General features: G+C 33.8%; 1 protein-coding gene across 2 annotated transcripts; it reads right to left on the bottom strand.

Moving 5' to 3' along the window:
• Positions 1–34,396: 34,396 nt before the first annotated feature.
• LOC141664415 (uncharacterized) lies at positions 34,397–59,296 on the bottom strand. Of its 2 annotated transcripts, none has more exons than XM_074470357.1 (23): positions 58,988–59,296; positions 57,923–58,307; positions 51,371–51,487; positions 50,621–50,703; positions 50,339–50,485; positions 50,101–50,249; positions 49,883–50,013; positions 49,616–49,738; positions 49,411–49,484; positions 47,982–48,563; positions 46,913–47,024; positions 46,624–46,761; positions 46,000–46,329; positions 44,441–44,714; positions 43,039–44,354; positions 38,389–38,791; positions 37,398–38,302; positions 37,200–37,265; positions 36,997–37,122; positions 36,345–36,436; positions 35,452–36,260; positions 35,116–35,337; positions 34,397–34,752 (listed from the first exon to the last, which is right to left on the bottom strand). In XM_074470357.1, exons 1-22 carry the CDS (start codon positions 59,119–59,121, stop codon positions 35,117–35,119), a joined length of 6,717 nt encoding a protein of 2,238 aa, XP_074326458.1. In that variant the 5' UTR covers positions 59,122–59,296; the 3' UTR covers positions 34,397–34,752; position 35,116. The 2 variants fall into 2 exon arrangements, with proteins under 2 accessions (XP_074326458.1, XP_074326457.1); XM_074470356.1 differs by having other exon boundaries at positions 36,345–36,589.
• Between the last annotated feature and the right edge of the window lie 3,590 nt (positions 59,297–62,886).

A 62,886-nucleotide genomic window follows, 5' to 3' on the forward strand; every position in this document is an offset into this window, starting at 1 on the left:
TTCTTGAAAATGAACTGTTATGTTGAAAATGATTTAACATAACACAGCAAAAGCCTTATATAACAGCTGGTATGACAATCCGGGATTGTCATACCGATTGTCATACCAGGCAAAAGAAGGAAAAGAAACAAATAAAAATAAACAACTGGTATGACAATCTGATAGTCATACCGATTGTCATACCAGTACAAAATGAAACAATATAATTCTGATATTAATTTTATTACTGGCATGACAATCAATAGTCCTACCGATTGTCTTGCCAGTTATAAAATTAATCTGATATTTAAAATAAGCAATCAATATTACTAAAATGACTTTCAGCAAGACAATTTCAATTATCTTGCCGATTGTCTTTCTAGAATAAGATAAAATAAGCATTAACAGATTTATATTTACATGTTTACTGAAATGATTTTCAGCAAGACAATTTTAATTGTCTTGCCGATTGTCTTTGCAGTAGAAAAACAAAATGAATATGTACAGACAACTATTAATGTACTGAAACTTTATTACAAAATAGTAAAACTGAAATAAATACTTAAAATTTTTACAGAAAATAAAGACAATATTTCAGAATTAATTATTTTTATTCCAAAAATAGATTTCTGTTGAATTTTAGCAAATAAAATTCATAGAAAAATATTTTTAGAGGAAATAAAATATTCTGAGATATTTTAAATTAACAAGTAGAGTAAATAACATAGATAAGATAATATATATTACATAGAAATAAGCAAGAAATATGATAAAATGATAAAATAAATTTGCAAATGAATTTTTCATTTATGAAAAATTCATTTGTAAATTCATTCAAGAACAGATTCCAGATATTAATTAAATTAATCACAAAAACTATTTAACATGCCCAATTTACCAACTAATCTGGTAAATGTGGATTCGTCAAGTGGTTTAGTGAAAATATCTGCTATTTGTTCTTCTGTTGGAACAAAAAATAGTTCAACAGTACCATTCATGACGTGCTCTCTAATAAAATGATACCTGATGTCAATGTGCTTTGTCCTCGAGTGCTGTACAGGGTTGTTGGTGATGGCTATTGCACTTGTGTTGTCACATAAAATAGGAATCTTGTTCAATACAGAGCCATAGTCTCGTAGTTGGTTCCTAATCCACAAGATCTGAGCACAGCAGCTTCCAGCAGCAATATATTCAGCCTCGGCCGTTGAGTTGGAAACTGTTTGCTGTTTCTTGCTGTACCATGAGACTAGCCTGCTTCCTAAGAATTGACAACTTCCTGAGGTGCTTTTCCTATCAACAACACTTCCTGCATAATCTGAATCTGTATATCCGACAAGGTTAAAACCAGATTCTTTAGGGTACCAAATACCTAGATTTGGTGTTCCCTTAAGATATCTTAAGATTCGTTTAACAGCAACGAGATGAATATCTCTAGGATCCGCTTGGAACCTTGCACATAGGCATGTAGCATACATAATATCTGGTCTACTTGCAGTAAGATAGAGTAACGAGCCAATCATACCTCTGTAGCTTGTGACATCTACCTTAATGGAGTTTTCACATGGTCCAAGCTTGACAGCTGTAGTTGATGGAGTCCTTGCTGATGCAGAATCCTCTAGATTGTATTTTTTGAGGAGTTCCTTGAGATACTTGGATTGACAAATAAATGTTCCATCTAACCTTTGATTTACTTGTAATCCAAGAAAGAACTTCAGCTCTCCCATCATGCTCATTTCAAACTTGCTGTGCATTAACTTAGCAAATCTCTTACAGAGATTATCATTAGTAGACCCAAATATTATATCATCCACATAGACTTGGACTAATATAGTATCATTCTTATGTTTTTTAGAAAAGAGAGTTTTGTCTATGACACCTCTAATAAAGCTATTTTCAACAAGAAATTCAGAGAGAGTGTCATACCATTTTCTTGGTGACTGTTTTAGCCCATAGATAGCCTTGAAAAGAAAGAAGACAAAATCCATATGATCTGGATCTTCAAAACCAGGAGGTTGCTCTACATATACCTCTTCATCCAGCTTTCCATTCAGAAAGGCGCTCTTGACATCCATTTGATAAACTTTAAAGTTTGAAAATGCTGCGAATGCCAGAAATATCCTGATGGCCTCAAGTCTAGCCACTGGAGCATAGGTTTCATCATAATCAATACCTTCAGCTTGAGAATACCCTTTAGCTACCAGTCTTGCCTTCTTTCTTGTAACCACACCATCTTCATCTAGTTTATTCCTGAATACCCACCTTGTACCAACAGCTTTCTTGTGTACAGGTCTAGGTACCAGTTTCCAGACTTGTTGACTTTCAAACTGATTGAGTTCATCTTGCATAGCAATCACCCAATCTGGATCAGTTAGTGCTTCTTCAATTTTCATAGGTTCCATCTCAGAAAGAAATCCTGAGAACAGACACTCATTTTGAGTAGCACGTCTAGTTCTGACTCCAACATCTGGATCACCAATAATCAACTCAAAAGGGTGAGCTTTATTCCAGACAGTCTGTCTTGGAAGATTTGATCTTGATGATTCGCCTTGAAATTCATTGTGATGTTGTGTCCTACTAGATGATCCTTCAGCATCTCCCCCTGAGTTGTTGCCATGTTGACTTGAAGATTCTCCGTCAGTAGCAGTGGTATCTCCATTGTTTCCAGAGTTTCCATCACTATTACCTTGAGTATTATCAGGATTAACAGGTTCTTCAACAGCAACAACCTCAGGTTCTTGACCATGTTCTGACTCTGAATCTGACGTATCATCAAACTTCAGTTTCTCAGAAGGATCTTCAGTTTGGATACTAGGGAGTTTAGTGTCATCAAATGTAACATTGACACTTTCATTTACTTTGTGTTGATCAATGATATACACTCTATATGATCTTCTTCCATATCCAACAAAAATACCCTCATATGCCTTTGCCTCGAACTTACCACGACGATCATCTCCATCCTTGAGCACGAAGCATCTGGAACCAAATACATGAAAGTATTTGATAGAAGGTTTCTGTTCATTCAAAATCTCATAAGGAGTTTTCATGAAGTCTTTGTTGATTAGAGTTCGATTCTGAGTATAACATGCAGTATTGACAGCTTCAGCCCAAAAGTACATTGGAAGACCTGATTCATTTAACATCGTTCTTGCAGCTTCAATCAATGTACGATTCTTCCTTTCTACCACTCCATTTTGCTGAGGGGTTCTAGGAGCTGAAAATTGTCTGGTAATCCCTTTGTCTGTACAGAATCCATTTAGAAGTGCATTCTTGAATTCTGTTCCATTATCTGACCTTATTGCTCTAACAGGGACGTTAGAATCTAACTCAATCATCTTGATATGATCAATCACAACTTGTGGTGTTTCATCCTTAGAGTGAAGAAATAAAACCCACGTATACTTGGAATAGTCATCAACTATCACAAGACAGTAACACTTCTTTGACATAGAAAGGATATTAACTGGACCAAATAATCCATGTGCAATAATTGCAGAACACCAGTTATGGAAGATGTGTCAGTGCCTTTGTGACTTGCTTTCTTTGACTTTCCTTTCTGGCAAGCCTCACATAGTCCTTCTGGAGAGAATTCCAGCTGAGGCAGACCTCTTACCAATTCTCTTTTGACAAGAGAATTCATTGTCTTGAAATTGAGATGGGAAAGTCTCTTGTGCCATAGCCAACTCTCATTTGACGATGCTTTTGCATAGAAACAATTGACTTCAAGATTGCTTCCAGAGTTCATGTCAGCTACGAACAGATTTCCTTTCCGTATTCCCATTAAGGAGGGTTTTTCACTTTTCTTGTGCAGAATCTGACACTTCAGCTTGTCGAATAAAACATTGTAGCCGTTGTCACAGAACTGACTAATGCTAAGCAGATTGTGTTCAAGTCCTTGCACAAGATATACATTTTCAATGATAACATTTCCAGCTTGCAAACAGCCATATCCCTCCGTTAAACCTTTGCTGTTATCTCCAAAGGTAACCACTGGGCCAGCTTTCTCAACCACATTTGATAGCAGGGCTCTATCTCCGGTCATATGTCTTGACGATCCACTGTCAAGAATCCACACTACCGGTTGTACCTGTTTAATGCCCTCTTTTCTTGACGATGAGGTGCTTGCATCACTAGCCATGAGAGCAAGATTCCCAACTTCTTCGTCTTCACTGTCAGTATCATCCCAACTTCTTCCCTTTGCCAGGTACGCCCTTTCAGATTTACTCTTCTGATTAGAATCATAAGAGTTCTTCCTTGCTTGTTTTGGCTTCCTGCATTCTGTGGCAAAGTGTCCCAACTCATTACAGTTGAAGCATCGAATGGTGCTTCGATCAACCATCCCTGTTTTATACCCACCACTGCTGGTGTTAGAGGATGAAGATCCACCTTTCTGGAATCTGTTGTAGTTGGACTTGTACTTGAACTTGGGATTCCTTTTGAATCTGACATTTGAGAATCTCTTGACAATCAGGGCCATTGACTCATCCTCCAATTGCTCCAGTTCTTCCAAGGAATAATAATCATCTCCTGATTGATTTGTAGTAGGTGAATCAAATTCTGCTACTATCACATTATCTTCAACCTTGGAAGACTGTACCATTCTATCTGACTGTTGAGATTGTTGTTGATATAGTGGTTGTTGTTGTTGTTGTTCATCAGCTACCAGAGCAGTAGACGTGCTGACCACTCTTCCTTTCCCGTAAACTTCCTTCTGCTGAATCTGCTCCAACTCATAAGTCTTTAACACACCATATAGCCTTTCCAAAGAAATCTCACTCAGATCTCTTGCTTCTCTTATGACAGTGATTCTATGTTCGAGATGAGTTGGCAGTGTCAAAAGGAACTTTTTATTGACCTCCCTGATGGAATAGTATTTACCATTAATGTTCAGGTTGTTGATCAATGCATTGTACCTCTCAAACACTTCAGTGATTCCTTCTCCTGGATTAGATTTAAAGTATTCATACTCAGAGGTTAGGATTTCTAGTTTGTTCTCCCAAACTTCCTCTGTGCCTTCATTAATAATCTCAATAGTTTCCCAGATATGTTTAGAATCTTTACAATTCATCACATGTCTGTTCATTAGGGGATTAAGGGAATCTACTAAGATTAATTGAAGGCTAGCATCCAGGGAAGCTTCTTCTATTTCAGCAGGAGAGAAGTCCTCAGGATCCTTCACATAAGTTCTCGCTTTGGTGATCACCACATCATTCTCTATTACCTCTGGTTCAATAACCATAGGAATTTTTGGACCCTTCTTCAACACTTGCAAATATTTGGGATTAGCAACCTGTAAAAACAGTAGCATCTTCTTCTTCCACATCACATAATTTTCTTTATCGAAAAGTGGAATTTTAACGGTTCCAACTTTTTGTGTAGTCATTATGAATTTTTGAGTGAATAAAAATTCAAGAAGTGAAAGAAACACAAAAGTCTAGGATCTTGATTTGTACGTTAATCAGAAGGCTCTGATACCAATTGTTAGGTCCCAATTTGTTTGTAGAAGGGGGGGTTGAATGCAAACAATACCGTTTCTTCAAATAAAATGCGGAATAAAATTGTGAAACAAAATTCAAGTTAAATAAAACTTTTATTAAACTTGAAAGGTGTTACAACTACGGTATCGGTTACAAGGGATTAATCTCAAATCAATTATTACAAATTTAGAATAAATTTGACATGAACTTTTTCTATTTTTGTAATTAAAAGATCAAATGCTAAAAGCGATTTGAGATTAAGTTCTAGGGATTTTAATCCGCTAGATAGATATACAAGAACAAGATAAGTAATTCTAGTGGTTTGGATTTAACATTAACAAACTAGAATATTTGATCTTGAATAAGCAGATGGATGATGAAATATTTTTCTTTTGTTCTCTGCTGTGTTCTCTTGTTCTGTATGTGCTGCTCTGTTTTTGCTTAGTTCATAGTTGATATTGTCTTCTGCTTTCTTTTAATCAATCACAGCTGAAGTTGTTGAACTGGTGTGACAATCTATTTGAGCTTGAAAGACTTTCGGTGAGACAATCTATTAGAGCTAGGAAGACAATTAAAATGAACTAGCAAGACTTTCGGTATGACTATTGATTGTCATACCGATTGTCATAGTAGTATAATTGAAATTGTTTTTCTGAATACATAATTGATTTTAATCTAATTGAAAATTCTATCAATACAATCAACTGAATTAGCAAGACATTCGGTATGACTATCAATTGTCATACCGATTGTCATACTAGTACAATCAGTTGTCTTTTTAGAATTATCACAGATTTTAATCAATTAACATTCTGAAAATCCTTAATATTAATTCTAAATTAATTAATCAATTTAATTCAATTAATCAATAAATTAATCCTTGCAGATATAATTTATTCTCTTAATTAGATTATATGACTTAATTAATTAATAGAGAATTAATACTATCCCTGAGCAGCATCCATTCTTCTGACAATCTTCTGAAAGTCTCTGAGACTTATGAATCAATTCCGTCACTTCAATGCTGACACTCGATGTACTGTCTGGTTCATGAGTGACTAACTTTCGTGACGTTTCTTCATGTCTTGACTTTGTTGTTCTGATTGAATCCTTGTAATAAATGATACCTTGACGAGATCTCTGTCACTTGATTAAATCCACGATCTTGATTTATATCACTGAGGCATGATCAAATTCTTGAACTTCTTCCAGTGAATCTTCAAGTCTGCAGATGAACAATGTTTCTTTATTCTTTGACAGATGTTACTTTGTGAGATCTCTTTGATGCTTGATCCACTATTTACTTATTACATTCTTATTTGAGTTGAGTTAAATACTCGAATAAACAAGTAGGCTATGACATATGCCTTTCATACTTTACATAACAGAGGTTCCAGGAAATGTTTAAGAGATATATATATGTGGATATATATATATCGGGACTAAATAAAGTATCTCGTAACTTTATTTCATTCAATAATATTTCAAAGATTGAATCTATTCAAATCTTGTCTTGTAGTCTCATCTATGTGATGAACTTTTGAAACTGATTGTAACTTGAACGGTGGTAGTTCAAGTGGTATTGGGAAAGATATAAGTATATTGGGGTATTTGGTAACCTCATCTTTTAAACTTATATCTAATTAATAATTGTCTTATGAATGACAAAGATTTTCAGAAAAACGTTGAGACAAGGTTAGATATATGAGATCACCTTGCAACGATATTTTTTTATACAGTTATACACTGGGACTTTGTGTATATTATGCATGGAAGAGGACTTCCAATATTTTGAAAAGTATATATGTATATATACTGAATATTTTGCGACTTCATCGCATTAAGATATCAAACTTGGTTCATTTCTTTTGACCAAGACTTTCATGAGTATTATGAGTAGGCTCATATACTATTAATCATTATACATATTATTTTGGTGGGCTTGCTGCTCACCCTTGCTTTATTTCTTCATCACACAACAACAGTTAGGAAAGATGGCCAGATCCAGCAGACCCAGCGCAAGCGCGTGGGAAGCGTCCCGCGTCTTCCCGTTGATGTTGTAGCTGCTATAGCTGCAGAGGTAGATCTATTGTAGATCAGACCATCTACTTTTGAGAATCAATTATGTATAATTATAACTTGTGGCAGATAATGGCAATTAACTGTAAATTTATCAAGTAATCATTTTGGGTTGTAATAACTTTTAAATTGTGGATTCAAAGACTTGTACTTATTTAAATTTCATCTCTGAGACTATAACGGGTTGTGGTGAGTGTTAGTGTGGGGTCACAGCATAAGGTTATTTATTAATTAAGTGAAGTGATATTGTGGAAAGAAAGACCGTGACGACCCGGATCCCCGACCCCGGATCTGGGGGTGTTACAGAAATGGTATCAGAGCTAAGCGTTATAAACCTCAGAGATGATGGGACGTTAAGATAATAAGTTCACTAAGATAATAAGAACTCTTGCCAAGTTCATAGTCGGGCTACCTAACGTAGCACTGACAGTTAAAACCCTTATGGGAACCCTTATAAATATCGTGATAGGAGCGTAGTTCGTTATCGTATATGGTAGCGGGACTCCGAACCCTGAGGTTGAGGAGAAACATCGCGATGATATTTTATTACTAATTGGAGATCGGATTGTGGATCCGATAGAGTGTCCTAATGCAGGACCGGACGATGTTGATATTGAGGATTTAGCGGTTGAGGATGTTGTCCTAGAAGGGATAGTTATTGAGGAGGATCCCATGGAGGATCCTGACAGGATTGGATAAAGGACCACTGATGAATTGATGACCATGGTTTGGTCGACTACCAGAGGTAGGATTGGCCGGTCACTACCGGAGGTTCGTTCAAGTTGTAAAGATAGTAGCCCCTTTAACGCGGCTTACTCGTAAGACTGAGAAGTTCGAATGGACAGAGAAATGCGAGAACAGCTTTCAAGAACTGAAGCAGAGGTTGGTGATGGCCCTTATGCTGGCGTTGCCGGATGGAAAAAGAGATTTTGTGAAGTATAGTGACGCTTCGCACAAGGGCTTAGGGTGCGTGCTTATGCAGCACGGTAAGGTAATCGCGTACATGTCAAGACAATTAAGGTAATATGAAATTCGATATCCCCGCTCATGAGCTTAGGCTCGTGGCAATAGTTTTACCCTAAGGATTGGAGGCACTACTTGTATGGAGAGAAGTGCAAGAATTACCTAAGCCATAAGTGCTCTAGTACATTCTTACGTAGAAAGAGCTCAACATACGCCAGAGGAGGTGGTTAGAGCTAATCAAGAATTATGATTGGGAGATTCTTTATCCTTCGGGGAAAGCCAATATGGTGGCTGATGCCCTTAGTAAAAAGGAGAGACTCAAGATGATAATGTCTTTTGGAGAGTTTATAAAAGATTTTGAGAAAATGGAAATAGTAGTGAAGGTAACCGGAGCCGGTACCGAAAAGCTGTTTGAGATAGCAATACAACCCGAATTATTGGAAAAGAACATATTGTGCCAGTAAAAGTGATGAATGAAGGCAGAGAGCCAACAAATAGATATGAGATTAATACCGAGAGAGATGATAAGGGAATAATGAGGTATTCCTATAGAATTTGGGTTCCAAATGTTTAAGAGCTTAAAGATGAAATCTTAGATGAAAGCTAGTTTGAGGAGTAAGAGTTAGAGCAAACCCTGAACGTGATAGTCAGGGAGGTTGCCACCAAGACAAAAGGAACCCATAACATGATGAAGTGGAAAATGAGGATTTAAATTATGTAAGATGACCCCAATTATGGGGAGTAGGAAGAAATATTTAGACTGAGGAATCAAAAGTCGAGTAAGGAAAGGAGACCCGAGATGGTACCCCTATACGGCAATTCATGGACCTGTCTAGACAGAACTTAGACTATTATCCCCAACCACCACCTTGGGGAAACAATGTGGTGTGAAATTCTTTCAGGACCTCTAAGTCGCTAAGCTCTCAAAGTTCCAAGGAACAAGCTGACCCAGTCGAGGCAAGAGCCTGGCTAAAGGAAATAGAGGAATCATTTGAGATTCTAAATGATTGACGAACCACAAAGGAATGTTTTTGTCACTTACCCTCCTAAGAGAGAGGCCACCCGCTGGTGAAAGGCCAAGGAAGGCACGGAGCAAGAGATTATAATAAACTGATTTAAGTTCAGTCAATTGTTTTCAGGAAAGTACTTCCCAAGGTTATGGAGATAGTGTAAAAGCTTAAGAGCCAGAACAAAGGCAGACGAGTATGATGAATTATGAATCTAAGTTGTAAAAGTTATCAAGATTCGTTCTGAAGACACGACTCCAGAATGACGGGATGTTTGAAATCAATGCTTATGTTGTGTTGGTTCATGAAATAATGATAAGAGAAAGGAAAATAAAAAGAAACTGAAGTGGAAAGGAATATAAAGGCAATAGAGTTTGAGGAAACCCTAAAGACTCATAGCAATAGAAATAGAAAAGTATGTAATCGTCAGGATGATGATCCACCATGAGTTAAAATTGATGGTTGAAGGCATAAGAGATACATATATTGTACCCCCTTTAAGTTGGGAGGATTCGAGGAAACCTTGAGATAGTTCGAAGGATAAATATTGAGACACGGATAGACTGAGGAGACAAGAAAGTAAGAAATCAGGAAAAATTGGATGAAGGAAGTGACCTTCAATAATGTGAAATGTAAGACCGGTGGCTCGATACCCAGAAAGGGAGACGCCAGGTATGAAAGATATCCCAACATTGAGGTGACTGTTGAGATGAACAACAAAAGTAAATAAGGAATTATTAAGAAGAAGTTCACGTTGAACATGACCAATATCTTCCAGAACATCCATGTTATCATTACCAAATCAGGAAAGAAAAGCGGATGACCATTGTTATCTTTTGGAGGCCATATGGATTGACCTCAATTTGAATAAGGATGCTATTATGAAGTTAGGTATAGACTATCGAGGTGGGAAGGATGAATAAGATAATCTATCAAGGATATATGACTTGATTTATCCATGGAAGGATGCAGGTACCTTTTAAAGGTGGAATTAAGGATAGAACATTGGTAACTTAAAATGAATCGTAGGGGACTGCATAAAGGTTGGCATGTCACCCTTAATAGGGACAGTATGAGTTTTGACAGTATGATTGGGAAAGGGTTAAGGTAACAACAACCTTTAAGAATCAGTGGAGAAATTTTTCAGAAGAATATAGACAATGGTTCTAGTATTAGTAAATGGTATTGTGACATGCCCTATATCTAGGGAATACAGGAGGAACGATTGAAGGATAACCTTAGAGGTTTTACAAGGAAAAAGGTAATATTCAAAATTCTCAAGAATAGAAATGTTGATAAAGGAAATATGACGTAATTATAATGTTGCCAAGTGAGGCACGTGCTAAACCACGAGAAAGTATGGATCGAACCAGTAATGGTCGGAATTGTTCAGGGCAATTAGGACTTAAGATAAAAGATGTTCTAATTATGATTGAGCGTCAGTCATGACAGTGATTAACCTCTAAAGACTGAGGCAATAACTTATGGAAAAATGGTGATTTTTTTTTACTCATCAGATTTTAAGGAAAGCATTTTCACATAAGCTGTGATTGAAATAAGGTAGAAATTTATTTGGAGGTGGTTAATGTGACATTGACTGTAAGGAAATTTTACTATCAGGAAAGGCCAAAGAGGTGGCCGACACTTTAAAGGTAAGTGGATAATTATAGGCGCGTGTGCCAAAAGAATACAGTGATGATGGTTAAAAAATGTGAAGGTTGAATTATGGTTTGGAAGATTGACATTCCTTCTGATGACTGTGCAATACCCAGCCGTAATAGTAGTTGGTAAAGGTTTAATTCGTGTAATCGCCATGAGCGGGCTATCTATCTTAGAAGGTACTATCTTGAGAATAAGCCAGGACCATGTTTCCAAAAAGGACTAGACGAACCTTTGAGTTAAGTCTTCTATCTAAGGCATATGATTAAAAATGGTATTAACCTGCTATCATTGCTTCGATTGAAACTCTTCTGCACTTTTATTTGCTTCATGTCATGTATGTATGTCAGGATCATGAGTGTTCTTCATGAATCAGGAGTGGTGATTATGTTACCTCCTTAGAATGATTTGATACGAGATGTATGGACTCCGTATGGTTAGCTATTAAGACTTCATGGAAAATGAATGAGTACAGTAGGTCAGTGGTGGACCATAGTAAGGTAGCAATGATTCTGCGAGTAATGAGCTGTTTACAACCGTGAGAGTTGTATTGAATGGGTGTTGAGATTGAGTACCACTAATCGGGTCATGGTAGTGTATAAGTTATCATTGATAGACTAATTAAGTAGAGTATCTACCTAGTGAATTATTATTCTTTCTTATCAATAGAGGGTCGTATTATTATACGAGGAAGGTTGCGGTGCAAGCATAGAATTCAAGTAACGATGATGTCTAGAATGAGATCCCAGATTCGATTTTCGATGTCGAGGGAGTTTCAAAGGTAATTGTGTATAAGCTCAAGGAAGAGCATGGGTCCATAGAATGATGGACGGGATAGCGAAAATATTTAAGCACGTGAAATGCGATGCTATAATACTTGATGTTGATATAAATACATATATGTTTTGTTCTTCTATGACAAACCTCTATAGTTCAGAGGTAGATTCCAAGCCAGATATTTTGTGGCAGTATATTTTTTTTTTTTTCATATATACAATTCTCTTCAGTTCGTTCTTTTCTCTTCTTTTCATTTCATGTAAGCTGAGAAGAACAACCCTTCCAGAAGGGGAGGTATTGCCGAATGACTATCTATCTTCGTGATAGAAGCCTAGTAGGATACCACATGTTGTTTAATTGCTTGTCAAGTACTAAAGGCTGGCCACCTTCTGTACTAACTATGCGATATAACAAGTGTTCATGATCATAGTGATCTCTCAACAAATTCCTTTACTTCTATATGATTAATCAAACTTTGGAAAATAGAAATAACTGAAAAAGGAGTAATAAAGTGGTGGTAGTATGCGGAATGGGAACACATTCGTGATACTAAGGTTGACGTGGTTATTAAAAGGTTATAGAACGCTAACGAGCAAAAGTATAACCCGTATAATATTAGGAACGGAAGGTAGTAGCGATTACAAACTGGAAAAGAATAGGTATTGAGAAGCAAAAGCTCTAATGCTAAAAGTTATAATGAGAGTCTGTGCAATAGACTTGAAAGAAATTGGAATGATCACTTAACACGGATTGAGTTTTCTTACGACAATAGATCATATGTCAATATTGAGATATCGCCTTATGAGATCCTTGAGGGAAGACAATATCGATCTCCCTTATGTTAGGATGAAGTTGTAGAGCGCAAGATGCTCGGACCAGCAGTGGTCTAAAGGACCAAGGATATGATAGATCTAATCAGAGGACGGCTGGTAGTAGCCCAAGATGGACATGATAAGTATGTTGATTTGACACGAAAGGATAAAGAGTACGAAATAAGGGACCTAGTAATGTTATAGGTATCCCTTGGAAAGGATTGATGAGGTTCGGAAAGAAAGGAAAGCTAAGTCTACAATTTGTTGGACCCTCGGATATATTAAGACGTTTGGGAAGTTATCATATGAGCTAGCCCTAACCCCGAACATGTAACAAGTTTGTAACGCGTTTCACGTATCAATGTTAAGGAAGTGTAATTCAGATGCCAGATAAATAGAGGCATATGAGCGCATAGATATGCAACCCGACGTAACCTATATGGAGCAACCAGGAAGGGTTATAGAGTGAAAAGGAACGAGTGCTTAGGAGAAGGGTTATCAAACTAGTAAGAGTTTGATGGTAGAACCACAATGTGGGAAAATTGACTTGAGAGTTAGAAAGTGCAATACTAAGGAAGTATCCCTATTTATTTCTATCCGATTCCGGGACGGAATCCTTTTAAGGAGGAGAGACTATAATAACCCCAATTTTTGGAAATTTTTGAAACCCTTATGAATAGTGTTTTTGCTGAATGAGAAAACTTTTCATGCCACACTATGTAGGGGTTCTGTTATGGATATTCTGGGATATTATTAGTACTTTATATGGGATATAAGTGTATGTAAAGATCGTCAGAATCCAAATCCGAACACTTTAGTTTTTCCCGGAAATCCACAAGATACGGAGAGATTTGAGTATAAGGTAACAGGATAAAAAGGATTTAAATTAAAGGATTATAATAGAGGATCATAAAAAGGAATATAATGTATTGAGAAAGGTTAAGGGAACCTAAGTAATAAGATCCCGGGTATGATCCTTCAAACGAGAAACGAGAACGAAAGTTAAGCGAACCGTATAACAGATCAGCGGTCATTAGGCAAACAATTAGAAGCTAATCAAAGGGATTAGTGGGGGATGATGTCATCCAACCAATAGAAAGAGGACAAAGGAGGGGTGATGACATCACAAAGTGATGCAAGCATGACATAAGAGGGAAGGAAATGTGGTGGAATATTAGCCACACAAAATCAAGGGTAAATGGGTAATTGACCTAAAACAAAACAAAAACAACCAACCAAAAATCAAATCAAAGCAAAACCACAAAAATCTCTCTTTCTTCTTCATCTTGCTCTCGGCCTTTTCAAGAAAAACAAGGAGGAGTTTTTAAAAACTCAAGCTACACACCTTCAAAAATTATAAGGTTTGTTTCTTTAGCTTCCATAATTCATAACTTAGTTATGCTATAAGTTTGGATCCAAGAATCCAAGGTTTACCTAGTTAATCAATTCCTAAAAGTTTAGGGTGAATAGTAACTTTCAAGAACAAATTTTTGATTCTTGATTTTATTTGTAAGGACAAGGTAGCTTAAGCATAGATCAAGGCTTCCATGGGCTTTCCAAGGATCTTTCATTGATTAAAAGCTTCAAGAAGGTATAAAACTTCAAACCCTAGCTTTACTTTTGAGTATTAGGAATGGTTTTGATTGTTATAATTCATGAGGAGCATGATCCTTGTATACTTAGAGTGTGGTTGGATTTGTAATGAGTTTGAAGTTGTAAATCTTGATTATTGGTTAATGAACTTAAGTATAGCTTTTAGTTCATGTTTGAGGGTAGTATAAAGTTCATAATATTGAGTTTTGGGGCTGTTAGGATGTGATATGGATGGACTTTGATTGTATGAAGGGATTGGGGTTGTTTGGTGATGGAATTGAATGGTATAAAATTGGGAAATCGCGTAAACATAGCCGTCGTAACGTCCGATTTTCTTTGGACTGTTTTTGTGCATAGCATTAGGACCCGAGAACCCCCTGCTAGATTGTGACCACTGCCATGTTTAGATAGCTCATGTTACGAGCTTCGTTTTGATATGTAGTTCGTTCGATTCCGATTTACGGTTTAGGAGAAACGACCGTTTCAAGTAACGGCGTTTCGCGAACGAAACTTTTTCCCTCGCCTTACTTTGGAATGTAGGTTAAAGACCAAAAAGGGTTAATTAATGTGTGAAACATTTATGGTAAGTGTGTTAGGCAGTTGGTAAGACATTCGCGAAAGAATCGTTTTAAAACTCGTAAAGGTTAAATTATTAAAAATGGTGGAGCCGAGGGTACCCGAGTGACTTAAGCAAATCGGTGAGCGCAAAACTAGCATTAGAGTCTAAGTTAGTTAAAGCATAGATTTACAAGTGATTTTGGTTTAATTCCAACTTACTTGTTGTTTATAGGTTATCAGACTCGTCCCGAGCCTTTCTCACCCCCAAGTCGCTCAGGCAAGTATTCTATCCGTTATACTGTTGTTGTGATATATACATTTGTATATGCATGATCTTGCGATAAATGCCTATTGGTTATTTAGCAAATTTTTGCGATATATTGTAGCATGTGATATGGTATATATGCATGCCTGTTTCATATTCTTGAAATATATATCTGTTGGTTCATTTGATAATACCTATGCTAGAGGATAGCGGTATCTTGCATATACCCTTAGTATAGGGACTCAAAGGTGAAAATATTTTCTAAAACCGGGAGTCGAGGATCCCGAGTAGATTTTATATGGATATGGATATATATATATATATTTATATATATATATGGTTATAGTTTTCCAAACTATTAATCGAATAAGGTTTATTCGATAACTTTAAACTTCATTTTATTATTGAATATTATTTCGAATATTATTCGAGGGCTTATGACTCTTTTATTTATTTATTTGAATATTATTTGAATATTCATTCGAAGGCTTATGACTCTTTTATATTATTTATGAATATTATTTGAATATTCATTTGAGGATCTATGACTCCGATTATGTGCTGTAATATATTCTTTATTTTATTAAAGAGTAAGGTGTTAATAATCAAACTTATTTTCGATTATTCAAATAAAGATAATACTTTCATATAAGTATTTCTTTGGTTATTTAATGTTTATTTCAAGTATAAGTTTTAATACTTCTACTTCAATTATTTTTATAAAGATTATTCTTTATGGGAATATTATTTAAATAATAATATTCAGTCATTTTTTAAATATTCTGGGGACTGATTTACTTCATTAAATCAGCCTTACTCCAAACACTCTTTAAAGTGTTTTCGAGTCTTCAAAATGATTTTTAAAAGTCAGAGAGGATTTTTATGAATCAATTCCGTCACTTCAATGCTGACACTCGATGTACTGTCTGGTTCATGAGTGACTAACTTTCGTGACGTTTCTTCATGTCTTGACTTTGTTGTTCTGATTGAATCCTTGTAATAAATGATACCTTGACGAGATCTCTGTCACTTGATTAAATCCACGATCTTGATTTATATCACTGAGGCATGATCAAATTCTTGAACTTCTTCCAGTGAATCTTCAAGTCTGCAGATGAACAATGTTTCTTTATTCTTTGACAGATGTTACTTTGTGAGATCTCTTTGATGCTTGATCCACTATTTACTTATTACATTCTTATTTGAGTTGAGTTAAATACTCGAATAAACAAGTAGGCTATGACATATGCCTTTCATACTTTACATAACAGAGGTTCCAGGAAATGTTTAAGAGATATATATATGTGGATATATATATATCGGGACTAAATAAAGTATCTCGTAACTTTATTTCATTCAATAATATTTCAAAGATTGAATCTATTCAAATCTTGTCTTGTAGTCTCATCTATGTGATGAACTTTTGAAACTGATTGTAACTTGAACGGTGGTAGTTCAAGTGGTATTGGGAAAGATATAAGTATATTGGGGTATTTGGTAACCTCATCTTTTAAACTTATATCTAATTAATAATTGTCTTATGAATGACAAAGATTTTCAGAAAAACGTTGAGACAAGGTTAGATATATGAGATCACCTTGCAACGATATTTTTTTATAGAGTTATACACTGGGACTTTGTGTATATTATGCATGGAAGAGGACTTCCAATATTTTGAAAAGTATATATGTATATATACTGAATATTTTGCGACTTCATCGCATTAAGATATCAAACTTGGTTCATTTCTTTTGACCAAGACTTTCATGAGTATTATGAGTAGGCTCATATACTATTAATCATTATACATATTATTTTGGTGGGATTGCTGCTCACCCTTGCTTTATTTCTTCATCACACAACAACAGTTAGGAAAGATGGCCAGACTCCAGCAGACCCAGCGCAAGCGCGTGGGAAGCGTCCCGCGTCTTCCCGTTGATGTTGTAGCTGCTATAGCTGCAGAGGTAGATCTATTGTAGATCAGACCATCTACTTTTGAGAATCAATTATGTATAATTATAACTTGTGGCAGATAATGGCAATTAACTGTAAATTTATCAAGTAATCATTTTGGGTTGTAATAACTTTTAAATTGTGGATTCAAAGACTTGTACTTATTTAAATTTCATCTCTGAGACTATAACGGGTTGTGGTGAGTGTTAGTGTGGGGTCACAGCATAAGGTTATTTATTAATTAAGTGAAGTGATATTGTGGAAAGAAAGACCGTGACGACCCGGATCCCCGACCCCGGATCTGGGGGTGTTACATCAATCCAGCTGTTGGATTGTTTATTGATTGTTTATCGTGGATATTGAAGTGATCTGCAATTCTGTATTTTGAAATTGTACCTCGAGATCTCCAGTTTGAATTAATAGAACACTTGACATCTCGATAAGTACATAGGCTTATCGAGATCTCTAGCACTCCATATTGAGTTTGGCTTGTAGAGGTCTTCATCTTGTCGAAATTTCTAGTCTTCACATCTTCACTTTGACTTATCGATAACTCAGAGTTCTCTACTGAATGTAGACTTTTCAATAACTCTAAGTTTTCTAGTGAAGGAATGACTTGTCGATATCTCCAATCTTCAGTTCTTCAATTTTGCTTGTCGATATCTTCCTGAGTTCTCTAGTAGTTTTCCTGACTTCTCCACTCTGAATTCATTCATTTCTTCTAACCCGGTGGATATTGCTCATCCGTCGAGTAGTGATTGTATCCCGACGGATGTGCTTAACAGCAGTCATCCATCGGCTAGCCAAACTACTATCCTGATGGATGTTCCTCATCCGTCGGTACTCTCTGCAACTTGAATGACTTCTCGATAAGCCATTCTGGAGTTCTCGAATGACTTCTCTATAACATTAAATATGTGACTTGTAGAGATCTTGACTGGGAGTATTTTTCTCCAAATAGATTTATTCAACTCCAAGCTTCTTCAAAATTCTTCTGAGGCATGATCTTCTTGATCTTATTCCAGATAGAATCCTTAGACTTGATACTGTTTTAGGAAAAAGACTTCAGTCAGCTCCTTTGCAATTTAACAGACTTTAAGTGTTACAAGTACAAAATACAAATTTAGATAACAATACAACTTACTTAGGATTGACCCAAAGCTTAACTGATTACTAAAAATAACAACTCATTAATCTCCTACACAGATCAGATGTCCATTTGACTTGCTTCATACTTTGATCATAGATGCTAATGGCATTGTTATCTCCAGTGATCTTTGACATCATCAATTATATATTACAGTTGTTATGCCCGCTTTTGGTCATGGGCCCTAAACAGGTCCCCATGGGAACACTGAATAGATGGGCTCTCATGTGTGAGTTAGAATCGTGGGTTAATGTGACTTTGTCCAGCACATGTGAGCTGGGCTCATGATGTGTGAGCTGGGCTCACGAGTGTAAGATGGGCTCACGCTTGTCATCTGGATGCCCACATGCGAGCTGGGCTCAAGTGCCCACATGCGGGCTGGGCTCAGATGCCTACATGCGGGCTGGGCTCTGGTGCCCATACGCGAGCTGGACTCAGGTGCTAACACGTGAGCTAGACTCAGGTGCCCACATGCAAGCTAGACTCAGGTGCCCACACGCGAGCTGGGCCCATGAGCCCACATCTTATGAAAATGAAGGAAACATTGTATTTATTAATTGAAAAGGAAGGCGGTGCGGGCTGAGGTCACCAGGCCGGCTTGCATTAAAGGACTTTGTGTGCAACATGGAAAGTGACTCATAGATGATTGAGTTGCTCGTAGATTTCGGGGCCGACACGGGTTGTTCCTATAATCACGGGAAGAAATGCGGAGATGCCGCAAGATTGTAGGAAGCGTGTGGAGCCGGTCGAGATTTACGTGACTAATTGGCTGAATGCCTGACTTTATCATGGGCCTGGGCTGCACGGGTTGAAGAACCCTAACCCTAGCCTGTGTGACTTGTTCCCCAAAGAACTACGTGAGGCTTGATCCCTATAAATAGGATACGTAAGCACTTGTATGAGACATGAGTCGACACATGATAGAGAATAATAAAAACCCTATTATATCTTGAGGAGTCAACATACAAGTTCAGCCACCACCACAAAAACAACCTTTGTTGGGTCCCAATGTGTTTGTAGAAGGGGGGTTGAATACAAACAGCACCGAATAATCGAATAAAATGCGGAATAAAAAATGTGAAACAAAATTCAAGTTAAATAAAAATATTATTAAACTTGAAATGTGTTACAACAACTGTATCGATTACAAGGTATTAATCTCAAATCAATTATCACAAATCTAGAATAAATTCGACATGAACTTTTTCTATTTTTGCAATAATTAGAATCAAATGCTAAACGCGATTTGAGATTAAGTTCTAGGGATTTTAATCCGCTAGATTGATACACAAGAACAAGATAAAGATTTCTAGTGGATTAGATTTAACATTACAATCTAGAAATTATGATCTTGATGTAAGCAGAGAAGAAAATAAAATGTTTCAGGAGGCGGCTGCTTTTGTTCTTGACTTGTGTGTTTTTGATTGAGATAAAAAAACAATTGCTGCTTCTCTGCTTCTATTTAAACAATCAGCTGAGTTAATTGAATTGGAATGACAATCCTTTAAGCTTGTATGACTTTCGGTAGGACAATTGAATGAACTAGCAAGACAATCTGAATGAACTAGCAAGACAATCAGAATGAACTAGCAAGACAATCAGAATGAACTAGCAAGACAATCACCCTCCTAGAGTGACTTTCGGTGTAACAATTGAATTTGGCCTAGCATGACAATCGGTATGACAATCCTGATTGTCATGCTAGTTCATTTTCAATTGTTTTGCTGATTTAAAGCTTAAATTTAATCCAATTAAACTTCTGAAAATTCCTAAAATTCCTAGAATTAATTCAGAATTAATTAATCAATTAATTCAATTAATAAATAAATTATTCTTCGCAGATATAATTTATTTTCTTAATTAAATTAGATGACTCAATTAATTAATAGAGAATTAATTCTAGTCTTGAGCAGCAACCATTCTTCTGCAAACCTTCTGAAAATCACTGAAAAATTATGAATCAATTCCACCACTTCAACGTTGACACTCGATGTACTGTCTGGTTCATGAGTGACTAACTTCCGTGACGTTTCTTCATGTCTTGACTCTGACACTTTGATTTTCTTCAGATTAAATCCTTGTAATTTATTGATACCCTGGCGAGATCTCTGTCACTTGATTAAATCCACGATCTTGACTTATATCACTGAGGCATGATCAATTTCTTGAACTTCTTCCAGTGAATTAATTCCTCAAGTCTGTAGATGAACCTTGTCTCTGAATCCTTTGACAGATATTACTTTGCGAGATCTCTCTGACGGTCGATCCACTATTTACTTATTACATTCTTATTTGAGTTGAGTTGAATCCTCGAATATACAAATAGGTCTATGACATATGACTTACAATCTCCCCCTATTTGTTTGTTAGACAATAACACACAAATACCTAGAGGATAACTCAACTAACAAATAAGAAAAAGATATAAACATACATGCAAAGTAAATAGTAGAAAAGTTCTGGATGAGATTTAACATTTTCCAGATTCCAAGTTGATGTTCCTCTAGACTGAACATATCTTCAAGTAGTTCCATCTTCATTTGTACAACCACATTTCCTGTTGAGAAGCCCATATCTCTTGCTTCTCCCCCTATGAGAATCAACTGATTAAAGAAGATCACCTTCGTTTTACCACCTCTCCCGTACAATAGGATCCGCAGATAAAAACCAATGGTACTCCCCTAACAGCTTCTTCCCTTACTAGGAAATCACCTTGTGTTTACCACCTCTCCCGTACAATAGGATCCGTAGTTACAAACAACAATGGTGTGGTGTAGTGTACAAGTAGGATCTTTTTCTTCCTCCCTGCTATTTCTCCCCCTTAGTTGAGGAATCCTCCAAACTATTACTTAAGCTTTTATCTCCCCCTTAAAGAAGGAATGTATGCCGTCGTCTGAAGGAGTTCTCATATTTCACTTGGTTGGAAAAGAAATAACAAGTAGTTTCTCTTTCTACCTCACTGTGAGTGTGTGATTCTGTTTAGTGTACCTCACATGTGTTTCACTCTTCTCTCCACTCGTGTTTACACTCAATCTTACAAGTGTATCACTCCTCTCATAGCTCCAAAAATCAGCTGTACCTGCAAGGAAAATCACCTTAGCCATCCTTTAAGGAGGTCACAGGTGGTGCAATGGGAGTTCACAAATCCCCATCCTTGTTAAACTCGTCAGATAAATCTGAGTCATAATCTACAAGTTGCTAGTTTCCCTTTTAGGGTTCCAGATTTGAATTCTGGGAAGGTAAACAATGATCCAACGAATTTAGCATAAAGATCAAAGTTCCCTTCTAATGTCTGTGAAGACATTTCCTTGTGACTCATCAGGTAATATCTGAATCATTGTCAACAAGTTGCCGATCTGCACCTATGTCAGATCCACTATCCGCAGATGCATCCAGGGGATTTAAGCCTGGGGAGGTAGACACTGACCACTGACATATGGCTTTTGGATCAGTATCCTCTCCTAACACCTGTAAAGGCAATTGGTCCACTAACGAACCTTGAACAATCGAATCTGACCTTAAAATGGTCGAAACTCTTGTTTCCGTCAATTCATCCTTTGTGTGTGTAACCTCTCCTTGTGCATCAAGAATTGTTTATGTTTGAAGTGGTGACACTGCATCGGATACCTTGGCCGACAGGCAAAATTCAATAGACTCACCCTGTTGAGAGAATGAATCTAGTAACTGTTTTTGTGCCTTTTCAGCCATTACATCTTTTTGAGAAGATGTATGGGGGCTAGCAGTTGTCTCGGTTTAAATACTACTCATCTATGTAGGAGACAGAGCTACTGGGTTGACTACAGAACCTTCCTTATGTGGTGCACTAGGCACTATCTCCCTCACGCTCATTCATACTACATTTAGTGGTAAGAGAGTGTTGGTTGGTTCTGTTTTTGTGTTTGTCTTTACAGTCTGGGATAGACGTTGTGGGTTTTCAACCTCATGACTGTCAATGAAAGAAAGTCATTGGAGACTGAACCTGTAACACAGAACATATGGTAATAGAGAGAAAATGATTTACAATAGTGATTTAAAAGGATTTTACATGAAATAAGGAATCACTAATGTAGAAAGAAGTTTGATTTTGTTTTTCAATATGAATGAGTTTTTGATAAAACATTGATCACTTAGGGTAAAGTCTAAGTAATTCTCATTCATGTCAAAAGCTTACAAATATCTGCAACATAATGTTAACAAGATATCATTGACCGATACTTGTCAAGTACTTTAGATACTAAATGTTATGTTGCATAATCAATATACCACTGCACATATAAAACAATATGATTGTGCTTAGTGATAAGATAGTTATAAATATGACGACTCTACTAGTTCATATAACATTATAACTTTTGTTAGAGTGCCATACCATGTCCTTGACGATTGCTTGAGCAGTATACTAGTTCATACCAACCTGAAGTGAGATTGTGAAGAAGAGATTGCATAGTCCAATAGATCTGCAAATGCAAAGTCCATGAACTGTGGTGCATTGACTTCCTCTTTTGACTCACCAATCAGGAGTACACTTGTACACATCTTACTAGAGTACAATTCCAAGTGTAATGTGCAGCAGGTGTCTGATATGTCGTAATATTCTCAAGTCTCGTCACTGGTGCTATATGTTAGATACTGCTTCCTGAAAATAACCTAGCACAATATACAAAATTACAATGATAACATTCCCAGCTTGCAAACAGCCATATCCCTCAGATAAACCTTTGCTGTTATCTCCAAAGGTAATCAGGGGGCCAGCTTCCTCAATCCACATTTGATAGCAGGGCTCTATCTCCGGTCATATGTCTTGATGATCCACTGTCAAGAATCCACACTACCGGTTATACCTGTATACTGCCCTGCACTTCAAATGGATTAGACCTTCTTCGGAACCCAAACTTGGTTGGGCCCGGCATACTTGTAGAACTGTCCTTTGTCAGGCAAAACAACATTTTTAATTTCAACGATCTCAACATCCTTAATGACTGAACATTTGACCTTGTAAATAGCCTTAACAAATTTCTGTTTAAGCTTAGGCACAAATGTCTCCTTTCTAGCCTTAGAAGGACTAGCAGTCTTAGACCTATCATGCTTCTTGTTATTCACATGCTGACGAGGAGTAGTCTTATCATTAGACACATGCTTACCATTAAAATAAGCATACATCATATTAAAAGCACAAGACATACAATTAGCAACACCACATGCTTTATGAGAGTGATTAACAGCAGGCAATTTATGCATGGTAGACATGGCATTATTGTTGTCCAACTCATGTGTGTCTGAGTTAGTCTCAGTTGCTTTCACAACTTTGACTGGAACTTTCGACTCACTTGACTTGGAAACAATCTTCTCATAAGCATGATCCTCAGCACGTATTTCTTCTTGAATAACAGAAGAGGTCGCATCAAATGGTTCAGCAATTGATGCTTTATAGAGGGGTTCATCAACACCCTTAAGCACATGTGGTACTTCCCTCCCTTTAGCACATACATGAGGAGGGGAGTTTATGCCTAATTCTCCAATAGCAACATTGTAATCATAACCTATTCCAGATGTTTGATTAACAGCTTGCTTACTGTAGAACTCTTTAGCCTTCGAACAAGAATTGAAGTAGGCTCTAACCTTAGTCTCAAGACCGGTGATCTTGTCTTTGAGAATAGTTTCGAGTTTTCTATAACAGTCAACTCTATTCTCTAGAAAAGATACCTGTTCTTTTAATTTGTCTTGATTAATGTGCACAAGTCTTAATTCATTGACCTCTTTCTCAAGGTCTGTGATCTGTAAACTTAACAGTTCATTATCACGACGTGCACAATCTAAGTTACCTCTTAGATGATAAACCATTTCAGCATCAGAAAGTTTTACCTCTATTCTTGACGATGAAGCTTTTCCATCAATAGCCATAAGAGCAAGATTTCCTTCATCTTCATCTTCACTGTCAGTATCATCCCAGCTTCTTCCCTTTGCCAGATAAGCCCTTTCAGAGTTCTTTCTTACTTGCTTTGGCTTCCTACATTCTGTGGCAAAGTGTCCCAACTCATTGCAGTTATAGCATCTAATGGTGCCCCGATCAACCATCCCTATTTTGTATCCACCACTGCTGGTGTTAGAGGATGAAGATCCACCTTTCTGGAATTTGTTGTAGTTGGACTTGTACTTCAGCTTGGGATTCCTCTTGAATCTGACATGGGAGAATCTCTTGACAATTTGGGCCATTGACTCATCTTCCAATTGCTCCAGCTCTTCCAAGGAATAAAAATCATCACTTGATTGATTTGTAGTAGGAGGATCATATTCTGCTACTAACATATTTTCCTCAGCCTTGGAATACTGTACCATTCTCTCCAATTGTTGAGATTGCTGTTGTTGTTGACCTTCAGCTACAAGTGCAGTAGATGTGCTGACCATTCTATCCTTCCCGTAGACTTCCTTCTGTTGAATCTGCTCCAACTCATAGGTTTTTAACACTCCATAGAGCCTGTCCAAAGAAATCTCACTCAGATCTCTAGCTTCTCTAATGGCAGTGATTCTATGTTCAAGATGAGCTGGCAGTGTTAAAAGGAACTTTTTGTTGACCTCCCTGATTGAATAATACTTTCCATTGATGTTCAGGTTGTTGATCAACGCATTGTACCTCTCAAACACTTCAGTAATTCCTTCTCCTGGATTTGATTTGAAATGTTCATATTCAGAGGTTAGGATTTCCAACTTGTTCTCCCTAACTTCCTCTGTGCCTTCATTAATTACCTCAATAGTTTCCCACATGTGTTTAGCATTTTTACAGTTCATCACATGTCTGTTCATTAGGGGATCAAGGGAATCAATTAATATTAATTGAAGGCTGGCATCCAAGGAGAATTCTTCCTTCTCAGCAGGAGTAAAATCTTCAGGATCTTTTGGATAGGTTCTAGCTTCAGTAGTCACCACACCATTTATTATTACCTCCGGTTCAATAACCATCGGAGTTTTTATACCCTTCTTTAACAAGTTTGAATATTTGGGATTAGCAACTTGTAAAAATAAGAGCATCTTCTTCTTCCACATAATATAATTCTCATTATCAAATTGTGGAATTTTAACGGTTCCAACTTTATGTGAAGTCATTATGAATTTTTGAACAAATAAAAATTCAAGGAGTTGAAAAATCACAAAAATCTAGGATCTTGATTTGTTCGTTAATCAGAAGGCTCTGATACCAATTGTTGGGTCCCAATGTGTTTGTAGAAGGGGGGTTGAATACAAACAGCACCGAATAATCGAATAAAATGCGGAATAAAAAATGTGAAACAAAATTCAAGTTAAATAAAAATATTATTAAACTTGAAATGTGTTACAACAACTGTATCGATTACAAGGTATTAATCTCAAATCAATTATCACAAATCTAGAATAAATTCGACATGAACTTTTTCTATTTTTGCAATAATTAGAATCAAATGCTAAACGCGATTTGAGATTAAGTTCTAGGGATTTTAATCCGCTAGATTGATACACAAGAACAAGATAAAGATTTCTAGTGGATTAGATTTAACATTACAATCTAGAAATTATGATCTTGATGTAAGCAGAGAAGAAAATAAAATGTTTCAGGAGGCGGCTGCTTTTGTTCTTGACTTGTGTGTTTTTGATTGAGATAAAAAAACAATTGCTGCTTCTCTGCTTCTATTTAAACAATCAGCTGAGTTAATTGAATTGGAATGACAATCCTTTAAGCTTGTATGACTTTCGGTAGGACAATTGAATGAACTAGCAAGACAATCTGAATGAACTAGCAAGACAATCAGAATGAACTAGCAAGACAATCAGAATGAACTAGCAAGACAATCACCCTCCTAGAGTGACTTTCGGTGTAACAATTGAATTTGGCCTAGCATGACAATCGGTATGACAATCCTGATTGTCATGCTAGTTCATTTTCAATTGTTTTGCTGATTTAAAGCTTAAATTTAATCCAATTAAACTTCTGAAAATTCCTAAAATTCCTAGAATTAATTCAGAATTAATTAATCAATTAATTCAATTAATAAATAAATTATTCTTCGCAGATATAATTTATTTTCTTAATTAAATTAGATGACTCAATTAATTAATAGAGAATTAATTCTAGTCTTGAGCAGCAACCATTCTTCTGCAAACCTTCTGAAAATCACTGAAAAATTATGAATCAATTCCACCACTTCAACGTTGACACTCGATGTACTGTCTGGTTCATGAGTGACTAACTTCCGTGACGTTTCTTCATGTCTTGACTCTGACACTTTGATTTTCTTCAGATTAAATCCTTGTAATTTATTGATACCCTGACGAGATCTCTGTCACTTGATTAAATCCACGATCTTGACTTATATCACTGAGGCATGATCAATTTCTTGAACTTCTTCCAGTGAATTAATTCCTCAAGTCTGTAGATGAACCTTGTCTCTGAATCCTTTGACAGATATTACTTTGCGAGATCTCTCTGACGGTCGATCCACTATTTACTTATTACATTCTTATTTGAGTTGAGTTGAATCCTCGAATATACAAATAGGTCTATGACATATGACTTACAACCTTCCTCCACCTTCAAACACCGTCCTTGATCCTTGTTCCGACCAACAACCTCCATAACACTGTTATACGAAATTCTCCCTATAACACCTTATATATATAGGCCTTTACTCATGGAGAACCATCTTATATGGAGAACCGTGGAGAACCATTATTTTTATTATAGAATCTCATTACAAGTTGTAAAATTTTATTTTAAAAAATATAAAATTCGATGCTAATCTAGAATAAAAAATATAATAAAAAATTTAACAAATAAAATTTGATAAAATTACTTGATTTTAAATTTAATTCTACAGTGGAATAATTTTTAATAAGTTTGATTCTACTGTGATTCTGCTATAAAACCAATTTAAACATTTTTAATAATTTTAGTGATTTTTTAAATAAAAAAATTGTGTAACTTCGATTTTTAACTTGATAATTAAAATATATAACTATATATGATAAAAATAAAATAAAATATATATTTTATATTTTATAAATAATGGTTCTCCACGATTCTCTATATAAGAGAGTACTACATGGAGTGCTACCATATATATAGACACACATATATACTTTTTTCACTATTTTTTTATCGTAGCGAACCCGCAGCCGCTACCATTTGGGTGCGCATTGGGTAAATTTCACGGGATCATACTAATATTCTGCAAACCACGTGAATCAAGGTAAATCGCATTTAAGCGACAGATTCTGGCTCAGGAGGTATAATCATAAATTTTTCTTCCATGAGATTCGAACATGTGACCTAGATGATAATTATCAACTCTTTAAATTAACTAAGCCAAGACTTGCAGAACTTTTTCACTATTTTTAGCAGAATTCAAGTTAAGATATGCATATGTGATAATAGTATTATATGATGCGTATTTTCAAAATATGTATCTCATGAAACGCATGTAAGACATGTGTGTTTGATCGGTATTCGGAGTTATTTTAACTGAAATTTGAGCATTTTTTAACTGAAATTTGAGCATTTTGAGCTATTAAATTTACTGAGGGGGACATTTGATTTTAGGGATCACCCACCGATTAATCACAAAATTATGCTTGTTTGCTCAAAGTCGTTCTATTTTTTTTAATCTAAAGTTCTGCTCAGATATGGTTCACATTCATGTACTAAAAATGGTATTTAATCCGGCTCGACTAATTGACATGTTATTTGATTTATACACACTTAAACATCGATAAATTAATACTCTATAAATTAATAATTTTGTTAAATTAATAATTTTTTTAATCCCAAACCGGATCTTTTATACTAAATTAATAATTCGCTAAATTTATAAGATACTATTTTTTTATTAAAACATATAAGTTCCATATAATATATAAATTAATAATTAAATATTACATCAAAATTATAAAATTTTAGAATGCACTTTTATAGTAAAACTCAATTGTAACCTCCTTCTTTTAAAAATTTATGTCACCTTATAGTTCATCTTAAATCTTTCTTAATGCATTATAGAGCTCTAACATATTATGTTCATGTTATGTTATAAGAGGAAATTACGTAATACAATTGTTGTTTTAAGGATATCTTTTCGTTAGATTAACTCCAACTCTGTACTTAGTTAAATAAAGTCCCTTTTATTATTGTGGTAAATAGGACCATTCTAGAAAAGATAGGGCCATAACTGAACCATTTTGAGAACTTCAGGACATTACGTAATCTAATTAAATAAGTTAATTCTTTCAATTTACTTAAATTCATAAATATTTCTTAATGTTATTTTAAGTATTCAATAGATGAAATAAATTATTATTCTGAGAATTGTATATGTTAATAAATTTTAATAATATATCTCGATAAATTATTAAATTTATATTATTAAATTATTAATATATCGATAAATTAATATATTATTAATTTATCGATATATTAATATTTCGATTAATTATTAATTTTTCGTGGTCCCAAAATTATTAATTTATCGAGGTTTTACTGTATCTCGATTAATGTGAGTTCTTGTAAAAAAAATCTATTTGTTGAGTAGTTTAGATGAAATTAATGTTTATTTATATTATAGAATATAAATTTCGGGAAATTTTTTTTCGAGAAAAAACTCTTTAGAAAAAATTCCTGAGAAAATTTCTCGAGAAATGTTTCTCGAAAAAAACCAGAAAAAGTTCTCGCAAAAAAATTCCAGAGAAAAATTCTCGGGAAAAACAGGAAAAAATTCTGGAGAAAAGGTTCACATGAAAAAATTCTCGAGAAATATTTATGGGGAAGAATTTCTCAAGCAAAGTTGCTTAGGAAAAAATTTCAAAGAAAAAATTCTCTGAAAATTTTTTCCGTAAAAAGTTTTTCGGGAATTTTTTTTGAGTAAATGATATTTTGCACCCCTTATAAATATTCAACTTTTCGGTTTGATCTTAAATTTTTAATTTTGGTAGAATGCATCCCTTAAATTTAAATTTCACTTCATATTACACTCTTTTAATAATTTTTATCCAAAATAACCGTTATTGTCAGGGGTAAAGTCGGAACTTTTTCAAAAGTTTATGTAAAAATGATATGCACCTCATAATTTTAATATTTTGATGATATGCACCCTATATAATTTTATAGTTTATACTTTATTTTAAATTTTCATAACTTTTAAAATCCATAAAAATATATATTATAAAATTAAATTAAAAAACAAATATATAACAGACACACTGGCCATGGTCGAGTTTAATTTTTGTTTAAAAAAAACAGAAACCCAAAATTAATATTATAAAAACGATCAAAATCAAAATCAAATGTTATAAAATTAGCGAAATTTTGAACCCAAACATAAACATAAAATTCGATGGTTTTTAATATATTATTATATTATGAAATCCAAATCAAACCGAAAAAAATAGAAAAAAATGGTTTGTGTAGTTTAGTTGGATCCCGAGAAAAAACAATGTCCAATAATACTGCATGCATTTTATGAGTTTTTAATTTGGTACATATTTTGTAGCTAATTTATTTTAAAAATAAACATAAGAACATAAGAACATCAATCAAATGAAGTATTTAGTAACACTAAAAAAATTGAAAAATTATGAAACTTATAGTTTTAATAGATATTTATTATAAAAAAATATTAAAACAAAAATAATAAATTATAAATTATAAAGATTGTGCCAAAAAGTGATATCAAAACTTAAACACGTATATTTAATAAAATAGATATATTTGATATAATTATATAAAAATATATATGACTTAAAATTATCTTCATTATATTTAAATTAAATTAATTGGGATAAAAGACTTATTTGTGATTTCAATTCTGATTTAATTGAGAATATTTATATTTTAAATATTTTTTAAGTAAAAAAATATAATCTAATATTATCATACAAATTTATATATTTTATAAAACAAGTTGAAGTTAAAATCGGGGTGTAATCTGTTACAATATTATTAATACGGGTTGCATATTGTAATAATATAAACATAAACAAATTATTCCGATTTTACTCTTGAAAATTGTTAAAAGAGGTGCGATATTAAACGAAATTATAAGTTGAGCGATGCATTCTGCCAAAATTAAAAGTTTAAGATCAAACTGAAAGAGTGAATATCTATAAAGGGTGCAAAGTGCAATTTTTTCAAAAAAATTCCTAGAAAAAGGTCTCAGGAAAATTTCCCGAAAAAAAAATTTCAGGAAAAAAGTTTCCCGAGAAAAGTATCTTCGAAGAAATTTTTTTTCCAAAAAAAGGAATAATTTTCCGAGAGAAAATTCGGCTATAAAATTCTTGCAAAAATATTCCCGCGAGAAGTAATGGAGAGAAAAGTTCCCGGGAAAAAGAAATTCTCGAGAAACTTTTCTTGGGAAAAATTTTCTGAAAAATAATTATCAAAAATTTATCTAGAAGAAATTTGTAAAAAAAATATCAAGAAAATTTTCATTGAAATGACACGTATTTTGATAGAATGAGTGGGATTACATCTTATCACTTTATAAACAGATACCCCTCTGAACGTAAATAATTTGAAATTTAAATATTTGCACTTTGCGCCTTAATACTATGTTTCTAATACTATATTTCAAAAACAAATTTGTAACAGAATTTTTAGAAAATTCAGTTTGCACCTCAAAACTTCAAATTTAGGATTTAATATGCAACCCTTTCCAGAATTTTGTTGAATTGGATAGGGGTAAAATCGGAAATTTAACAATATACTTAATTAAAATAAAATTTAGGTTCAAATATTATGAAAAAGTGTATATTATTTTATATTAACTATAAAATAATAAATTTTTAATTTTCAAATAGCAATATTAATTTTACATTCAATTTTCATTTTTTTAATATCAATTTCAAAATTTTATTACTCTTCTTAATTTAATTTAATTATAAAATCAAAATTAATTGTTAAAATATTTTTTTGTAGAATTAAAAAGTACTAGCATTAATAATATAAAATGAAATCAAAACTGAAATTACTCTTATCATTTAAAAAATCAAAAACATACAATTTTGTATTAAAATTCAATTTTTAATACTATTTTAAAAGATATGAAATTACGTTACTTAATATATTTGCTGAATTTCCGATTTTATCCTATCCAATTCAACAAAATTCTGGAAAGGGGTGCATAATGAATCCGAAAGTTGAAGTTTTGGGGTGTAAACTAAATTTTCCAAAGTTCTGGTACAAATTTGTTTTTGAAGTATAACAATAGGGTGCAAACTGCAATTTACTCTAAATATTTTAATAATTTTTCGGTGTGACCATCCTCTAATCACTATTTTTTTTTTTTTGCAATTTTTGTTAGGTGTCTTATTTTTAATGTTATTGATGAATATATACATGATCCATCATTAAGTAATGACCAATAAAAAAATGTCAATCTTAGCCTATGCGAATATGCACACCATAAAAAAAAATTAAAGTTGTTTCAAAACAACATCCAATATATCATGAGCACAGAATTAACACGTGTGGTCGTCAGCTATATCTGAAATTATTTTGACAATATGCGAGTTTGATACGTGTAATTTTTTTTTGTCTGCTTAAAAAAAACTAGTTGAGCAAAAAATACTGTGCAAGTCCAAGAAGAAAAATTAAAGCAAATGGGTCAAAAAAAAATTATATTCAAAAATCAGGAAAACAATTATCACCTAATTTTCCTTTCCTAAAACATTTCAAATTTTAGTGAATTTCAAATTGACTAATAAAGTCGCTTGTACTTGTATAGCTGGAAACATAAGAAAAGAGGTCTCAGATTAATCAAATAAAAATTAAAAGCCTTCGATCAAACCAAAAACTAATCAACACATTAAAATTTTGATATAATTTGATCTAAAAGATAGTTCATGTCATTTAAATTTAAGTGTCACTCACAGCCATCCAAGACTTATGTGTAATTTTTCTCTGGTTCTTTTTTTTTCCTTTTTAGGGTAGGTAACCCTCATCCGCTAACCCTCGAATGCATAATGGGTAAATGCTATGGGCTCACGTCCTGCAAATCAGGTGAACCAAGGTAAACGGTATTAGGGTAAGTAACCCTCAGCCGCTAACCTTCTTCGGGTGGTGCATACTGAGTAAACCTTATGGGCTCACGTAATAGCCTGCAAACCACATAAACTAACGTAACACGTAATAGACGTAATAGCCTGCAAACCACGTGAACCAAGGTAAACCGCATTTAAGCGAGATGCTCTGACTCAGGAGACATAATCATAAATTTTCTTGCCGTGGATTCAAACTCGTGACAAGAGGATAGTTATCCCCTCTTTAACAAATCGAGTCAACCCATTTCTTGTGCATCTCTTCTCATAATTCTCCAATTTCCTCATTTCTTCTTAAATCTCATTTTTACTTTCTTCCCATTCAAATTCAAATGTCTTTTATCAATTTCTTTTTGCTAAATTCTTCCTTATAATATCTACATAAACATATACTATATCAATGCATGTGATATTTTTTTATTGGTAATATTTATTAATTAATTTTTGGATTATTTAAATTAACTACTAACTATTCTAATTATATGGTTAATGAAAATAAAACTTAAACCATTTACATATATATAAGTATATGTAAAAAAAGTTACATTAAATGAATTATTAGATTAAATTTAATACAATTTTAAAATAAATATAACAAATCTGGTCACAATACCTAATTTGGTACTGCAATAAAATATATCTATTTATTACCAATTATCTAGAATAAAAATTTCCCTGATAAATTAGAGAGAGCCCATCACGCATTGCTTCGATGCTTTGACCACATATAAAATAGATATCCCGTAAACTTTGCTAAATTGATAAGAAATTAGGTTTGAGTGCTATTAGCTATATTGATTAGCTATATTAAAGAAATAATTTTGTTATTTTCAAATTTTAACGATTATTTTTCAACAGCTATCTTTTACCTAAAAGAGTTATGAAAGAATTATTAATAAAAATCAATTATTTCTTAAAATATTACTGAAAACAAAAAAAATATATATTAAATAAAGGCATAATTAATGATGTTATTTTAATATTTTAAACATGATAAAAATTAGTTAACAAAAAATACTTTTATATATTATAAGACACCTAACTAAATTTTTATTATCATATTATTTTATCAGTAGTTTTTCTATATAAAATGTAAATTATAATAAATACAAAAGTAATTAATAACTATAGTTAAATTTAAAATTTTATATAGTATTTTTGTTAAAATGTTTTAACACATAACATTATTTATAATTAAAATATAAAATTAAAACAATAATCATAATATACATATGTATATGTATTAAATATGATTATTAAAAATGATTAATACATTTTCACATAACCCTAATTAAATAAGATCAGATTTTGTAGAGGATAAGTTTTGTATGGGGAGAGTGTACAATAAGTTGGAGAGTTAATTTTAATTTTGAGAGGGAAATAACATAGACTTCTCATTAACGGATGTAGGTTCTATAGGTATCTAAAATTATATTATACCCTACAGGTGTCGTACTTGGAGTAGGTTTTTTTCACATATTATTATTAGGTATATTTTTAAGCCACAAACAAATCATAGCTAACATGTACTTGTACTTATCTTGAATATGCTCTAACACGCAGATTTACAAAACTAAACTCCACAGATCACATCTTGGGTGACAAGTGTTAGGGAATAAGGATGCACCTCTAATTCTTAAATATATAATGCACATTTCTGACTTACATTTACCAAGATAAAGTATTACATTTGACGTCGATAACGCAGATTTGAACATGCATGTCTTAAAATGTGCATCAGCAATTCAGCATTGGTGTGTGTATCAAACATGATAGAGAAAATGTAAAATATTGAGTTATTGCTCTCAATTATTATTACTAAAAATTAAGCAACAACAAATTTACATTACCGAGTCCCTATTTGTTGATTTAGTGTAGCCATCTGAAGATCAATATATTTATCAGCTTCTTTTTCCGTAAAAATTGCATATTAAGCCAGTATAGGAACGGCTAAATGCTAATAATTAGAAAAAAATTGAGGTTTCACCCCAGCTGCTTAGAATCGTGAACATCCTCCTATACTTTGTAGGTCACTGGAGCTAATGTTGAAAATTAGTATCAGGAATTCAGCCTAGTCCAACTTAAATTGAGGAACGCATTTATATGCAGTTGAATTATAAGACAGAGTTAAAAATTGTCTGTTGCTTACAAAATGACTATCGTACACTTGCAACAGAAATATATACAGTATCATTGGAAACCCAACCAACCATCCATACAAAAATAGAATAGCTTTCAGGGGATACGCAAAACTTAGTTCTCACGGACATCTAACCTAATAGGAAACTTGTGGGCAAAAAGGAAAAGCCAGTAAAGGTTTATACAAGTTACCTTAAATCCATGCAACTCGTCGAGCGATCTTGATGAAATTCTCATAGCATGGTATTCACATATCTGTTTAAGTATAATACTTGAAAAATTCCAGAGGCATCTGTTACAATGAACTAATATCGTCAGATGCATAAAAACATATGGAGAACCATAAGCCACTACATACCAGGTGTATCACAAACACATACAGCATTCCATCACATAGTTCATTTGTCCTCAATCCCCTTTTTTGTTTTTAAAGTAATAGAATTGATAGAGTAAAATATAGCCTTTAAATTTTTGAAATTTAATGTTTAAGCAAATTGTTTTCCCAAATTCAAGAACAAACTCCAAAGTACTAACATGAAATAAAAGTCAAACGTACATACACTTACGAACATAACATAGTAGGAATTCAAGATACTTGAATCACCATGCCACATAGTCTTCCGCATACAAATGAATCAGGGAAATAACAACTTGCCTTATCGTGACTTTGGTGGTCTAAAAGACTGAACTTTAGCACTCATTTGAGAATTTGGTCTTTTAGAAGGCAACAATTTGCCAGATGTTTCAGACTTCTTTGAAGATATGAGAGCTGAAGATAGAATAGCATCAACTGCATCACGTTGTTGTTTCCTTTTTTTGTTTGCTTTGGAATCAGAAGCTACGGCTGTATCGATCCCATTAATCTCCTGTAAACTACCTGCAATAGTAATTTTAATATCCATCATTTGCTGCCTTAAATCACATCCACAAAGGTATTGGGGCCAGCTATCTCTTTGGACCAAAAGAAAATTACCCGAAGAAAGAATATTACCTTCCCCACCACCCGAATTAGAAGTTCCCAGATTGTGTTGTTTATCCTTGTTGATTTTGCTACTACTTTTATCACCTTTTATGTGTTCTCTAATGCTGGAGTTGATATCTTTTGCAATGTTAGACTTGACAACCTTTTTTGCTGATAAATGATCACTTTTAGCTTTTGTACTGTTCGGTTTATCAGCTTCTCTCGGTAGAGAAGTATTTCTGTCGTCTTCTTTTAAATTCTTCAGAGCACTTACACCTGTGCATCTTCTTTTCCTCGCATAGGAACTCTTTGCGTATCTTGATTGTTCTTCAGCATGCCAGCCAACTTCTTTATCCTCTTGAGCATGCTTCAAATGTACAGAATGGTCATCAGAATATTCTAAAACTAAATTATCATTCTGAGCTGACTTGAAGATGGAATCATACGGCTTTTTACTTGATATCACCAGATTTCTCTTTTTGGCATCCTTAAGAAGAGCTTCCCAGTTCTTGTTTGTCATCAAAGTTTTAGCATTACCCAAAATCCACAGAGAAAATTTTGCTCTAGTCAAAGCAACATTCATCCGCCGTACATCAGCAACAAACCCAATATTACCAGAGGGTATCTTGTGTTCTGCAGAACATGATGCAGATGCTCTGACTGTAGAAAGAATTAGTATATCAACCTCCCGTCCTTGAAAACCGTCAACAGTATTAAATTCCATCACAGCAGTCACTGAAGATCCAAATTTATTGGATATTCGGGAGCGCAATAGGGAGAGTTGACTCTTGTAAGGAGTTACTATGCCAATCCTTACCCCTGAAAAATCAGATGGGTACCTGCACAAAGTAACAAAGGTGAGAAAATGCAGAGGACAGCTAAATTAATTTTTATTCTGACAAACAATGATAAGCAGAAACTACCTCTGTTTAAAAAAATTGAGTATTTCAACTGCGGCATCAACCTCAAACTCATTGTAGAAAGACAACGCGCCAGTGTTCTTACCTCGAAGCTCCTGTCCATCAACGATATCAAAAAATACATATGGTCCAAGAGCTTTGGCCTTATGAAAGTTCAGTTCATTGACAGACATATCGTCTCCATTCAACAACTTGCCATCGTAAAAATGCAAAGAAGGAAATCTGCAAATCTCTGGGTGCATCCTATACTGAACGTGGAAGAATTTGTTAACAATGCGACTTTTTTGGGGGTAGGGAAATCTGCAGATCTCTACTACGATTTCTTATAAACCTTTATTTAGGCAAAGGGAAGATTTTATTAATCCTTGAGTTACACAAAAATGTACTTCTATATTTTACAAAAAAAAAAGATTTTCTACTACTTCAGCAATGCGAGTCTGACATTTTTTTAACAGCAAGTCACATATAGATGACGCCTAACAAAAGGTGGTACGACAAATTTTTCAGGGAACCATAGAAACCACTCAACTCATCAACAAACTGTCTACAAGATATCTTGTGCTCTAGTAAAACAACAACAATCTTCAAGGAAGATGAGTAAGTATCAGGTACACATGATCGTATGTAGCTCAATTAAATATAGAACAAATATTACCTGTTTAGTAAGCATGAGGACAGGATGACCAGCCCTTTGTAAACGTTCAAACATGCTGCACTGGTACAGATATTTACTTGCAACATTAGAGATTACTGTCGCTGGAAGCTGCTTTGGATCCCCAACCTTCAAAAAAATAATTATTAAGTATGGAATTGTTGGCTTAATTTTGCAAATAATGAAAATTATTCAATGGTCCTTACCATGATACACTTAGTCCCCTTTGATTTCAACAACTGTAGGGGAATTAGAGTGGCAGGCTCCAATGCCTGTAAAAACATTAAGTGATAAGCAGATGAGAAGCAAATGATAAATTTTTATCATATAAATATCAAATCCACAGAACCAACATACCGGAAAAGAAAAAAAACACAAATTTTGAGGGAAAAGAGAATAAATACTTGAGCAGCTTCATCAATCACAACAGCGTCAAACAAAGTATGCTCATTCGGGGAGTTAAACTTATGGCTTGAAATAGACTCGGCACAAACTGCATAGAGATCTCCACCACAGCCACTTAATGTAGTTACCACGATTTCAGCTTCCTTTAAAATAGATTTCCTCAGTTTATGTTTAACAGCTCTGCTTTCTTCATTAAGTTTCTTTTCTCGCACCTGAGCAGCAGCAAGATCTGAATAGACTGTCTTTTTGTCCACGTATAATTTTCTCAACCTCGCACCGATTTCTGCATCAGACATTTCCTTTACACCGCCATCAACTTCGGACAACACCCTTGAGCCAGATCCCTCCCCTAAATTAGCACGCTTTGCTTCATAGAACTGGATACGGTCTACTAGCTTTTCAAGTTTAGAACGCAGAACAGTTGAAGAGTCTGCACTCGTGTCCTTACCTGGTACACTAGCCTTCATTCTCTCCTGAGTCATACGACTTTCAACCAATGTGTCGATAAAATAAGGAAGTGAATTTGGATGAACTGTTTTTGCATTACCAACCCTAACAAGAAATGGCTTGTACATCAATCCATCTTTACCATATAAACCTTCAGCGCATATTCTTGATACTAATTCATCAACAGCAGCATTAGATTGTGCACAAATTAGCACCCTTCCCCTTCTGCTACACATCGATTTACCATTATTTTCTTCATCGCCATTTAGTTGTCGGGCCACTGCTGCATCTTGCCAGGCCCTTGCAATTGCAGCAGATTGACTAATATGCGTCCTCAAACTAGTGCCAGAAGAAGTATCAGAGTTTATACTACGATTTTCCCTTTTCTTATCATTTGTACTGTGCAGAGCAAGCAGACCACTGACAATTGCCACAATAGTCCGAGTCTTCCCAGTACCTGACGAAAATATTATTCAGCATGTTGCCCCGAACTAAATATTGCAAAAGCACGGCATATTTTATTATTATTATCATAAAAGTCACCTGGAGGACCCTGTACAAGAGACAAACTAAAATCCATGTTAAAATCTAGTGATCCAATGCAAGAGTTGATTGCTTGAACTTGACTATCATTATATGAAGCTTTCAATATTTGCTGCAATGGTTGGGACAGCTTTGTAAGGTATCTTTTCCTTGATTCGCTAAGACCATTACGACAACTGATGGGATTTAGGATTATAGGAAGCAGAGGTATATTCTTTATTGATGATAATGCCTGAAATTCTCGTAGTTGAGGTGTAATGCTCAAGAGACGACTGATGAACCACTTGCTTCGTACAAGAAGAAGCTTTTTAGCTCGATCCAGACGAGAAACCCCACTTTGAAGATAAAACCTGATTACAAGGGTATTAGATCTTCTTTTACTGTCTTTCTCAAGTCTTTCTACCTGAGATGCAGATTTTTCTAGTCAGAAAAGTACACCAAACTTGTGAACAAATATTTTAGAGTAATTGCACAATGTACTCATAAATTGAAGATTCCAGTGATCAGAAATCTATAAAAATTGACAAATCAATTTAAAATGCTTCCAGTACTCATTGCATGTTGATCCTAGTCTGGATAGTGTCATTTAACATTTTATTCAAGCGGTTAAAATGTCCTAATTACTGAACATTAATAATGTCGTCACAAGTGAAAGAACTTCATATATAACTTACTATTAAAGTATTATTTATGTAATAATAGTGCAGCTTCACAAAAAAAAATGAATTAAAAAGACCCAGTATGGGTAACTGAAGTTCATACATTTACAAAAAGATTAGCAGAGTAAAAGTAAATTAGGTGCAGAATCTAAACTTTTTAAAAGCCGGAAGCCCTTTGCAATGTTATCTCATTGTACCAAATTTGGTTCACCCCTAGAATCCTAATTGTTTTGGTTTCAACACTTTATATCCTATTCCATACTACATTATTGTTCAAAATCCCATTTCTATTTGTTTTAAACACACATATATATATATATATTATATTAAAGACGAAACATTAAAAGTTTGGTTGTTGGTCCTTGGTCACTCAATCCAAAGCAGTCAGATGAAACTGATGAGAACCGTTAAATATAATCTTAACGGTTTGTCTAGTGTGTGCTCATGGGCACATACTAAGAAAGTGTGATTGATGAGTTGTAAAAATTTTATTGGTGGAGATTTTTGTGCATGCAGGGGGTCCATCATTACTAATGAGCGCTCTACCAATATTTTGTGGACACCTCATCAAGCACTAATTCTTAGCATGAGCCCATGGGCACACACTAGAAAAATCCTAATCTTAAAAATTATTATATAAAAAGTATAAAGTTCGAATCCTACCAGTAATATATTTAAATTATAATTTACAATATATAATGATAAAAATAACCGCGGTGCATTGTAAAGTTTTTATACTAAGGGCATAAAGTTCGAATCCCAACAGCAATATATTAAAACTATATTTTATAATATATAATGATAAAACAACCGTGCAACGCACGGGTTATATACTAGTGTCTATATATATACTCAGGATCCCATTTCTATTTGTTTTAACCATATATATATAATAATAATTATTTATTATGTTTAATATTTACCTCTTATGTCTATGTTCTTTATAAAAAGTTAAAAAGATTCTTTATTACTATCTCACTAAGTCACCATAAATTGTATTTCGTTTGAAAGAAATGACCAAAATACCTCATTTTTGGGTCAAACTGCCCAAAATGTCTAAAGGAGCTGAACAGTGCCCAAAATACCCGTTGTATACGCATGAATCGTGATAGACATGCATATTCGTTTTTTAAAATGCGTATCCACTATAGGAAAAAATTGAGTACACATTTCGGTAATGCTTGTTCTTTGTAAATTTTTGAAATACTAAATGCACATCTCCCAAATGCGTATTCCGTGGGTATTTTGGCCTAAACATCCTGCCTTTAGGTATTTTGGGCAATTGAACACCACAAGTAGGTATTTTCGTACAACACCCACCCCTCTAATTTTATTTTTTAATTCTTTAATATGTCAATATATTGTTGTTAATTAGAATCCCATGCATTCAAAAATACTCGTATAGAAAACCTTTATTCTTTTGATTTATAATTGTTGATTATTAAAATTTGGACCCCTTTTCAATGGCATCTCATCGTTCCAAACTTGGATTTACCCCAAAATCCTATTTGTTTTTTTCACCACTTAAAATCGTTTTTATTAATTTATTTATATGTTGGCTAAAATTATAATCTTATCTCTTTCAAAAATATATATAAATATATATATAATATTTGTATAGATATTGGCTGCATTTCCTTACAAATACTTAATATAAAAATGTATATTTTTTATATTCGATATTTACTTATACTCTTTATTCTAACTACTTGCTAATATCGTACTTAGTTTTGCCCCTCCAATTATATATTTTTATTAATTCATTATTGGTGATTAGAATCTTCTGTTCACAAAAATACTCATTCAAGAAACTTTTATTCTATATTCTTTAATTTATTATTGTTTAGAAGAATTCTATTCATTTACAAAATACTCGTAGAAAGACAAATGCGACTAGAATAGACATACACAAGTTTAAACACAATCCCATCACATCTATATTTATAACTAAATTTGAAGGATCCCTAGTTTGATCCTCAACCAATATAGAAAATCAAAAGATATTATTTCTATAATTCCATGTTTCCTCACAACTAGGATTTCACATTTATTTATTTTTTGTACAATTTGAAGAGATCCCTGTACAATTTTATCTTAGACAATTACAAAATCACATTATATTTACTTATATATATATATATTCATTATCGACCCTGACAACTAATATTCACATATAATGTATGTACTCTTTATCAAAAATGAAAAACCTTTTTAGTTGTATATCATTATATAACTATATTCAATATTTTGATTTCACTAATGTTCAGTGTCAGTCACTCTAAGTTCTCAAAGTGTTAGAGGAAAACAAACCTTTCCAGGATCTTATATTAATATTCTAACACACCCTTCCACTCGAAAACCCATTTATGGGTCAAAGAGTGGATCACGGTCACGTATTTTTGGGGCATTAATTTGCCTTTTGTGTCCATGATAAATTATAAGAAATGTTAAGGGCGGCAAGGAGTCTTGAGTCTCCCGCTAGCCAGCTTGAACTCTGATACCAAGTCAAGGAATCAGTTGCTTAAAAACCTCGCGATGTTCAGAGGAAGGCCATTTCCATGATCTTATATTAATATTCTAAAATTATGTTACTTTTAATCCTGAATTAATTTGCATAAATTTACCTTACAGATAAAATCTCTCTTTTTTTTTACCGTTCACTTGAATTATACGACAAAATTATACGACAAGCTTTAAAAGATACAACTAGAATCATGTCAAGATTTAACTTACAAATTTATTGAAAACTTTATAAATAAATATGTGTTTGTGTGTATGAAAAGAGTATCTAAAAAAGTTCTTTATTAGCCCGGCCTAAAATTTTATAAATTAATTATTATCGAAACAATTCAACCATACGGATGTTAAAATTATATAAAAAAAACGTATGCACAAATTTTCATGCAACATATTGACTTGGATATATTAATATATAACAAGATTGTTATAAATCCGTGTTAAACAAATAGAAAGAAGTAGCAGTATTAAGATGCTCCTCTACTTCATATCAAACAAAAAATTGTATGAATAGAAAATCTTATTTGGGAAAATATTTTTAAAGTACTCATATGAACATATTTAATAATTAAGATCGATTTGTATTGTTAATAATCTAATTAAAAATTTTAAATTGTATTTTATTACGAAAGTTAATAATCTAATTAAAAAATTTAAATTTTAAAGTTAATAACTATTTGTTTATTTATTTCAATTTGCGATCATAAGTACTTGCATGATCATACTATTCTATTGAATTATTTTTGTCTTGGGTCGTGATTCGCACACATTAACTAAAGGTATATCTATGGATAATTGAATAATTTGTTTGGGTCTAGTAGGTGATGAGTAGATAAAATAAACCAAGACATACATATACATATATAAACAACGAACGTCCTCCATTTTTAAAGGACAAAATAAACAAAAAAAATTGGGGGTGACTAGAAAAAAAATTCCTGCCGTCAGTTTTCACTATCTCTTTCAAGGACTTTTAGTCAACAATTTGTATAATCAAGCTAGCACATATTATGTACTCCCTTGGTCCATTTTTAGGTGTCGCATTTGCAAAAACACATGTGTTAAGAAAAATTAAATTTTATAGCTTGTTTCCATGTATACCCCTGATTATTCTATTAAATGTTGGGTTAGATGTGTGTGTATTAGTTGTAAAGTCAAACATTGGAACAAAAATATAAGGGTAAACATGGAAAGACTTGCTAAAAAAGTGTATTGGAATATGCGCTGGACAACTATTTAGGGAAATTTTTTTTTTGCAAATGTGACAACTAATAAGGGACGGAGGGAGGACCACGTTTCAGAAATACAACTATAAAGAAACAATTAATAGGGAGTAGGGACAGTTACCAATGACAAATTTCTTATTTGCCGAATGCAAGCAGACTTGTAGCAATAACAAAAAGAAAGGCACAAATTATGCATACGATGAAAACTCTGAAGTAAAACCTTGAGAAACATATTAAGGAGAATATACCTTTCCCATTATGTGCACATCCTGATACCCATTTTGTGGCTGTTGTTTGGTGAGTAAAATGAGATCATTTTCTACACAACTTTTAGGTCCAGAGGTATCAATCTCATCACAAACACCGCGAACTATATGAAATTCATCAAGTCTCTCAACTGACAATACAGATAAGCTTCCGCAATGCATCTCAGAAAAAGACATGTCCATAAAGGAACTTTGTAGTTGTGCTTTAAACTCTTCCAGTACCAGCGGCTGAAATATGGAAACATATTCACCGGGCGATTCAAAACAAACGGGAACCTCTTTCAATATGCAAGAAGTTTTACTTTCCTCTTCATTTGGAGCAGCTATTCCCACGCTTGCAAAATAATCAAGCTCAAGGATGGGTTTATACCAGTTATCAAGCTTTGGAGGCTTGAATCGATTTTGCAAACCATCTGGCCGATGTATATACCCATATCTATTGTCCACAGGTAAGTCCAGTTGTATAACTCGCCGTTTTGCACCAACTCCATTTACTTTTGACATAACTGTCTGTTGACGTCCTGCTGATCTTAGTGCTAATTCCAGTGGATCATTCTCACCATCATGCACCAACTCTCTAGTAACTTTCCTAGCATCTTCTCCAACCTTTTTGGTGCCTTGATACCGTCTCTTATCTTCAGTAGTTTTATGTGATGAGCTATTCTCAGATTGAGACGAGAAACAATCAATGATTTTCTTACTTATGATGCTATCAGAATGATTTTTCAACTTCGACTTTTGCCGAGAGTTCAAAGAATCATTTTTGGTCAAGTTGGGACTTGTCTCCCTAATTATGCTTTCCATAGATTTTGGTTCGATTAAAGATGTTTGTCCTGGTAAACATTTCTTTGCATCTGACTCCAGCTTCTGAGAAACAATGCTCACAGAATTCAGAGGACCTTTACGACGAGGAACCTCAATAGTATCTGCTGAAGTAATGCTGCTGGAGACACTTTTACTGGGTAACATACTTTGCAGAGATATAACAGAAGCGCCGTTATTAATTACACTACAATCCAACTGATTTGACAGAGAGTGAATAACAACATTGGCAGAAATTTCTGTATCCAAATCATCATCTGAAAGTACTATCATGCTGTTTTCCTCTTTAACTAATGTTGTTGAGCCTAGAATTGGTATGTCTGATTTCTCAAGAGAAAGCGGTCGTACAGATTGATTCCTACAGTTTCTAGACAAAGAGGCTTCAGAATATTGAGGTTCCAAATTCATGCCTTCATTAACCAATGAAACAGAAAGACATGATACTTGTTCTATCAACTTCTCCATTGAAACACTTTCTGCATTCCCAAGATAAAAATAAGAACGTCTAACACAAAAAAAAAATATAAAAAATGTAATGGAAAGTTGATAAAATTAAACCCACCAGAATTGACGAGTATATCAATAGCATTGATCAGTGAAGAGGATTTATCGCTGCAGGAACACTTCAATAAATCAAGCAAAGAAATGAATGTCTGTTTCCAGTACCTAACTACAACAGAAAGTGTTGACTTCCCCCAGTCCACCAGATCAAGAAGCCACTTATAATCAATTTCATTCTTGACCGGTATTCCTAGATTTCCCAAACATCTGAGAAAAGAAGGCTGGAGCCTTTCAAATATAATAGGCATTATCTCAAGTAGGCGAATGCATGTCATCTGCAACAAAAAACATAATCAGAATATTTTTGAAAAGTTTACATACTCTTTACAAGACAACTGACCCCTCAAATTATACAATGTCTATTTTATTTTAGCAAACAGAAGAATTCAAATATTCAAAACAAGCAAAACTATATAATGTCATCAATTTTGAATCATGAGAATCTAACACTGGATTAGTAGACTCGTACACCTTGACCCAAAAGGAGTACCATGACCGTAAGTGTCTCATTTTGATGATAAAGCATGACTGTTACTCGACCATGGGGTGTAGATTGCATACTACAAGGGTATGTGTAACACCCCAGTCCTATATCGAGTAGATTTGGTACTTGATTTCAGTTTAGAAAGCAAAAGTACATGTGGTGGGCTTATGGAATACCCAAGTTGGCTGCATTTGGTACATTATGCTTTGGCTTATTTCGGGCTCGGAACCGAGATTTGACCCGATTTTCGAAAAAGACTCGGGATTTGACCCGGTTGTCACAGTATGATTCCAGAAAGGTGTTCGCATATGCTCAGTGCTTCTAGATTTGCAACTTATAGATCTTTATGCTATGACACAAGCCTTTAACACTGGTTTACAAATCCATGAAAAGTAACTTTATCTTGGTAGCTAAACAGGAGATAGGAACAAAACTTTATAATCATATGGACAACATCTTATACAAAGACTTGTTGGAAATACACCAAGATTGTTGTAGTCCTTCCTTTAACGAGAGATATGTGAAAGTAAAATAATATTTTTCTATCTATATTGGTTCAATACACTGTATGTGGACCCCGTCGAATATGTTTTTCTTTTCTAATTTTAGGTGTTAATTGTTGAGCATACTTAAACATCCTTTGAGTGTACATAATGTTAAAAAGTTTGATATTCATTAAATATAACATATGAATCTTTTTTTATCTTAATAAGAAAAACTAATCATCTTATATATTTCGCCAAACATTTAACCCATTCTTCTATATTTTTGATTCAACCTTCAGTCTAGCGCAAAGAGTTTAATATATTAAATTAGATTATATTTTGTTTCCCAAGCCAACATATGTCCAGATTTCATATTGGCTATTGGTACACAAATTTAAAACCAGTTAATAGTAATATATGCGTGTTTAAAATTGGTATCATATTTTTATATCCATATTTATACACTCAATCTCATAAATTTCACTTCAAAAACCACAAAAGAATAGCGGCATAAAGATGCACCTGTAGGAAATAACAAGATTTAAATGCTAAAGTAGCACAAATCAAACTAGTAAAGGCCTGTAATAATACCTGGGATATCTTGAAGTCTATGAAAGCCTTTCCTTCTGCCAAGCACTTTAAAATAGAAGGCCATGCAACTGCAGATAGTAAACAGCCAAACTTTTCCCATGATAATAAATCAACATCAAACAGATGCCCCTCAGAACTGTTAGATATAGAATTAAAAACTGGCTGCTGCAAAAATCCACCATCATTAGAAAACTTCAAGGTACTTGCATTATCAGATAAACTTCCGGGCAAGGTCTCGTTAAATGCAATTCCTTCCTTGAGTACTTTGCATAGAACAAAGAAAAAATTATGTAAAGTGTGGAATTTACATACAACAGATTCCAGTTGAACCTGGAGAAAGAAAAAGTAACATAAACTGAGAGCAATTACAATATAACAAAAAAAAAAATTATCTAGTTTCAAAGAGATTAATTTATTTTTTGAAACCATGTATCACTTTTGTATAGCCAATATTTGGGCCAATAGTGCATTTGACATCCAGCCACGATAATGTCATAGAAGCACATATGTTGAAACAAACTTTTAAACAGCTTCCAAGTGATTAACTACAGACTACATGCAAAATTAGCTAAAAATGTACAATAGTTACCAAATGAATAACTAATGACAAGGATAAGAACATACAAGCTTCAGGGCATGCTTCAACCCTAGGTAAACAGCTAGTAACGAAGATGAGAAGGAGCAAAGGAACTGCAAACCAGAACCGAGAGTACGCCTTCTCGAAACGTGTTCAAGGATATGCCTTGCAACTTGCCTAGAACTCTGCATAACCAACAAGATACAGCTTTTTATATACTGGGAACATTTATATAGCACGTCTCTCACATGCTTGGGTTTGGAACAGAGCAAATAAAATCAATATTCTATTACTTCAAAGTAAAAAGTGTAACTAGTTTGTGTGCAAACAACTTACATCTTCAGGTTCCACTAGCAAGAGTATTAAGCTTTCACCCATCCTTGGTTCCCACGCCCACTGCCTCCAAAGTTCTTCATGATCCATTCGAACGATGTAATGCATACTTAATCTGTAATGTAGAGTTTTATCATAACCCATGATTTGACTTCTTAATCCATCATGAACTATTTCAATAAAATTTAAAGACATATATTTTGTTTGTTTAAATACAGTAACAATACATTAATTATATTCTAGTAAAAGGATATTAGCAAATCAGAAATTTTCAATATCACAAATCAACACTAGATTCATTTAGAAATTTATAGAATAAAAAAACAAGCAATGATAACATATAATGATAAATAATCTATTTTTTTTTACTAACAATTGTTTTTAGGTTAAAATATTTTACTAAAGGATCAAGACATTGCAGTAAAACTACATAATACATAGTGAGAAGAGAAAACAGCAACTAAAAATAATTATTTGTGTGAACAAATTAAGAACAGAAAAATGATAATACAATAGAAGGACATGTCATCAAATGAAAAAGAATAAAATCATAATCAAATTACGATAGTTCAACCATTTTTTAATCAGAAGTGACAACCAACAATTATAAAAATCTGTATTAAGGCTAATCCAGTACATATCTAATAATCTATTAATTTACTAAAAATTAGAACGAAGTTCAGGTGGGAAAAATTTGCGACTAATAAGTTAAAACTACAAGTAACAACCTGGGTCTGTCCTTAATCCTATACATTTGCAGCACCTTTTGCCGCACTTCTAAGATTAGCTAAAAGCTTGCATAAGTGTAATATTTTTAATTTCATTCAAATTAATATATTTTAAAGTCATAGTTTCAACCTCTTATACTTTGCAAATTCATACTTTCAACTATAACACTCATATCTAATATTCTAAGTTTTATGTGCATTTGAAAGATCATCAGAACCATGATCTTAACACTAAATATATATCCATTGCCCATGTGAATTGCAGGAAGTTTGCATACACGTTTCTGGGTATAAAGATGAATCACACAGCAGAAGTGTGTACACATAGATATAATGGTGCTAACCTCTTAAATGTTCTGACAAAAGCAATACAAAGTGATGAGACTTTGGCCGAGTTCTTTGGCTCTTTCTCATCTCCACCATCATCCGAACTGCATGGAACCTTCCACCCAAAGAGATGAGAAATTTCTGAAGCACAAGTTGTCAACCAGTGTCTAACTGGCAGAGCCATTTCGTTATTACTAGGAGCTTCCACCATAGAAAGACGAGATAAAGCCCAAAACACTGCCTTGGAGAAGGATACAGGAAGCACGGAGGGATCAGTGTCAACTAATACGTCGGCCCATAGCATTGGCATGCACATCCAGTACTCAGAATCCAGTGTTGCAATTTTACCCTGTATGTTGAACTCATTCCAACAACTAATATCCTTATCTAGATCAAGAGCAAAGGGAAGCCCTCGATCTTCATCTTCATCATTGAACTCAAATGACATGCTTCTAACTGAAGACCTTTGTCTATTCAGCATCGCGGCTATTAATGCTGCAGCATCAGACACTATGATAGTTTGAATAAGATCATACGCAGGTTGCTGAAGAGAACTATGGAGCGAGGAGTCTCTGAGAGTAGACACAAGAGACGGACCCCTGTCCAACACAAAAGTTAATTATATGCCACTGCAAACTCGTGCAATTCAAAACGATACATATTTCTGTATTGGTAGTTCTACAACTAATTACTTCCTTATTTCCAGTCACCAAAGCCCATTGGTAATCATTGTGTACTATCAACATGAACTGACACTACACAGATGACGCAGGGGAGGGGGACAGACTTTATCTACAATTCAAAGGAATGGTGAAATATTTTACTCCCTCCGTCCCTTTGAGTTCTATACGAATGATTTGGGTATGGAGGTTAAGAAAAAGTGTAACTTAGTGGAAAAAAAATAAGAAAAGTGGGTAAGGTTGTCGGACCAATCAATATTTAATGTATAAAAGTGAGTGGGGTGGAAGAAAGTAGTGGATGTAGTTACTTTTTATATCATAAAACTTTACTATTTTTAGTAAGTTTTGAAATACGCAGAATTGAGAGGGACTTCCAGAAAAGGAAAGTGTATAGAAATGAATGGGACAGAGGGTGTAAAAATTATATATTCATTACCAATTAAAATAAGAAAAGTAGTTAAAAGAAATATATCGGACTTCTCAAGCATTTGCTACATTTCTCTTTTAACCATAAAACCATATGTTTTGTTCTTGTTCATGTGTTTCTATTCCAATTATCCCTTCAAAACCTAAATGCATACGAAAGAGAACTGAAAGCAAAGCCTTCCAGCCTTCTAGTCCAATAAATAGTTTAAACTAGTAGTCCGAGAGGCACAAGGTAATATACTTTTAAATTAAATTAATAAATTTTGTAATGTGATGTGATACAGTCTGCTACTGTCCTCCACACAACAACATAATAAGGTCATATAGACCAAGTACATACCACATGTGTGCACATTCGAAAGGAGGGCAAGGCGGATTCATTTGGTAACCTCGATGGACAATGCGAAGAGCTATCTGCAACAATATTACATTAAATAGCAGAATATTGGTAATTCTTGAATATTGTAAATGCCTTTTCATTTCAGAATTATTTAAAAAAAATATAATAGATATTTTTTCACCCATTCAGCCAATTAGATAACCACCTGACAAGCCTTTTTCCTCATCAAGTTGCTAAAGTTTTTGCTGACAGTCACTTGGTGTAGCAGAAAATAAAGGCATTTTCTCCGTTGTTTTTCATGTTCTCCATCTTGCAAAGCTTCGAGGGACTGCGAAAAATGAGATAACAAAAAACGGTTACATAATATCTAAGCTCATGTACAACCTTATAAGAAAAAACATGGAAAAGATTTGAGTCTAGAGGAGGATTTCAACTATATTAAGTATTAACAATGCCAGAATGAAGCACCTGCCTGCAGAAAAGGCTGGAAAAGATCAAATATATCTTTGTGGCTTTTCTCGTTTCGAGTGTGGAAACACTGACTCAAGAGTGTGTTGTGGATCACACTTGGAGACAATATTGCCGTTAACCAAAGCTTACATCCTTAAAAAATTAAAAAGCATTAGTTACTTAATAATGACCATCGCAAAAGAGAAAAGTAGACAAACCAATGAAGCAGGGGAGGTGTACCAAGCATTCCAAAGAGGTTTCTCAGGCAATTTACTGCATATGAAAATTCCAATGAATCATCGTTTATATGGTTCAGAACTATGCTCAGAAAATCAGGGTAGTGCTCCAAGATTCCCTCTTCGAATGCTGGAGGTTCTAAAAACCCAAGCCTTTGAAATTAGATGGAGCATCACATCAGTACTAGCATATACATAGTTAATTAAATGTGCATAATTCAACTTAGACAAATGCTTCCTACAAGGACTTGATTCCATGCCATATGGTTGTTCGCTCCAGCAGTACCCTTGGCCTGTTACTCTTGCTAGTTGATGAAACAACTTCTGTTTCCAAGAAACCTATGTACCTCTTGAGCAAAGGGTGTAAACCTTCTAATTCTGATGCTTCTCTACAGTTTAAAGATATAAAAATTATAACCAATCGATCAGCCACGCTTTTTATAAGCGTGGCAAGCAATTTCGGAAGTCACAATCAATCTGAAATGCCCTCATGACTGCACTTTCACATTGACATACAAAAATACCTCAACTTTCCTGCATGCACAGCAAGACGGAAACCAATGGACCTTGCCCTTCTACATTTCAGGAAAAGTAGTGCATAAATTCCCTGACACGTGAGAGCAAGAGAGAATGATATCAGTCTATATAAAGGCATGAGGAGCACCAAAGTGCAAAAGTTTTTATGAGGCCTAGACACAATGGGAGGTGAGCACCTGATCCAAGTGATTCACATTACTGCTATTTAATAATTACAGATACACATTATATATATGTGTGTGTGTGTGTACTTCTTGGGTTAGGTCAAGTTCAAGGAACTCAAATACTCAGGCACACATTTGCAGATATGCATATTTTATATAGAACCCTTGACCTTTTGGTTACCAAGGACAAGGAATATTCACTAGGCTAAGCCTTGCAGATATATTTATATATTTTATATTTTATATAGATGATATATGAATGATCGGTAATTTATACCTTATGGAATATGTTACGAGATTACTAATATAAGTTGAGTTATTTAAAGGTGTGCACAAGTAATTGGTACTTGAAATTCCACCGTACTGAAAATGCCTGCAAATTTACAATTTATATAAACCAAAACAGAAGGAAAAACTCTACATGAACCTAAATAACATAAAAGAGAAGGAAACAGGTGATGCAGGAGCCCTTTGGTTTTGCTCCTCTCAATTGGAGGTTGGAGCTAAAGATAAGATGGAAAGGACAGGGCCTTTTTCCTAGACATGCCTTTGAAAGAGGATGAAAGTTCATACCGGATATCGCTGATGTCCGGCTAAAGTCAACTCATGAGAATTATCAACTGCTTCAATAAATATTTGAAACTCGGCAACCAATGATTGATCATCCAACAAGATGGGATACATAAAGATCTGAAACACAATGGGAAACAATAAGAAGATCCACAACAATAACTGGTATTTAAATTAAGGAAATATCAACCAATAAACACACAATATTACAAGTCAAACAGGTATTTTTCCAAACAATTAAAAAAAGTGTCCCTAGCCGCGCCTGACAAGCAGGCAAACGTACGTAACTTCACATCAATAGAAGGCTTCCTAATGCAACAAAATATAATGGTACATGATAATTTAATTTAGTTCAATAAATTTAAAGAACACTAGCTTATAGCCCGTGCGGCCCATGCGATGCACAGTTTTTTTAAATTTACTTTTATATTTTTTTATTTTTTATAAATTTATTTTATAAATTTTTTTAATATACATATATATTGTTATATTTGATGATGTTAAAATTTTATTTTTGATAGTTTGTTGAAATATTGTTGCAACAAATATGCATATACTGAAAACTATACGAATATGAAACTGAATTACAACTATGTATATTAGAATATCTAATCATATTTAATCTATTGAATAATTGAACTATGTAATCCTTTTATATTTATTATTGGTTAAATCTTTAATTATATTCTATCTAGTATTAGGAAATTGTATCGCAATTGATGTTTGGATTGTGGTAGAATGATGTAATCAATTTCTATTTATGATTGTATTAAGAATATACTTGTTTTTAATAAAATATAATCTTAATCGTTTATTATTATTTATACCACGGTTGAGATTGTTTTGGCGGTATAGGACCAAAATTTTGGATAAGAAGTCTCTTACACTTATTATATATAAAGGATATAATTAATTAGCATCCAAAAAAATTAAAGAACGATGTAACCACTATTTGTGTGTGTGCGTATGTGTGTGTGTGCGCGTGTGTGTGTGTGCGCGCGTCTGCTAGCGCTCAAGAGAGAACCATTTTTAAAATTTGATTTAAAATTGAAAAAAATATACAGGTTTTTTCTATTTTTATGGTGCTTCCAAAAAAATAATTACAAACAATAATTTGTTCATAAAAATAAAATAAAATTATGACAAAATTTAGAATCTGCTTTTGAATCTTACAAATTTTTAAGAATTTGTTTTTGAATCATATAAATTATACGAATCTTTTTAAATCTCGGTTAAAGGTTTTACAAAATTTACATAAATCTTTTTCAATATTTAATTATTGATTCAAATATTTATTTAAAAATCATGTGGTGACAATTAAAATGTAAATGAATAATTATTTTATAAAAATAAGCTAAAAAATTTAGAATCTCGTTTTGAATCTTAAATTCTGGAATCTTACTTTTAATTGTATTTATATTCTAATTTTTACACCAAAAAAATATGAAATAATAAACTAAATCAAATATAACATTATTACATATAATTTCATTGTTACAAAAACACAAACATATATATATATATGATTATTTACTGGATCCTATATTAGAATTAATTTTTAAAATTCATATGAGAAACTCTGCTAGATTCGATATATTAGGCTTAAGTATTGTTAAATTTTGTGATTCTAATCTTAACAAGTCACTTTTTATGAGAAATAAAGTGTTTCGTGTTCTTTGTGTGAAGGTGTTATGCATGAAGTGCTACCCGTATGGTATTGGCCGAAGTACCATTTTTTTAGACTTGGTGACAAATACCTATTTTGGTCAAAAATACAACTCTAACACGCATTTCAATATTGGGTATCACTAATATGCAATTAAAAAATGGGTATCATGTTTAAAATATATAAAAGTGGGTTACTACTCTGCATGGTTTTCACTTTTCAGGTCGATAAGTCGACTGGGGTCGATGGAGGTCCAGCTTGTCGAATAATCGTGGACTAGTCTTAATTAGAATATATATATATATATATACAATAGGTGTTGCTCAAATGAGAACCCTTATTACTAATATGAGATATGAGATCTAATTATAGTCACACAGTTTGTAAACCACTTTTAATCTAAACCGTTCATTTTTAACATTTTTCCCATTTTTCATCTATCTTTTTTTCCCTCGCCCATTTTTTCTTCCTCCCTTCTCAGAGAACCACCTCTGACCACCACCAATAATCTCCCAGCACCGTAGTCGTCCTCCTTCCTTCGTCCCATCTCTCTTTCCTCCCTCTCTTCTTCAACCAAATCCGACGTACTTAAGTCTATATGCCAATGGCACCATTATCATCTCACACGAAATCTATTGCTTCGGATTTGTTCATCATCAACGTAACTCGTCGTTGGTGATTTTTTGGGTTTTTATACTTATTTTTGTTAATTTTTGAGATTTTGAGTTATAGTTGTTTTTGTAAGGTAGGATGTGTATATTCAGGATGACGGTGATAGTGGCTGTTGTTGACGAAGGAATTTGGTAGCAACAAAGTCTGAGGTTTGTAACCGGAAACCAGATATGTGACGGTGGTTCTTCGTCGGAAAACGTGAACAGTGTTTGGTGGTGGTGATTATTGGTGTCTGAGATTGCTTAGGGTTAGTGGTGTCTCCTTTGCGCTATCGCTTCTGACCCCTTACAATTTGCTCATTTATAGGAAATCAAGTCAATGTAGTTCTTGGGGAACAAGAAACCTAATGGGCTTAAATCTCTTGTCCCGAGACTCAGTAGGAAACCTGCTAAAAACCGTCTTCTACCAGCTTTAGGAATGTCCACCGATGAGGCCCAACCACAAAGGCCCAAGGCTCGTCCATGGCTTCGAGACTTTACAAATAAGGCATCTCTCTGGCCAATGATAACCCTCCGCTACCAGTTGTTTCTCTAGTCCGTGGGCGCAGGTATAGTCGTGGTTCACCCCAAATGTTGGACGCATCCTTATCCTCGGATAAGGAGCCCTATTAGATTGCAGGATAAGTGATCCCAAACTTTTGGGTGCAAAGTGCAGGATACTCCAAAATCTCCCAACGAGGACACCCGTTGACTACAGAGACAGAGCTCCCAAAGCATATACCAGAGTTTACCCTACATCCCCAATGAGGACACTCATTGACTACAAGAGGAGGTCTTTCGTTAAGGCATACCCCTGGAGGTCTCGGACCACGGACACCGCCTTCCTGTGGTTGCATTACAAGGAGTTCTTCAATAGAGTACCTGCAGCAAATAGGCGAGTAATAATAATCTCAATCTTCCAAAGAATCCGTCTAAGCAAACATGCTGAAATCCCATCCAAGCCATCTCTTCTACTTAGGGCGCGCCCTAAGACCTTCCATAGGTGAGTAATTAACTCAGATTATCACCCAAATTCCCTTCTTCATGTAACAATAGGGCTTTCCATCTTCAACAATGAGGGCGCGCCTTGTTTATTTAAAGTGTTTTAGCATTAATCTTCCTGTAAGCATAAGGGTGCGCGCCTTCTTCTTTTATGATAAAAATATTTGCCTTATTTTTTCCTTAATTTTAGGCATCAATATCCCAATTCTGACCAATTGACCCGGTTTTGACCGAACAAGGTTTATAACAAATTTTGGGCATAATAGTTGTAGTGATGTAGGCGGAAAAAGGTGGTGATTATTGGAGGCGATACAATAGTTTGGTGACTTTTGTTTAAATTCGGTGATTTTTAGATATGAAATGATGTGGTAAATATGGGGGTGATGTCGGGTGATGTTGTGAAGGTGTATTGATGTGTAGGTGAGGATGGCGGCGTCGTAAGGTGATTATTAATGACGGTTATGTAATTTTTTATTTGACTACGATGATTTCTACTAAGTTCGGGTGATTTTTCTACAATTCTGGTGATGTACAGGTGGTGACTGGTGGTGATAGATGGGATGGTGACGGCAGTCAGTGTCGTGGTTTTGTGGTTATTTGTAATGGTCTGGTAGTGGTGATTTGTTTCAGACGACTAGTGAATTTTTGGGCTGCCGGAAACGATCATCGGAAGTGGTCTCCGGAAGGGAACGATTGAGGTGGGAGGGGGTTGCAGTGGGCTGGGTAGTGAAAATGGGGTAGATGAAGGAAGTATAAAATTTAATATATATTTATGTGGCCGAGATTGAGTTTAAATATAAAAAATATGTGGCTGAGATTAGATCTCAGTTCTCAAAATATTGGGGTTCTCATTTCAGCGATACCTATATATAATAATATATATCTTATATATGTGGCATTCCACAACAAAAGTTGAACATAATAATACGCATATGTATATCAATAACAAAATAGAAATGTTAAACACAAACATGTTTATTTTCCCTTCTATATACTACAAATATATAAACAAAATATACTGCATGTATATCAAGTTTAATCAATTTATACATACATAAACACACGCTCAAAAAGATATATAAGTTGAAATTAGCATGATGATTGTTGCTGATGTAGAGTAGGTTTTTAGAATTTTTTTATTTTTTTCATTTTAAATATTGATTGGATTTTGCACTAGTCGACCGACTAGACAATAAGTCGACTGATTAGTTGACCAAGACGACCGACTAGTCGACAATTCGCAAGTCGAGCTTTCCCGTCGACTTTCTCAAATCGACTGGTCGACGACCGCCATAACAACAATGTTACTCTATACCTGCATGTGATATGATATGCATAGTCCTACAGACCCTTCTAAATTTTTAATTTTTTTACGTAATACCCATTTTTGAAATACGTATTAGTAAATACCGATTTTTCAAATACGTATAATTAATGGTATTCTTGGACAAAAAATAAAAGTGGTATTCTGGGCACTTGCTCTAAAAAATGTAGTATTTTTGGCATTATTTTCTCTATATGTATGTGCGCGCGCGCGAGTGTATTTCTTCATAGACGACCAATATAATTACTGAACTAATTTTACTAATTAAGTAAATAGGAAAACAATTAGCATACAAAAACAAACTTAAAGCTTGTGTGTAAAACAGCAAAAGAAACACTAGTAAGAACGACTAATGAAATATTGCAGAGAAAATAGTTAGACAAGTAACTTCTAATGATTCAAAGAAAATGACTATAATATCACAGACGAAAACTAGTTTCATGAAAAGGTAAAAGTCATATACTTCTATTAAATAGGTTTAAGTTCATTTCCACAAAATCATCAAATAACATTCTTCCTCAAGTGCATCTCTCGCTCACACTTGTAGGACTATATTGATAAAACCTATATTATCTCCACAATATAAAGCATCACCTTTTTACCTCACACTTTAACAGTTTACCTGCCACATTATCTCGAGATTATGCCAAAGGGGCAATAGCTATCAACTGTGTTAGGTATAGTAGAGCGTAGATCTATTCAAAAGTATGATGCTAGTGTATAGAGATGCACAAAAAGCCCACCGGGCCGGGCTTTATCCGGGCTTTAAAAAGCCCGGTCTTTTTTAAAACGGATCGGGCCGGGCTTTTTTAAAAATCGGGTTGGGCCGGGCCGGGCTTCCTAAGAAATATAAGGCCCGTTTTAGGCCCGCGGGCCGGGCCGGATCGGGCCGAACCGGGCTTTATCCGGGCTTTTTATTTATATATTAAAAAAATATTTTAATATTTTATAACTCGAATTATGAGTAGTTTAAATATCAGAGAAAATAATATCTTGATATATTAGATAGAGTAGTTTAGACACCGAAATAAATAATTATTTTTAATATAATATATAAATAATCATATATACTTTAATTGTTTCTAATATTATGATATATTATTTTAAAAATCATAAAAAGTATTGTATATTTTCAAATTCTATATAAAAAAACGGTTTTTTAATCGGGCTTTTCAAAAAGCCCGGGCTTTTATCCGGGCCGAACCGGGCTTTTATCTGGGCTTTTTGTGATCCGGGCTTTTATCCGGGCTTTTTTAAATCCGGGCTTTTATCCGGGCTTCGGGCCGGGCCGGATTTTCTAGAAAAAAGAAGGTCCATTTAAGGCCCGCGGGCCGGGCCGAACCGGGCTTTTTTCCGGATCGGATCGGATTTCGGGCTTCGGATTTTTTAAACATCTCTACTAGTGTATATCTTTAAACTACAATATATAAATTTCAGTAACATATTGACAGATTATATTAGTTTACAGGCTACAGCTAATACATCAATTATTTATGACTTCACAAGTTCACATTTAAAAAGTATAAGCAAGTATTATCGACTCAACTTATAAGCCGAATTTACAACTTATAAGCTGATAAGTTGAATGTTAGTAACGACGTACTTTTTCTCAACTTATTTTAATTTTTCACTTTTTTATTAATTTTAGTTTTTAAATATATGTTTTTAAATGTTAAGTTAATTTAAAAGTCATGAATTAAGATAATAATATTTAAAAATTATTTATTTTAGTTCACTTAAGTTAAAAAAAATGTGACTTATAAGTAAAATTAACCAAACTCTTGCATAACTTATAAGTATTCATCTACTTATCACTTTTAAGTAAATTATTAATTTTAAATCATAAGTTACTTATTTTAAGATTTTTCAAACAGGCACGAAGTTTAAATAAGATATTTCATCATCAAAATTACCTCAAACATGATGCTAACAACTTCATCATTGACACAAGCTGGATCATACTCGCCCTGTGCAATTTTAGCATTAAGTTCTTTCAAATGTTCAGTCACCCTTTCTTCATCAAGTGTTTGCAAGACAGAAACAAGTGGGCCAACTGAAATGGAGTCATATTCCATACTGTAACTCTCTTGGGCTTGATGATGCTGGCAAATACACTGTGTGCAACGACCTAATTCCTCAGAAATCCTTTTCCATAAAATCTTAAGAGGAGAATCTTGGCGTTTATCTTCAAAATAATTATAAAATGTTTCTAGAAGTGGTCCCATCAAATCCCTATAGCCACACGAAATGTGATTTTCTTTGGGCAAATGAATCAAAATGTTAAATACGTCTGAAAACCTGAATGATATGAATAACAGGCTGTGTTACACACATGGAACAGAAAACGAGAGACGAAAGACAAAGAATGCCAGTGTGTTGCATGAACATGAGCATGACTCACCGCAACTAAATAGACAAAACCCGAAATGACACAACACAACTCAATTGATCTGAATATGACCTGGAATAGCTCGTTCATTAACATTTCATTCCTTCCGCATATTCATTTTTTATCAAATTTTGGTCAACTAAAAAACAACACAAAATTACTGCACAACACTTGCATAATTTAAGAAATTACCCCCCTAGAAAAGACCTATCAATACAATGACTTCTCGGGTTCAGTAAAACCAACTCTAAAGCGCAACTTGTCATCTACTAACACAATTATATATCCAACTGTGGGGGAGTCAAGTAACGAATCAAGTAATGAATTAATATATAAATACTTCAATCATTAACCCAATCTCAAACACGAGCATAAACCCGAAATCAACAACCCTGGAAGAGACCTAAAAGGCTAAAACACATGTACAGTCCACAGTACACTAATTTATCATTTTTCGGTGTAACTTAAACTAAAATGCAATTCATTATAAATTAAACAAAGTATTTATATAAATAATATTGTGGAAGCTAAGTAATGAAAAAAAATAAAAATATATATATCAATTTGAATTAGGAAAAATGAAAAGCACCAGTTCTCTTTAAGTTGTTGGAAACGACGCCGTTTGTTAGAAGCAATCGGCGAATCATCGTCGTCGTTTTCGTCTTCTTCTTCAATACCTCTCCATCTATGCAAGAGCTCTTTTCTTTTTGTATCATCCATCATTTTTCTTTAAATAAGTTATTATTATTACAGTTTGTGTGTATATGTATGTATATATTAGGGCTTAATAGCAGCAGAATGTGGAGGAAAGGGAAACACGGAGAGTAGCGTCGGAGGAAAAAACAGAGGGAATGAGGTGTTTACATAGAGCGCCAAAGGACTTTTTCCTCGACAATGTTAACACAGAGAAACGACAAATATTCAATTATATTTATATCTTACTTTTTATCTCTTTTACTAATGATCAGTAGATTGTGAATCTATACTAATTTATACTAATACTAAACTATAATAACCGAATGAATAGGGGTATAATTTGTAGTTTGGTTAACCCTATTTTTGGTTATCTCTTTCAATCACGACCGTCAGATCTCTTAACCAAATGATCATAATCGTTAGATCCGAATACTAAAAAGAATACACCAACCAAGTTTACAGGTTCGAATCCCGCTAACAACAAACATTTTTATTATTATTTATAAAATTACTAGTAAATTTCGAGATTCGAATCCTGCCAACAACAAACATTTATATTAATATTTATAAATAAATACACTAACCAAATTCACAAATTTAAACCCCGCCAACATCAAACATTTAATTATTATTTATAGATAACGTTAATGGTTCAAATCTTATCAACCATATACTATTTTATACTATACTATTTATATTAACTTAAAGTTATACACAATCAAATTATAATTATATTGTTATTAATTAACGTATTTATTTATTTATATTAGAATTTCAATAAAATTATATAAAATATAAATATTAACAGAACACGTGCATCGCACGGGTTTTAAGCTAGTATTATATAAAGTCTACGACATCATCGCAAGGTTGCTTTTAAATAATTGTAATTATTTTTTTAAAATTTTAATATTCTATAATTTAAATTTATAACCCTTAAATTTATTAAATTTTATTAATTATTTAGTGTAATATTTTAACATAATTAATAGTGAAAATTATCTTTAATTCGATTTTAGATTTGTTTTAGCCTTAAATTGAACACATTATTATGTTTTAGCCTAATACACATTATATAGAAAAATTCAAGTAATTATATTCAGATTTTAATATAATTTACCTAACTTCAGATATATTATATAATTTTTTAATCCTAATAAAGGTACATATATTTTTTTAGATGATCTAATTATTTTTTGATTTTAATAGTTTATCTTGGATTAACTTTATAAATTTATTTTAGTTCGGATGACCGTATATATTATTTTGTGTTTATCCGACCCTATTATACAAATTAACGAATAATGTCCAGGTTCGTTTTAATAAAATAATATTGTCTCTTGTTTTATTTTTATAAAATAATATATATATTTTAAATATAGAAGAAAATCTTTCATTATATAAGATCTTTATATCAACCAAATTCAAATAATTATATTTAGTTTGTTTTTAATTATATTTTAGTTCGAGTTGATATTATTTAGTTTTAGCATGATTGAGTAATAATATATAATATTTGTTTTAACTCGATGTCATTATATCAACTAACGAATTAGTTATATATAGCTTTAGCCCCGATAATTACGAATTAGTTGTATTTAGTTTTAGTCCGCATAAGTACCATATTAAATGCCTGATACAATATATCATTATATTTAGTTTTTTACTTTTTATTTAAATGGTATATTTTTTTAAATAGTTTATGTTGTGAATATGTTGTGCACTTGATGATTACCTAAACAAAACATCTAAGTAGGTTTTACTTAGTGAAATTAATGTAGCACTCGATGGATAAGAATTATAGTCCCGACGGATAACTCAGTTTGAGTACCGACGGATGAGTAATTTATTATCCATCGAGTGAGTAGCTTATATAATGATAAGTTTGTAGCTCAGTGTTGTATGCACATTTGTATAGAATCTGTAGTAGCATATAAGTCATGTTGACTTTAACTAGATATGCAGAATAGGTTGATTAACTGTACATAAACAATGTCTTGTAATTCTGTATAAGTGAAATGAAGTCAAGTGCCAAAATAGCTATCAACGGATGCTTAACAAAGCTTCGACGGATGATCAAATGACTTTCAACGGATGTTCAAAATAGCAGTCGACGGATGATCAAGTAAGTCATCGACGGATGATCTGAAAGTCGACGGATGATAATATCAAGATTCAAATATCAGTTGAACAGTGAAAGCTGACACACAGTCGTCGAGATTGGATACAAACACTGTGGAAGCCTATTAACTGGGTCATAGAGGACGAAAAACAGCAAAGATCAAGACTGTTAGATTTTATATTTATTCAGTTCTTTTGACTTTGTAATCTTGGTAATATATATAAACCAAGAGAGTAGCAAATATAAAATAACTAAGAAAACTAAGTAAGCTTAGAAACAAACACAGAGAAATCTTTGTAAGCACTATCTTTAGCATTTCCTGTGTTCTTAGTTGTTCTATCTTGTAAAAGCAGCTGTGAGCATTTCTGCACACAGAGTTCTCTCGATATATTAATATATATCTCTGGTGGAATTGTTTAAATCCACCAGAAAGTTTTTGAAGACTCTTATTTTTAATTACTCTTGTTTTGATTCATTAAAGTTTATATTCCGCATTGTGCTAATCAAAACAGATATATCTATAATCGAGTTGAACATTTTTATTTCAAGAAAAAGATAAAAAATTTCATTCAACCCCCCTTCTGTAATTCTTGCTATATTGTTAAGGGACTAACAATTGGTATCAGAGCAAGCTCTTAATCTACAAAGAGTTTAAAGATCAAAACAATTCAGCAAGATGAACAAGAAAGATGTTGGAGTCAAGATTCCTTTTCTGGATAAAGATAATTACCATCATTGGAAGGTAAAGATGCATCTTCATATGCTTTCTCAAGATGAGGCCTATGTGGACTGCATAGAAAGAGGCCCTCATGTTCCAATGAGAGCTGCAACAGGAAATGAACCATCAGTTCCAAAGCCAAGGCATGAATGGTCTGATCCTGATCTTGAACAAGTCAGGAAAGATAAAAAGGCCATGAACATTCTGTTCAATGGTGTTGATGCAGATATGTTTGATAACATCATCAACTGCAAGACTGCCAAGGAAGTTTGGGACACAATACAGATAATCTGTGATGGTACTGAGCAAGTAAGAGAAAATAAAATGCAGCTCCTGATTCAGCAATATGAGCATTTTCACAATGAAGAAAGTGAGTCACTCACTAACATTTTTAGTAGATTCCAAAAGTTACTAAATGCTCTTAAATTGCATGGAAGAGTCTATGAGACTAAAGACTCCAATCTGAAATTTCTCAGATCTCTTCCAAAGGAATGGAAACCAATGACAGTCTCATTGAGGAACTCACAAGATTATAAGGAGTTTACTTTGGAGAGACTGTATGGCATTCTGAAGACCTATGAGCTTGAAATAGAGCAGGATGAAAGAATGGAGAGAGGAAAGAAGAAAGGAGGATCCATTGCACTAGTTGCTGAACTGGAAAAGGAGAAGGAAGTGAAGATGGAAGCTGTGGAATCAACTTCAAAGGCCTATGAAAGCAAGGGTAAAGGGCTAGCTGCAGAAAGTGAAGATTCTTTGAGTCAAGATGACATGGAGGACATTGATGAGCACCTAGCATTCCTTTCAAGAAGATTTGCCAAACTCAAGTTCAAAAAGAACTTTGGATCTGCCAAGCCAAATAGAAACATGGTGGATAAGTCAAAATTCAAGTGTTTCAAATGTGGCTTGGCAGGGCATTTTGCAAATGAGTGTAGAAAGTCAGATTCCAGTAAGA

The sequence above is a fragment of the Apium graveolens genome, chromosome 6, assembly GCF_009905375.1.
Source record: "Apium graveolens cultivar Ventura chromosome 6, ASM990537v1, whole genome shotgun sequence".
Lineage (NCBI taxonomy): Eukaryota > Viridiplantae > Streptophyta > Magnoliopsida > Apiales > Apiaceae > Apium > Apium graveolens.

What these genes read in the sequence shown, in the direction of transcription:
- LOC141664415 (XM_074470356.1), bottom strand. Translation starts at nt 59,121, where the DNA reads ATGATGGATGATACAAAAAGAAAAGAGCTCTTGCATAGATGGAGAGGT. An exon ending in GTGCATGCAGGAAAGTTGAG is followed by an intron (nt 50,486 to 50,620) that starts GTATTTTTGTAT and finishes TTTAAACTGTAG; the next exon opens with AGAAGCATCAGAATTAGAAG. An exon ending in TAGACTTCAAGATATCCCAG is followed by an intron (nt 44,715 to 45,999) that starts GTATTATTACAG and finishes TTTTTGTTGCAG; the next exon opens with ATGACATGCATTCGCCTACT.